Genomic DNA, 72,089 nt, shown 5'->3' with positions numbered 1-72,089 from the left:
CAAATCTCTTGCTTCAACCTCTTCCAATACACAAATTCTAACATAACAAAGCTTCAGATGTGTCTCAAAGTGTGAAGAATGCATTTCAAGTCAAGCAAGCAGCATATATGTTTTTCTACCTACTATTTTCAGTTAAGCAAAATGTAAGATTTTTTAACAGCAACAAAATAGCAAACAAAGTCACGAATTTTTGTGATGACTTTGAAAGTTTTTGCATTGTTCTCTGCAATTTGCGTGATAGCTCATTTTTTATATCTGATTTCATTATCTAAAAGCCTTCCAAAAATACCAACAAATGGCCAAAAGTGCATCTAACAAACCTAAAACCAAAATAACCAAAAGTATTAAATTAAAGACCAATTGTGCAAATTCAAAGCAATATGTATTTTTTTTTAAATTTTGACAATCAAAATAGGCATAATTGAGCCCAAATATATTAGAATATAAGAAAAATGTGCTCAAATGAATATGAAATTCCTATAGGTTAATAATAATAAATTGACATAGGCTAAGAATATTAGTACTTGAAAAAAGATAAGTGGTTTTACCTTATTTTGATAATTTACATTGAAAACTACTATTATGGAACTTGTTAATGTGTTCAATCAATATTACAGAAAATAAATATTATGATATATATATATATAAGACATAGGAGATTGTGGTGTTACATCTAGGATAATACAAATCCCTACTATCTACATTTGAATATGTTAGACAATCTACGTAACGTGTGGTTTCACAAGTGTGGGCATGTATATATTTTGGCTTCCTTTTCGTTGTATAAAGTGTTCCCAACAACTTTTTCTTTGAAGTTTTTTTTTTTTTGACCCTCGTAATGACATACATGTAATTGTGTGGTTTTATTCTCAATATGTTCGTAAGGGAAAAATAATTAATTTCATTTAAAAATTCATAATTTTGTAAAAACTAACTTGATTATAATTAATTAGAAACAAAACTGGATATTGTATTCTTAATGTTTCATCGAATATAAAATAATATCAAACATAATTTACTTAAATTTTAAGCGAGATTAGTTTTAGTTTCCTCAAAATTGCAACTCGTAAGAATCAATTCAAATATAATTTTCCAGGATTGATGTGTAATCACACTCAAAGATTGAAGAATGAAATGATGGACACTCATTTTTGGGTTCAAAACTCGAAGTCACCCATAAGTGTCCGTTCCTGTAAAATACATCATATTGCTGATTTATTATGTATATGAAAAGGTAAAGATGAATATTAGCCCCTAGTTAGTTACAATTAAGACAGGCATAGTGGGCATCATATGCTCTAGCAAGCCCTTGCTTTGGAGCAAACCAATTATTTCAGACATTGTTGGTCTTAAGTCAGCCAATACTTGGGTGCAAAGCAAAGCAATCTCTATGATTTTCTTCACTTCTTCTGCATCATAGTCATTAGGGTCTAAGGTTTGTCCACCAAATCCAAGTGCATGCCTCTCTCATATAGTTTCCAAGCCTGGGATTAAAGTGAAATGGAATAAGAGGGAAAAGACAAAGCAAAACTTAGGTTAATTTTTATAAATATGTATTATTATATTCTCTGATTGAAAAAATTGAGATTTTTATAAAAAGAGTTAAGTTGAGTTGTTAAGAAAGTTCAATAAATGTAAATTTTACGTATTTTGAATAAGCATAGATAGTGGCAGAGACAAGGGAACTAAGGGGGCCACGACCTCCCCTAACTTTTTATTTTTTTTTTTAGCAAAATGTAGAAGTTATATATGTTCGGCCCCCCCAAAATATATTTTATATGTATAATATATTCAATATTAAACATAATATTTACTTTCCTTTTAATAAATATAAAACTAATATATACAAAGTTGAACCCAAATATAATTTTGTAGATAATATATTTTAAAATTTAATATTAAATTATAGGTTGAATCCTCTATTGAATTGGTTCAACTAGCAAATTTTAATTCAATGACATTTTAATTTCAATATTCAATTCCATTAATCAAACATTGCTATTAGGTTATTCATATAGCCATACAAAACCTAATAAAATTTTGCCCATGGCCCAGTCCAAAAGCATTTGGGCATGTTCAGGGTGTTCAAGCAAGGCTAAGCAATGTATGTTACCTTGCTTATTTGGCCTTACCCAAACAATATATATTTATAATATTTTTATTTTTTTAATGTTTTAAAGGTTAAGGTATACTAGAATTTTTAATTTCTCAAATTTGTTTCAATTATCAATTTGATCATTTAAGTTTATTTTTTATTAATTTACTCCCTTAAGTTTGTCCCAATTATCGATTTGGGTTGACATAGATAACTAAATATTGGTGTCAATCATGTACATTTATGAAAAATATGAAATTATTTAGGTGGAAAAAATAAAATTAGAAATTTTAAAAAATAAAGAACAAATTACAGTGTAAAGAACTAGATTAATAAAAATTAAATTGATTTGAGAGCTAATTTATTTTCATTTACCTATATATACATACCAATTCATCAAAATACTTTACATTAATTTTTAAACTTAAAGAACTGATATTATAATTTAAGAAAGTGTAAGAGACTAAATCAATAAAAATTTAACTTAAAGAACTAAATCGCTGAAACAAATTTGAGGGATTAAGGTTCCATTATCACAAAACTTAATGTTAAACTATGTGCTTAGTCAGTGAGACAAAGGAGGATTTCTAAAAAATTCAAATACTCCTTGACTCCTCTCATTGAAATTGGCGTTTTGTTAAAAAAAAATACATATATAAATCACCCTTACTGAGGTTCATATTGATGTTCTTGTTATGTTTAAGTCTTCATAATGTCTCATTCATTTCTCAAGTAGATTTCTTTTTTTCTTTTTTTCCCTTATGACATATTAATTTTAAAATTTTTGAATATTTTAGCCATGTGCATTACATTAATCTAATATAAAAATAAAAATAAAAATTTATCTTTTAAAATAATAAAATCTTGCATCATTGATAACAAAAAACGTGTTAAAAAAAATATAAAATATATAAATAGGAAAGTAAGCATCTAAAAGCATGTGTTAATTATATATAAATATAATATAATATAATATATATTATTAGGAAATAGGAAAGTTTCCAATTTTAGTTGAGGGTATATAATTGTAATAGATACATGTTTTGTTTTTGTGGTTTGCGTTTGACCTTTGAATATTTAGTGCTACTACTCCATTTACAAATTCAAGCCAACTAGGTATAAGGTATGTGTATGCGGTTTGCCTTTTTGTGATTTACCTTTTTGATGTTTGTCTTATTTCATGTTGCTTTGTTCGCGTGCTGTTCCCTTTTTTATAATTTTTTTCTCCTTCTTGTTGAATCAGAGAAGTTGGCTTGGCTTCAATCTCATGACCTCAGGCCCTCCAATTAAGTAAATATAAGGACAGAGTTGAGGTGAGCCACTCCAATTTTTAATGTACTTTGCTTTTTCAATGTTTATGATTTTATTGTGAAATTTGTATTATAATTTGAAATTCCTTATATATATTTAATATGTTGTGCAATTTGTGTTATGATCTCATGTCATGGTCATATATAAATCTTGATAGCCACAAATCATATTATTCTAAAATTGTATTACACTAAAGCTCAATACACTCGTATTGCGTTACAATATAAGGAAAAGTTCAAGTAAAATAGCCCCAAGGTTCCATTAAAGGAAGAACAGAAGTAGAAACATAAAAGAAATATAGATAGAGAAGGATAGAATCAGAAAGAAGAAGAAGATCCTCTAGGAACAAAGGCTAGACAAAAATTTAGGGAAGGAGAGGTTTCACCAAAAATCTTCACATTTTCAATTATGCCTCTCGTTAAAATATATATAAGCTCTATTTTTTTCACCTTCAAAAGGGCTTGACCTAATTCTTGACCTACTCATTATATCTCCAGCCCATATTTCTACCGGGCCCATTCCACTCCAGATTTGTATCATGACATTTCCTTCCCCCTTGAATTTGACCTTGTCCTCAAGGTCAATTGCTTGAATGGGGGTTGCATAACAATTAACAAGCATGAACCCATTAAAAGACACCAATACAGTAGCTACAAATAGTTTGTTAGTGCAGTAGCCAATGGTAATAGATACAAAACTGATAAGCATGTCACCATGAGCAAGGAAGTTCCAAGACGCCTGAAGGGTAAAGGGGTTGTTGAAGCATTAGATCCCAAGCCTATTGTAAACCATGCTCTAGAATTGCCAATCAAAAGGGCTGAACTAAATGCCACCATGAGCCAAATAACTAAATAGCAAACAAAAGAAGGAATCATATGAACAAGTGCAATAATTTCACCTCCACCCCTCGACTTCCCACCTCTAGGAAATGCACCAACAATTGCATTACCCAAAGTACAGTAGACTTTGCCAAGAGCAAAAAAGAAAATAAATTCCAACACTTTTTGAATGTCACTTAGGTATCGCTTAACATGATTAGTTCTCACTATCATAATTGAAATGGTCCCATCATATTCTCCAAAACATTGCATCAAAGCTTTTGAATGAACAGTAAGCATTGGCTATTGATGGAGAATTAAAAAATTGGGTTGTATGCCTATTTGAGGTGACTTTTGTGAGTGATACTCCAATGGAACGCCAGGATTATAAACCCACCTAACCAAAACAAAAATATTTCTAGCAAAACAATTGTGACCCTTTCGAATCATTCTTTTGATGTCTAAAAATTCTAGCAACTTTCTCTTAAAATCCTCCATTTTTTGGTGGGTAACTAGAGATAAAGCAAAACAAGCATAGTTTTTAAATGTTACTTTATAATTTTGAAATAATCGAGAGGCATAAAAGACACAAAACTGAGCAACCAGTAGAGAGAAAGTTTCAAAATATTATCTACACCCCCAAGTGCTCTCATTACACCCCTTGAGTAGCAACTTTGGATGATATAGAATTTGAGCAAAACACTACAAAAAAATAGCTAATTAGCGATGAAAAACTCCGTCGCTAATCAGTGAAAGTTCTATCGCTAATCCCTTTAACAATAAAATACTTTTGTCGGTAAAAACACTGTCACTATCTATCGCTAATTAGTGACAGAATTGAATTCCATCGCTAATTTTTGACGGAATAGCGATAGAAATTTTCCATCACTAAATAAGGATAAAATTATTCTGACTTTGTGATGGAATGCATTCCATTGCTAATTTTCCAACGGGCTTATTCCGTCATAAATTTATTAGGTGGACCAAAATATCATTGCCACGTCACCCAGTGGACTAATGTCACCTCACCACCACCTAGTCACCTAGTAGACCGATGCCACCTTATTGCCATGTCACCACCACATCCTAGTCACCCACTGGATCAATGCTATCTCACCACCACGTCACTATCATGTCATTTGTCACTACCATGTCAAATATTATTACCTTCAATTGTGTATTGACTAGGTTCGAACTTGCAACCTCATATTCTTATGTGCCTTTGCGTCCACCTTATTGACAGTTGAGTTGAAAAGAATCTTTAGTCTTAATTGATAAATTAAATATATAATACTTAACCACACACACATATTAATAAATACATTATTTAAATTATTATTAAATATAGTATTTAAATTTACTTATTTTTAAACATTATATTTATTTATTAATATGAAAAAATTAATTTATATATAATAACTATTTCTATTGTATTTATTTAAAAAAAAATTATTTTTGATAATAAATTTAATATTAAATTGAAAAATATTTTATTATCATTATATATTATATTATAATTTGTATCTATATAATATATAATATGTTAAATTTTTATTTATAATTATTTTATTTTTAATAAGAATAATTAAGTATACAATTTAAATTATTAATAATATACAAATAATTTAAAATAATGAATTATTTTAAATTATAATTTTTAAATTATTTATTTATAGCATAATAATAATTATTAAATAAATTATATATAAATATATATTATAAATAATAAAATTAAATTAAAAATAATTTGTGATGGAATTAGTGACGGAATTATAACAGAAAACTTTGTGATGGAATTTTCCGTCACAAATTTCATCACTAAATCAGAATAAAATATTCTAACCATTAGCAACAAAAATTTTTATCAGTAAATTCTATTGGTAAATTATTTCCGATGGATTAGCAATGGAATAATGATAAAATTTTAGTGACAGAACATTCCGTTACTAAATTAGCGACGAAATTAGTGATGGATTAGCAATAAAAATTTATTCTATCACTAATCCGCTGTTTTTTTGTAGTGAAATTTGTTGCTTCTAAAAATAAGGTTGGCCAGGGAGGTTTAACATCAAATTTCAAATATCCATTTCCTTTGATACTCTCATCAATCAAAATAGTGATGCATCCATGAATAGCAAAAATAGCATAAATAGGGTGTTTAACATGTTTCCTTTGGTCAAGAATTTCAAGTTGAGGCATACCTAATGTAGAGGCATAACATTCTCTAAATATCATAGGGACAACAAAATATGAGTGCCAAACTCTCATGATAGCTTCAAAGGCACCAATGCAAGTAACATTTGACATCAAATGTAAAGGATGAAGACATATAATAGAACTTTGAAAACAACAGCAGAGAAAATTGCAAGTTTGTATCCCAAAAGCAGAAATAGAAGTAAAGCAACATTCATAAGGAGATTCCTCAAGAGTCAAATCATTTTGCATTTCAAGAGACATTATGACTGCCATGATAATAACATATAGAGTGGAAAACTAATGTATTGACACTTCATACATTTAGTCTTTTCAATTCCAACGTCCAAACTTGAATCCACTAGGAAAATAATAATTGCACATGGTAGTAGCACCCCAAGTAGGAATAGACAAGGCAAGCCGTATAGAACTATCTCTACATGATTGCTTCCCCTCATTAGATGTGAAGGGTACCCAATAAATGACAAGAGGGAAACTAAGATGCAATTTCAGTGGTAGTAGTGAAAATATTGAGGAAGCCCCGCCACTAGTAATATCAAGATCAAACTCCCAAATAGTAGATGAAAGCAAAGATGTGAAACAAATATTAAGAAGTGAAATAACAACATCAAAGATAGTAAAATCAGGTACAACCCATTGATTACACACAACAACCATTGACAAGGGATTGAAGAGATTATGACAATATGAATTTGGAACAGGGTGGATGCAAGGAGCTAGCACCAAAACCCCAGTATACCTGAAGAGAAAGTCATTAGGATAGTTGAAGGCTGATTGAATGATTCCAAATTAGGCTTGGAGTACTATAACACAATCATGAAATTGTTCCACCTTTCAAAAAAGGCAACGCCTATTTTTGAGAGGCCAAACCTGAAGCACGCCATTTTTGTTATGAAACTTAATGATCTTCGATGCAATCTGGGCAATACCCTCATTATTGTAATCTTCTTTGCTCTTCCAATCATCTCCATCGACCATTTCATCAAAGTTGGAAGGAACGGATGCCCTTGCAAAAACATTCGAAAGTAGCACATCCAATTGTAGAGTTGAAGAAGGAATGGAGTCTAATTGTGGAATGTCGATAGCTGGTTGTTGATAGTATTGACCATCTCTTGCTATTAATCGATCAAGAGTATAGAGAACCTTAAGAATAGAGGACTCTAATTTTTTTAGTTATGCATTTTGCTGTACCATCCATGGAGAAAAACTTTCTAAAGAAGCTCCGATTTCATCCAATCGAACTTCCTCCTCAGGTGTAGAGTCTGCCATTATAGTACTCTCAATAAAAGCACCATTTTAACGAGCATAAGCCCAAAGGGAGAGCCCATCTCAAAAGACTAACCTGTTAGGTGGGAGATCTCCTCACACTTATAAACTCCACAATACTTGTAAGGCTCCTTGATATGGGACTAGTGACAATGCCTCCCCATTAAGAGCTGACGTCCCCAGCGACTTCACTCCCCTATACTTCACTCGGCCTTTTTCCAATCAAAATCTTCTGTCAATAGCCTTTTTCATGACACCAATCTCTCAATGAAAGCACCATTTGTCATGGTCATATATAAAACTTGATAGCCATAAATCATATTATACTAAAATTGTATTACACTAAAGCTTAATGCACTCGTATAGCATTACAATAGAAGGAAAAGCTCAAGTAAAATAGCCATAAGGTTCCATTAAAGGAAGAACAGAAGTAGAAACATAAAGGAAATATAGATAGAGAAGGATAGAATCATCAAAAAGAAGAAGAACATCCTCCAGGAATGAAAGCCAGACAAAAATTCAAGGAAGGAGAGGTTTCACTAAAATTCTTCACATCTTCAATTATGTCTCTTCTCAAAATATATATAACCTCCATTTCTCTCACCTTCAAAAAAGCTTGACCTAATTCCTAACCTACTCATTATATCTCCAGCCTATATTTCTACTAGGCCCATTCCACTCCAGATTTGTATCATGACATCTTATAATTTTTTTTATTCATTTTGACATTTTACATAATATAATTTACAACTTATATTTTTTTAAGATTGAAAGATGTCTAAGAAAAAAAACTATGGATCCATTTTTCAAGGGAAAAGAGATAAATGATGAAAGAACACCATCTATTTCTAGTGTTAAAAATGTTATTGAACAACCAACAATGTCAATTATGGAGCAACCTATCCAACTACCTCCTTCCAAATCGACGACCAAAACTTAAAAAATGAAGTTACATATTTATTTTGATTTTATATTTTAATATTAATAAACATGAATATAGCTAGCTAGATGTTGAAATATGTATGTTATGTTGGATTTTTCTTTTCTTCAATTATAGTATATGTCTTGAGATCTTGGCCCCCTACTTAAAAATCCTAGCTCTGCCCCTGAGCATAGGAATTTCGCACATTCAGAGGGAGTAACTCATTTTCATTGTCACCATCATCCTCTAATGCTTTGCTTTTTTGGCCACTAATAATTTCAAGAACTACAATACCATAGCTATAGACATCAGCCTTCTCTGATAATTGATCATGGATTATATACTTTGGTGCTGTGTATTCCCTAACAAATGCATAAACAATTGACCATGGATTATATACTCTAGTGCTGTGTCTTCCCTAACAAATGCATAAAAATTATATGATACAATTAACTATATTGATAGCTAGCTCAAATAAAAGGAAACAATTATTATCCAACTAAATATGAAATAGAGATGTGAAAACTGAAGTATTAGATCAGATCATGTTTGACAGAGCTATGAATTCTTTCTTCAAGCATTGATGGTGTATAGAGACAATCGAAAAGGTTAGAACTTTTTTGCAAGTGTGATAGGAGTGTTCTTATTTATGCATAGATTCATATTCTAATGATATGTTAGATAATTCATGTACCATAACACAAGTTAAGAAAAATCAAAGAAACTTTAGTATTTAATTTGAACTTACAATATTCCTGTAACTTTTATACTAAAATGAAATTTGTCTTTAGGTGAAAGTCTCGCCAATCCAAAATCTGTCCAGACTGTTGTTTTTCATGTATTCATATACAAGGATTCTGACATGGCCTTTACAATACAATCCTAAAAGTTGAACGAGATTCGGATGGTGAACATAGCTTAAAAGCATCACTTCACTGAAAACATCTTCCTCTGTCTTTCTAGAATTGTCATGCCCCAAAATAAAAGATAATTGACACAAAATGTAAACCATATAACACATCTTTATAAGCCTCTAATCTTATATTGAAATTTTAACATTTTTGATATTGATCATTATAATAAAGTTTCATAAATTTTTTTAAAATTTCAATAAAACCTTATTTATAAATAGGATCTTTCGAAACTCTACAACAAAAAAAATATTCACAGAATCTCATGTTAATCAGGAACTTAGCTCCTTCTAGCCAATAGACAACATATATATTAAAATAGTAATTCTAGATATAGCCTATGTCGAGCACCTAACTAGACTTCTCCAAAAATAAAATACATAAGCATCTATAATTTCATCAAAAAGGAAATTTCGATCAGTTCTTCCCCCAGCACATCTACAAGTTCTCATGGGTCAACAGAAGGATCGGCATCAACTAGGGTATCTAAGATCAAAAATAATTTTTCAATGAATAACGTCCCAACCATAACATTTTGTAAAATCAAAATGAATAAAATACAATAATTATATAAATTAAATGAGAAAACAATTCTATCTAAACAAATTTGTAAACTTGAAATAAAAATTTTATATAACTTCAATAATAAGAACATTGAAATCTATAATAACAAAGTAGCTTTAACATTTGATCTTGACAAAGTAAAATGATTAAATAATAAATAAGAATAACAATAATTACTAATTGAAAACCATTAAATATGAAATCACCAATTGATTAAAAATTCATATTTCTAAAAATTTATTAGAATAATTCACAAATGTGGATACACAGTCCACAAGAGTAAATAACTAAATACAGCTTATGCCACGAATACAAATGTGGACACACAGTCCACGAGAATAAGTAACTAAATGAAGCCTGAGCTAAGGTAATGCTAACCAAACGTGACTTGAAGCCACAAAAACAAGCGCAAGTATTAAACCTACGAATAACAAATGTGAAAACAGAGTTTACAAAATTCAAACTAGCTAGTCATTCACCATGGCACGCCATGGGCAAACGGAACTGCCATTAGCAACCAGTGTTCTATATAAAATCCCTTCCAAATCCATTTTCAAATATGCAAAAATATCACCATTATTAAAATATCATTTCTATTTTTGAAATCAAACTCGCATGAATAGTTCTTAGGCATCAAAACTTGTCAGAATAAAATTTCATATCCAATGCTCAAACTTGCATTTATTGAATAATCAAAAATTACTAATGCTGGTGAAAATGATTTTTATCAATCTTGAAAGTATATATCATAAGAGTGTACGGTATAATGTAAATATTCTCCACCATTGTTTAATAACTTAAAAATAAAAAAATTTAATTAACAAAGTATCAACTACTCAACTTACTTGTCATTAGAATAATCTATATAAAAATATAAAATTTCAATAAGAAAAATAATTGATAATTTAATTAGGACGTTATCTACTTACCTGAAGTGTTCCCGAATATTAAAATTAACTTCTTAGATCCTTCCTTCCTCTAAATTCCCTATCTAATATAAAAAGAAAATTCAATGGCATATTCAAGTTTGATAAACTTTTTCCAACTTTTGTCAAGTGCAAGCAACAAAACTTAATCAATATTATATATACATATACCATAATTAATCACTCCAAATTCTAAATTCTCCGATCACCCTTTCTATCAAGCAACTCAAAGGCATTTTCAAATCAAATCTTTGAACATTATCATTTATAATTATCATCCATACAATTTCATAAAATGCAACTGTCTCAGCACAGTTTCATACTCAAAATTCTTCATACTCAAGTGAAATTCATGAACAATTAATACCCAGACTAAATATGTCCCCGCAAAAGTTAATGAAATTTCAAAAAAATTATATCCGAACACAACTCGTTCTAATATGCGTATTAGCAAACATCTTGCAAGTACTTTTTTTTATCCCAATTCTCTGCCAATCTCCTCATAATAAGCAATATAGTTTTATTAAACTTCCATCTATCCTTACCGCAACATGGTTGATCCAAATGATTCAAAGTTTTCCAAAGCATCCTCAATTACATCACAACAAAGTTTTCTCATATTACTTAAGCCAATGCTAAATTATTTAATGGAGATAAGATCATTTCTTAGACCTTTCAACTTAAATCAAGTTCCCCTTCAAACTCAATATATACGACAGTAAAGGGGAGGAAACATAAAATTCACAACCTTAATTATCTCAGCACACGCACGCACAAAACAATAAGAAGAAGAAAAGTTTAAGCTACTCACCTAAATTAATAACAACAGAGAAGGGAAGGAGAAGAAAGAGACCGACGGAACAGGGGAGAAGACAGCAATAGACCAGCTTCCAAACTCATGAATCGGACCTCCAAAAATACCAGACTAGCTTTTTGTGTGCTCACCGCCTATGAACGGAAAGAATGGAGAAGAAGGAAGAAGGTCTGACCACACCGAAATCAAACGCATATGTGAGGCTTGAAACGAATGATGGCAGAGAAAGAAAAAGGAGAAACTCATGACAGCAGCGGCGGACGGCGTTCTCTAACACACCCACGCCGACGACGTTACAGACTAAAGAAGAATGATGAAAACGCCGGTGAGCACGCTGGAATCGAAGGAGAGAAGAAGCTGAAGGTTCTGGATCTTACTTCTCTTTCCTCTGCTCTCACTCCCGAATGGAACGAGAAAGGCAATATAAAAATATGACTGGAATGGTAAAATGGTAATTTAAAAGGCTGAATAAAGAAAATTAAAAAAAAAATATAACTCTATTGTCCCACTAAGCTCCGAACTTAAGATCGGTTAGTGAATTGATAGTATGATTTTCCACTAGAACAATCCTTTTTTGCATATTTACTTCAAAAATTAATTAAAATACAATTAAAATATTTAATCATAATTTTTTTAACTAATTTAAACTTCAGGGTTATTAGAGGAATGTTGTGAAGTTAACTTCTTGACTGCAACTACTTTCCCATCTCTTAGAGTGCCCTATTCATGTTGATTTAGAACACCAATCAGAAATTATTGTTAGAAGTTTTGCCTCTACCTCGTTGCAAATCTAGCTTCAATTTTTACATTACATTAATAAAATTTAATTTATTTTTTTATTTTTTATATATTTTCAGTTAATTTTATGGGAGTATTAATTCAAGAGCAGTCCTATTCTCAAAAAAAAAAATGACTCACATTGATAAGTAAATTTTAAGCTAATATTAATATAAAAATTTCTCTTGAATCATCAATAAAATTTAATTTATTTTTTTATTTTTCATATATTTTTAATATACTTTTACGGAAGTATTGATTTAAAAGTAATTTTATTTTTAAATTTTCCTAATGGTTAACATTAATTCCATTCAATCATCTTTCTTCATTCACTATACTTTTCATACTTTTTTAATTTTTTTGATTTATAAAATTTATTTTATTTTTTCATTTTTTATATATTTTTAGTCTACTCCTATGGAAGTATACATGCGGCATAATAATTAAAAAAAGAAGAGGATACTGCATATACGTAGCATAAGAAAACGACGAAGGAAGAGTGAGAATTTCATCATAAAATAAGGAAGAGGATGCCGCATATACGTGGCGTAATAATTAATATATATATATATATATATAGGATTGAATTTTGGTTCTCTAGTTCTCCCCCTCCGAGATTAATAGGGGTCATGGCCTTTTAAATTTTAAATTTTTTTTTAATCTCATGTAATTTAAATTTTAAATTTTTTTTTAATCTCATGTAACTTTTACATGATTTCAGCTCCTAAAATTTAAGAAAATTTTGTAATATATATGTTTTTTTATTTGGGCCGTTTATTGTTAAATCATCGCTCTACCCTTGGGCAAGAGGGAGCCCGTGAGGAGAGGATTCGGAGAGATCTTGTGTCCTTGTAATACCTCATCTTAAACAAATACTTAAAAGGTTAAAGCAATATTACAATTACAAGAGTGATTAAAGAGTGAAGCATTAGGGGTACTCAGCCCACAAATGGAATTGCTTCTTCCCATTTCCTCAGTTTTCAAATTGTTGAAGGATGAAACTGCAATTTGTTAAAAGGGATGACAATGCAATTTATGAAAGTTTTGTGAGAAGTGCATGTAGCAGAACCCTAATCGGTGGAAGGCTTGGAAATTTCAAAACAATGACCCACCACCAGTGAGAAAAGCACTCCATCATTGAATTCGTCAGCCCATATAGATAAACATCAAGGGGTCACAGGCTTCTCTGAATATTTTGTAACCTCTTGCTCTCATTGACCTTTAGAAAGAAATTAAAAAAAACAAAAACACAGAACCAACAGAGAAAAATTTGGGGAGAATTTCATTTCAGTACCTATATAAAGACTTAATTTTAAATGGGTTCGACAAATTTTTAAAATTTTAATTCAGCTTAGGAAAGAAAAGTTAGAAGAACTTTCCCAATGAAAAAATCAAAATACCTTTGACTTGTTATACAGAATTATTAATTATTAATTTTTTTACTACACTTATTAATTATCAATATCACTTATAAATTACATCCGTTTGTTAGACAATCAATAACATTAGTTGTTTATTTATAACTTTACTTATTAATTTGCTAATATCAATTGTAAATTATAAGACTTGTCAGTAATTTATAATTAATATTTGTAAATTACTAGATATATTAGTAATTTATAACTGATGTTAGTAAATTAACAAATAAAATTTATAATTTAATAACTGATATTAAATCTTATATAATTATTGATATGTCAACTTATGTAATTTACAATTCATATTCATAAATTAATAATTAAAATAAAAAAATTAATAATTATTAATTTTATATAATAAATAAAGAATATTTTAATCTTTTACTTCATTGATAAAAATTTTTTAATTTTTTTTAGATTAAATTAAAATTTTATAATTTTTTTGAATTCATCTAAAATTAAGTCTGTGGGAGTATTAAACTGAAATTCACCCAAAAGTTTAAGCTTTGAATTAACTCGAGAAGAATCCGGATACATGATAAAGAATAAAGTCGGCGGCTGCTGTTGAAGCTGAAAGGAGTAGAAAAAGCTTATTCATATCTTGATTAAAAGATAAAAAGAAAAAGCTTCTTGTCTAGCACTGGAACATGCCGGCTAGACTGAGTCTGAAGGAAGAAAAAGGTTGTAATTCTACCGGCGCCGGCCAACGGCGAAGAAGTTGCGAAAGATGAGTTGAAGCCGGCTTTGGAAATGAATGACGTCAGTAAACTGCTGAAGGAGGAGCTTAATCATCCTTCCGTGTTCTGTGATAAAGAGGAGAGACAGCATCCACGTAAACCGAATCTCAAGTAACGGAGAGAGAAAACTCAAAAAGAAAGGAGAGAGATGGGGAAAAAAAAAAAAGGAAAACTGCTTTTAGAATTTAGATGTAGGGATGAAAAGAAAAAAGAAAAAGCAAATGGAAAAATGATAAAGAGGAGAGACAGCATCTGCTAATTTCTCCTCCTGTCTTTTCCACACTTTTTTTTTCTTTTTTTTTTAATCAAAGGTCATCATTGGTTTTTGTATTTGGTCAAATATTATTTATTACTACCAGTATCAGTACAACATGTTTTTGAAATGAAGCCCAATCAAGTGATTGGACCAGAAAACGCAAAATAACACAAGAACAAAGCAAGGTCCAACGCACAAGGCTAATGGGAGAAGCAACTGCAAAAGTATTGGCCAGAAGAGGAAAGAGTGTGCTGACGAGGAGAAGACCAATCAGAATTAGATGTAAAGAATATCTGCAGATCCACGTAAGCTCCGTCTTCAAAAAGTGAGGTACCAAATAGGCACAGACAAAAGCAAGAAGCCTAAGACTTGCAACTCGAAACCATAAGTCCAACGGCCTTAGCATCCCAACCAGCCAAATGTTCAAAACAAGAGGAAAACCAGAAACAAAATTATTGCAAGTAAAAGGAAACGAGCAGCCTAACAAGAAGAAGAGAAGCAAAACACTGCCTATTTTAAGCTTCCCTACACCCTTAATCTTCATAACCCAGCAAGCGAGGCTTTTTGAAGGAAAAACTCGCAAAACCATCTGCCAAATCAGCAGCAGTTGGTAATGAATCAGTACTACCATTTGCAACATCCAAACGATTGCAAACCCGACCCGAACCATTCGCCATTGGAGAAGCATTAATGCCTGAAGTATCAGCACTAGGAACACGACCCATATTCAGACCTAACCACTGATCATTGTTGAGATCAACAAGAGGTCTGATGCGTAGATGCGTCTTAGTCTGACGATTATGGATGAGAAGAGCGTTGGCAGGGTGTGCAGGACAAGAGATGCGAAGATCTGGATACAAAGGACGAAACATATGAATAAATGATGAAGAAGGCAAATAGTTAACTGTGCCTGCTGCCTGAAGCGATTCCCAACGTTGATCATAAAGCTCATGCAGGCGCATCAAGGAATAAACCCAGCGAAACCAGTCATATTTAGACTCCATCCACCTCATTGAGCCCAGACAGAGGTTGGTTCGTTCTATAGCCACAAAACGAAAGGTACGCTCCCTGGCATTGTGCTCGAGAAGACTGAAAATATCACCACTGAGAACACGCAGCCAGTGAAGACCAGAACACCTCCATTGATGAAGTGTTGAAAATGTGCTCATTGAAATCATCAAAATGACGAGAGTTTCTGAAGGTGCAGCCATAAGAGTATAGAAGATAGAGTATAAACCAAAGTTAGTAAACCAATGAATCACCAGCCTCCTATAAATAGGAAGCCTGATCACGCTAACCTAACCCTCCATGTTCACTGGTTTGTGAGTGTCCCAAGATAGTTGAGGAAAAGAAGAAAAAACCTTCCAAATGACCTCTCAAAATATACTCTGTAAACCATGAGGAAGAACAGAGGAAAAAAGCGATATCCGAACGACACCTCAACCAAGACTTAAGATGAAGTGAGACCCAAGAAGCAACAGGAGATGCAGTGACGGCTTCCGTTTCGGTTTTCCTTCTTAATGAGGGATCAGAGTAATTGCGTCCAGCCGTCTTCGATTTCTTCAAACAAAATAAACATCATCAGGTGCTTCAACAGGAACCCATTTTCTCTTCTTCGTGGATGAAGCTGAAGCTGCCACCTTGGAGGGATCATGCATGTCACTGCCACGTTCAAAAGAAGAAGGATAATTGGATCCAACAAAATTACCAGGTCTATCAGAAGATGGTTTAAAAAAAAAAACCAGGAACCCGACTCGTAGAATGACCCGAATAATACAAATCCACAGAAGAGGTGGTGCAGAAACCACACTCTAAACAAAACTCTATGTTTATTCTCTATTCGATGTCTTACAAGTGAAATTGGACGGCCATTTATACTGAGCCTTAGAGAACAACGATTTAAATGCTGGGAAGAGAGTTTTAGCTATTACATGAGCTATTACATGTGTTTATTAGCTTGGAAAGGTCACAGAGAGAGTTATGGAGCATTCAAAGTTATCAATGGAGACGTTACAGGCTTCAAGGAGTTACGTTCATGCTTCTATTTCATCCTCCCTGAGCAAAACTCATCCTCGAGTCAAATTCAGTCTCATCGTCGAAGTGAGGTGACATATTAGGAACGTTGAAAGTAATTGACACTCCATAAACACCAGGCAATTCCACCTTGTAAGCATTGTTATTGATCTTTTGTATAATCTTGAATGGACCATCAGTTCTTGGGGATAGCTTGGCATTTAGTTGTTTAGGAAAACTCTTTCCTTAAATGTATCCATACGAAATCACTCACGTCAAGAGTTTGATATTTCTGATGCTTGTCATGTTGAGTCTTGTATCTCAAATTCTGCTTTTGTATTTGTTCACGAACTTGTTGATGCAACTTCTTGATTTCCTTAACCCTTTGGTCAACATTAGAATTACATTGTTGCTTATCAAGTAAAGGGGTCAAGTCTAGTAGACTAAGGGGATAAATGCCATAAACAATTTCAAACAAACACTTTCTAGTTGCTTGGTTGATAGAGTTATTGTAGACAAATTCAACTTGAGTAAGGATAAGGTCCCACCGCTTCAAATCTTCCCTATGAAATTGTGAAGAAGATTATCATGAATCCTGTTTACAGCTTCAATTTGGCCGTTTGTTTGGGGATGACTAACGCTGCTAAACTAGAGCTTAGTCCCCATCTTTTTCCATAGCATCCTCCAAAAGTGGTTGAGAAACTTAACATCATGATTATATGCGATCGTCTTAGGAATGCCATGGAGTCGAACAATCTCTTTGAAGTAAAGGTCACCAACTTGAACAGCATCATTAGTCTTTGGATAGGGAACAAAATGGGCCATTTTTGAGAAACAATCCACAATGACCATTATAGAGTTTTTTTTGTCATTAAATATGGGGTAAGCCAAGGACAAAATCCTTACTCACATCTTCCCAAGGTGCTTCTGGAACTGATAAAGGCATGTATAACCCAGTATTCTGACCGTTGGACTTGGCCAAGTGACAAATTCTGCATCTCTGTATATGATTATTTACATCCCGTTCAAGTAGAGGCCTGTAAAAGTTCTCCTTCACCAGATCAACTATTTTATCCTGTCTGAAATGTCTGGCTAATCCACTATCATGTGCTTTTTAAATTAGTGCTTCTCGTAATGAATACTGGGGAATATATAAGGTCTTTCCACAGAATAAGAACCTTTCATGCCTGTAGTACTAGTGAAAGGGTTGTTCTTTAGTCACTTCCCACGCTCCTCAAAAATCAAGATCATCCTGATACAGCTCTTTGATAAGGTCAAACCCAACAATGTTAGTCTGCATTGTTGGGAGCAGTACATGTCGATAGCTAAGAGTATTGGCTATAGAGTTTAAAATTTTAACCTTATGCTTAATAAGGAATGGAAAAGACTATAAGATTTCACTCCAACATGTATGCTTGTGGCTAATCTTCTATTGAGAATTTAAATACTGAAGGGCCTTATGATTAGAAAAGAGTTATGAACTCTTTGTGTATGAGATTGTGACTCCAATGTTTAAGGGCTCAAATAATGGCATATAATTCTTTATCATAGGTAGAATACCTAAGCTTAGCATCATTAAACTTCTTATTGAAATAGGCGATGGGATGGCTCTCCTGGCTTAGGACAGCATCAATGCTGGTGTTATAAGCATTATAGCTAACTTCAAACACTTGGTCAAAATTAGGAAGAGCTAGTATGGGAGCTTTGGTGAAATTCTTTTTAAGCTCCTCAAAACTTTTCTAAGCTTGCTTTGCCCACTAAAATTTATCTCCTTTGGTGCAATTTGTAAGTGGTGCGGTAGTAGAGCAAAAATTACGGATGAACCTCCTTAGAAAGAAGTTATCAGTGGAAGCTTCGAACTTCCTGAATAGATCTTGGAGTTAGCCAGTTATCAATGGCTATAACTTTGCTTGGATAAACTTGACCTCTGTGATAATAATGTAACCTAAGAACACAACTTCATTAGTAAGGAAGGTGCACTTCTTAAGGTTAGCATAAAGCTTTTATTCTTGCAAGGATTGCAAGACTTGTCGTAAGTGCCCTAAGTGTTCTTTTTGACTTCTGCTGTAAATAAGAATGTCGTCAAAGTAAACAACAATAAATTTTTCAATGAAGGGTCTCAATACTTGATTCATTAGGCCTATAAATGTGCTAGAGGCATTTGTCAGCCTAAAAGGAATCACATTCCACTCATACAAACCATCTCTGGTCTTAAAAGAGGTCTTTCACTCATCTCCTAACCTAATTATGATTTAGTGGTATCCACCATGAAGGTCAATTTTGAAAAAGGTAGTAGCACCATGCAATTGGTTTAGCATTTCATCGAGTTAGGGTATCAAAAATTGATACTTGATAGTGATCTTGTTGAGAGCTTAGCAATCAATGCACATTCTCCAACTCCCATCCTTCTTGGGTACTAAAAGGATAGGTATAGAACAAGGATTGACACTTTCTCAAACTAACCATTTCTTTAACAACTCTTCAACTTGTTGGATTTCAACATGTTCTTGAGGACTCATCATGTAAGCAAGCTTGTTAAGAATGATTGCTCCTGAAACAAAGTTAATGGAGTGTTGTATGTCTCATATGGGTGCCAACCTTAGTAGTATCTCATCAGATATTACATCTAGAAATTCAGATAATAAAGGCATAACTCCTAGCGGATTAGTAAACTCATCGTTCATCTCAAGTACCAAAATGAAACTCATCATCTGTGCTTCAGACTTTGTCACCTTGAATTCCTCCTTAGTCATCAAAGACACTAATGGCTTAGATTCCCTCAAAGATTGGTTAATCTCATTGGGCAGTAGAAGTGTTACTATTCTTCGTGAAAGAATAGGTGTTTGCATGCCTATTATGCATAACATGTCAATCATATTGCTATGGTCTCCCCAAAAAAAGGCATGCATCTATAGGAACAACATCAAACAAAACTTCATCACAATATCTATTCCTAATAGAAAAAGTCACAAGGCATTGTTCAAAAACTTTTACCTCATTCTCCTTATTAAGCCAGTGAAGCTTGTAAGGATGAGGATGGTCTTATGTTGGCAACTTCAATTTCTCTACTATGTCATTAGACACTATATTTTCACAGCTTCGATTATCAGTGATGACATTACAAACTTTTCCTTGGGTAGTGCAATGGGTGTGAAAAATGTTACATTATAGCCAAGGTTCTTTCTTAACTACTGTTGTATGCATATTTCATCTAATTACTAATATTTTACCCTAATCTATAGGCTTAACCTCCTCGTCATATACTGGATCAGTTTTATAAGACTTAATATCCACCTCATCTTCTTCAGGTGCTTCATACACTTGCCCTTCCTTAATGGTGATAACCCTTCGGGTAGGAGAATTTGTAGCAATGTGGCCAGATCCTTGGCATATAAAGCATTTGGGTGCTTTAGAGTCAGATTCCTTAGCAACATTTAGTGGTGGCTTGTGCATAATGCTAGATTGTGGCTTGCTTGAGGGGTTGGACTGCTTAAACTCTGCCTTACGAGCATCTAAATAACCTCTGGTGGAAGAAGGCTAGAAAGATGATCTCTTGGGTGTCTGCTTCTCAATAGGAATGGCTAGATGAATTATATCATCTAAAGTCTAATACTGCTGAAGCTAGACTAGACGGCTGATGTTAGTATTTAAGCTTCTAAGGTATCTGGCTATAGTTTGCTCCTCCTTCTCTTGAATGTCATGCTTTATCATGAGTTTTTCAATTTCTATGGTACACTCTTCTATAGACAAGGACCTTTGTTGAAGATTTTACGGTTGGAGAAAATTATCCTGGTGGTAATAGTCTAGTAAAAATTTCCTGGTGAGCTGGCGTATCATTTTTTTCTAAGTCTCAATCTTACGCGTCGCCTGTCATTCTTACTTTTACCTAATGTTTTCCTACCAAATGGAGGCATGTTTCTTGAGTTTGAGGGAAACAATCTTGATTTTTGATGCATCTAGAATCTCCTTATATTCAAAAACACATTTAATAGTTTAAAGCTAGTCTACTAACTTGTTTGGCTGGATTCTTCCCTTAAATTCAAGAATGTCTGCCTTGATGTCACTAAGACGGAATTGTTGTTATCAAGGATGGTAGCGATTGTTAGTGGATGATGAATTGCTGCTTCCCGAATCTTCTTTTGGGTTTTCGCTGTTATTGTCTAATAAGCTCGCTACATTTCTACAGTAGCTTCCAACTCTCATATCCTATGTCTCATCTCTCCTATCTCAACCTCATGCACATTCTTGTGTCTTGGAGGCATTTTGTTAGGTGTCAGGGCTTGGATAGGGAATTTAAAAAAAAAAGGGTTAAATAGGGATTTTAGTAAATTTGAAGGCAAATGGGAATATTGAAAAGGTTTAGGAGCAAAATGGAAATGTTGAAAGGATATAAGGGTAGAATGAGAATTTTGAAAAGTATAGGGGCAAGATGAGAATTTCAAAAAGTATATGGCAAAATGGGAATTTTAGAAAGTATAGGGGTTAAAGTGTAATTTTGAAAAAATGGGTCAAAATGGAATTTATGTAAAGTTATGGGATTGTAATTTTAGAAAATTATAGGGTTAAGATGAAATTTATGTAAAGTTATGGGGTCAAATTGTAATTTATGAAAATATTTTGGTGCCAAGATGAAATTACAGAAAGTTATGGTTGATGGGGCAGGATGACATAATGGATTGGACATGTGGCTGAATATGGTTAGTTTGAGCTATCGTTGACAGGTCAAAATGGTGACATGACAGGTGACGTTAGCATCTTCAACCTCCAACAGGCGTGTGCGCATACGGATTGGTGGTGATGGCACATGGGATTCTAGAAATGGGAAGTGATGGCGCGTGGAGGAGTTTTTGAAACTCTACCTAAGAGGGGGTGAATTGGGCTTTATAAAATTTTTGCAAATGATAATTAAAATTAGAAGATGAGTTTAGAGGGATATCACTAAACACTGAGGAGATAAAGGAAGATAAGCTTGTATAAATATTTATCTTGGTTTAGCTCTACCTACTTGAGCCTACATCTAGTCCTCAAGTTCTGCTTGAGATTTCTCTACTAACTTTACCAAGATTAATTTGAGCTCTTGGTAGCCACAGTATAATCCTAGACTTAAACTAAAGTCTAAAACACTTTCCTTTACAAAGGTGATAATACAACCCACTTAAACTCCCTGAGTTTAAGTTGCTATGTTATGAGTCAAAAAAACATAGGCAAACAGAGTATGTTTAAATATGAACAACTATTAATAAATACTCTTACTTAGAGTTGATATATAATTAATGAAACTCATTCGTAATAAATATAAACTCAGAAAGTTGGTAAACAATAAATATGAATGACTTGTATATGTTCGTGTTCGTTTACTTGTTCACCGTCTTCATAAATGCTTGTATTCATAGTTGGAGTTTGTAAAAGATCCGTTACGCTCATGGATATAGCTGTCAGAGTCATTGTCTTCTTTTCTCTAAGTTGTATGAGTAATCGCTGAAATGAGACAATAGAACAGTGCTTTTTGGCAAAACTTTCTTTGTTACGGCAAGTAAGGAAAGTAATGGCACTTTTTCATTAAATGTTCTGACAAGGTAGGTGAGAGGTTATTTCAGAAGAACGAAACTATTTAGGAATAAGTAACTTCTGAATAAACTTGAGCTACGTTTAGAAGAACTCAAAAGCGTGTTTAAAAGGACTCTAGATAGATTAGATAACACGCATTACTCTTAGGCGAAGGAAAGAGAATGAATCAAGAATGCTTCAATCAACCCTTATTTTACTCGCGTGAAATAGAGCATAACACGTTAGGCTTATTTTGAAATAATGATGTTTATTTTGAAATAGAGTAGAAGCAGATAGGAAAGAAGCACAAACATATTTCGAAGTAAGACTCTTATATTAGAATAGAGTTACGTAAGCATTGATTAAATCATTATTTAGGAATAAGGAGTGCTATTCCTAAATAGTCTATTCTTAAATAGACTATTCCTGAATAACTTATTCCTGAATAAGAAATTTCAGAAGGGCACAATGTGAATAAGCTTTGAAGAATACTACTCCGAAATAAGAACAACTATTCCCAATTAAGCTGTATTTGAGAAGACATAAGAGTTGATACTTGGGAATAAAAGATTTCACTTAGGAATACACTATTTCGGAATAAAGGAGCTATTTTGGAATAAGGACCATTAAACTAAAAAATGATAAAGGCACTCAGATTTTAAATTTTTGATTCTAAGTCCACTTTAGATACCTTTCAAGCAATACAAGAGGTCCTTAAGAAATTAAGATTAAGTCAAATACTTAATCTTTAGAGAGAAACACAATATGTATAGGTTCAAGAAGAGCTCACGTGTTTCTTAGCTATTTGAGAATAAGACAAGTATTTAGGAATAAGGAAATATGTGGGAATAAGATGTGAGATTCATAAACTTAATTCAAAGCTAATCAATTTCCTTACAAGCCATTATTTTTTAATAATTAAACCTGTTAAACACAAACTTCTCTTATTTTATAATCATCAAAATTAAGGTTCAACATTTCTCCTCCTTTTCAATGCTAACAAAACTAGATGCATTTTGTTAATCTCAAAGAGAGTTTGGCTCCCCCTTAAATAAATAATAAGTAGAGGGGTTAAAATAAACTAATTCATGAACTAAATAAGCACATGTATCAATACGAAGTATGAGCAATACACAGTTATAACTAAGATGAAAAAAGGCTACTAAATATAAGCTCAGTTCAAACAAAAGAAGGCTAAGGATTGGTGTCTTTAGATTTTGAGAGGATAGGACCCTTCTTGATCTTTATTGCATCAAGTCTGGCCATAAAATCCTTCACCTAATCATCTGTGAGTATATCAATGTGAGGCATTGAGGATAGAGGCTTAATCACAGGGTTTTCTTCCTTGACAACCTTGGGTTTGTACTTCATTGCACTTTTCTTCTTTTTGATCATAAGGAATCCTTTATTCTTATTTGACCCTGAATCCATAACTTCTTTTCCTTTTGCACTTTGTGTACCAGAACCTCTAGGACCAGACTATCACACCTCAAAAGTAAAGGGTGACCGGCATGGGTGCAAACTATATCACGCCATCCTGTAAGCCTTAACATAAAAATTCATTTTGTTTTAAAAAAGAACAATTAGATTATAAAGAAATTCTAACACTTTTAATATTAATTGACATAATAAAGCTTCAATGATTTTGTAAAAATTTCGGCAGAACCTCTCTTGTAAATAGGATCTTCTGAAAATTCTACAATAAAACTTTCACAAAATACAGTATTAATCAGGAGCTTAGCTCCTTCCAACCAGCAACAGTATATATAAATCAAAATAAAATCCTAACAACAATCTATGTGGAGCACTAATCTTTCTTTAAATCAAAATACGACTTATATATTTTCTTTAAAAGTAACAGTACCATCTAAAATTTCCACCCAATGTAGTTATATTGCCCTTTAGAGGTCAATGGCGAGATCAGCGTCAGTTAACAAATCTGAGACCAAAATAAGTTTTTCAGTGAATGGCATTCCCAAAGTAGTTAAAATTTTAAATTAACAAACTCAAATAATGGTGTTAAAAATAATTTAACAAAATAAATTTGTAAATCTGTAAGCCGTAACCATAATGGTAAAATGAGAGTAAATTGAAAGCAATTCATTTTTATCATGTTTAAAAACAACCAATCATTTACATAAAAATCAGAGTGATATAATTGCTAGCCAAAATCATGTAAATTTTGAAAGCACATATTAATCAACATTTAAAATTTTAAGAACTCAACAGAACAGATAACAAACGTAAACACACAGTCCACGAGGGTAATAACCAAATGCAGCTTATGCCACGAAAACAAAAATGGACACACAATCAACAAGGGTAAGTAACCAAACGCAATTGAAGCTACAAAACAAATGTGAACACACAGTCCATGAGGGTAATACTAACCAAATACAACTCAGGCTATAGAATCAAACATGGGTACAAAGCCCACAAATGTCAAACGTGAGAACAAAGCCCACGAGACAAACTAGCTAGTTTTTAACTACAGCACACTATGGGCTACCGAATTTGTCATTAGCAGCAGTGTTCTATTTAGAGTCCTCTTAAAAATCACGTTTCAAACATGTGAGAAAAGTAATTATTGTTGTAATAAAATTATGATTCTCAACACCAAACTCACATGAATTGTTTCAAATCTCAAAATTTGTGAAAATCATACTTTATAGCTAATATACCAAACTTGCAATAATTGAGTAGCCAATACATTTCAAAGCTTAACAACTATACAAGAATGCTTTCATCAATCTTGAAAATACACTTTTGAAAATAAATAAATGCACATTCATAACTCGTTTGTCCTTCATTAATATTTCATAATTTTCAAAATTAATGTAATTCATAAGAATAAAATATTTCAGTAAAAGACTATTAAAAATAAATTAGATAGAATGTTATTCACTTACACGTCGGAGTTCAAAATTCTCTAAGATATCCTTCCTTTAATTTTTGTCAGGGTCCTGTTCTTCTACACACCATATCAATATATAAATAAATAAAATTTTAATGGATTTCCAATCTTTAACACAATTCCAAATTAACCATCATCATCTAAAATTCAAAACCAATATCATACTTAGAGTTGATCCAATCTTTGTCATTAATATCCCTAATCTCTACCAATTTGTTTTAGTCAAAACATTCCATTCATGATCCAATAGCTCCCATACCAATATACTTCTCCCACCAAGTATGTTATTGAATACTTTATAGGAATAATTACCAAGCTAAGATTAATCTTTCTTTCTAGATTTTAGCTTCCTTAAACCCCACAATATTGATAATCTGATTATTTCCAAATAGGATCCTATGCTACAACATCATCTCCTTCCTCACACATGCACGTATGGTCAACAAGGGAGATGAATTTTTTTTTAAAACTTCAATCCTCAAATCACATATATACATATACCATTACCAAGTTCATATGGGTTTCAAGCTCATTTAACTTAATTTATTCATTTTCTCATTACATAGCATGGCAGTGACAAAACCAGAACGTGCTGACCTTTTGAAATCTCACGCACACACAGTAGCAGCAAAAACCTACACTCACAAGCATAGCTAAGTCAATAATAAAAGGATTGAAGCTCCTCACCTTAACCCAGTTAAGCTGTATAGTAGTAGATGACCAGAGGAAAGAAAAGAAAATCTTGAATGCCGAACAAAGGAGGTAAAGTTCAGTGACCGACCCTCAACTAACAAGCCTAATTTTGCGTATTTCTCTTCCCATGGATAGACTTAGATCACCACATCTAAAGTAAGAAGAACAAGAAGCATTTTAGTGTGTATCCATGAAGACGAGCAAAAAAGAAAAAGATGAAAAAATAGGGAGAAACTCATGACAGTAACAAATGACACAGCGGTGGCGCTTTAGCGGTGGTGATTGGCATGAATAATGGCAACCCTTAGTTGAGAAAGAAGAAGATAGTGATTCGATAGGTGATAGGGCAAAGGTTCAGAGCAAGTTTCGCAACTCTCTGCTCCAGAATGATCGCCGAAGAATGAAGGAAGAGTTTAAAAAATATTTGATTATAATAACGGTAGTTTAGTAATTTCACAAGGTAAGTCAACAAAGGAAAAAAATAAATTCCTCATGGGCTTGCTTAGATTCGAACTTAAGGCCAAGTGAAAGTATACCAACATAGCTACCGTTGTATCAACTTCCTCTGTTGGCATAATTGTCTCAAGATTTAATATAAACACACTTAAAACAAATTATCATATATATATATATATATTAATTTATTTTATCAGGGTTATCACATAGACCTAATTTTCAAACTCTCTTTTAAACTCTTTAACTTGTTCTCCCTTTTTTTGTTAGCATCAAGGGGTTAAGAAGTTAAGGTAAACAGGTGTAAAGAATTGAGAGGGTAAATTAATGGAAGTGATTGGGCTAGCTGTATTGACCTTTTCTTCTAATTCTTCCCAAGTAGGCTGAGGAGAAAATTAAGGAGAAAGTCCAACAATCTCACTAAAGGCCAGTAAGGTAGTTAAAGGCTTAGGATTTAGAAATACTTTGGAGTTCTGCTTCATTAGGTCTTAGACGAAAGTTGTTATAGGGACACCTAAAGACTCGGTAGGAGATTTCTATGTAACAGTAGGCCAGGGGTCACTTCTTCTACATCAGAATCCTCATTTCCATAGGTATGGGCAATAACAACAACAATATTTAGGGCTTCATCTATTGAGCCCTCTTTCTTCTTAGGTGATTGACCTTCATAAATGTGAGCTTCTAGAATACCAAAGTCTTGATGACCCTTTAGATCTTTAAGTTCTTATTTCTCTGGTCCTTGATAGGATATGGCAATAGTGTGCACATAAACATATTTAGGGGTAGGAATTCGAGTATAGGTTTCCCTGAGCATACTTTTTAGCTCTTTGAGTGAATCTCTAAGACTGTTAAGTTGAGCCTTAAGTAATTCCACATCCAACTTGAGATTTTATAGTTCAAGCTTGTATCCTTCATTCTGCCTTTCCAAGCATAGTGTGAATACTTCAAATAAGGTCTTGAATCACCTATCTAGCCATGTCATAGTGTGTGCATCAATATTAGGCAGAGGCTCATCTTCTTGAATAGGCCATGAAGAACTAGAAAAAGAAGGATCAACTCTTTTTTGCATATGAGTGCACAAATGAGCTAGGTGTAGTTTGAGGAGTAGAAGAAGAAGCTTCACCTTGTTCTTCTTTCTATGCAAGAAGTTACATCTTCTTTAGAATAGTGTGCCTTATAATATCAACATGAATCACTTTCTTGCCATCCTTTAAGTATTTAATCTTTTGATCATCCAGGATCCTAGAGATAAGAGAACCAAATGGAAGAAATTTCCCAGATCTCTTGTGATCTAAAGAGACAAGTAATCTCATTTTCTCTATGTTAATTGCAACCACATTGATTTTCATCCCTTTGATCATAGCAGTTAGATATACAAAATTCTCCTGAGTCAAAGCATTAAACCCAGTTTGTTTTCCTAAAATAACCATCCCTTTGTTCTATATGTATTGGCCATCGCATAGGGCTAGCACTTCCAATAAGCATCTTGCTAGCAAGGTGTTCCATGGTGCGCTAATGACTAATAGAACTATCATTAGTAGCCAACATTTTGATCTCAATCCCTCTAATAAAAACCCAGTGTCCATAGAACAAGAAAGAAATTGCAAAGTTTTCATTTTCAATCATTAATTCTTAGTGCCCAAATTCATTTTCATATTAAACATGGAATTAAATAATTAAGTTGTAATTACTTAAATTATTAGTAAAATCAAGACATGATCATTATTAAAATAATTATTATTAAAATTGAATTGGAAAAGATATTAAGACAATTTATAAAGGAATAATAATAAAATTTAAATGAAGGAATTTTTATAAACATTTTTACTAAAAATATATTCAAAATGCTACCCACTCATCTGAGTTTTCAAAAATCTTATAGTCAAACTTCTTCAATTTCTTGCTTACTTCAATTATGCCCTAAATGAATCTAACATGTAAACTAATACATTTTATGTAACTACGATTTTCTTTCTTAATATAAGCAAGCGAAATTAACGCTTAAGCTTCTTAATTATTCATTAAATTTTTTCAATAACCCCTTAAAGTCCCACCAAACCCTTCAACAACTTCTATCAAATAGTCAATAACACTAGGCAACATTCAACCACAACCATTAACACAATTCTTATTTCAAACTTAACAAAATTTTACTAGTTATATAGTCTAATAGTTTCCCTTTATGTGTTACTTGATTTCAATGAGTAATTCAACTTTACAGCTTGTGTGTAAAACATATACTCCCTCAAGTAATATTTAAAATCCTTCCATACTCTATTATAAAAATTTAATAATCTTATGTCTACCAACAAATCTTTTAAGCATATTTTCTAGCTTTAAGAGAATATTAACCATCAAATAATCTATGAGGCAAACATCCAAGCAAAGTTCAACAATTTTTAACATTTAATTTCTTCATTAATTTTTGACTCAGCATTAGTAAAATACCACACAATATTATCTAAGCAACATCTAAATTCTCATTCAAGCTTTTCCACAAACATGTTGAGGGCTTTCTCCATTGGCTAAGTCACGAGACCACAACTATACTCAAACATCTCCCTCCCAAAACCTGACAACACCAGCAAGAAAAGAGTAGAAAAGTCAGCCAACCAAAGAAAAAATTGAACCAACTTTCATACACATGCATGCACTACCAGCAATTGAAGAGGAAGAGAATGTACATGTTGAATACAAGCACACTCATGACTGTCAACCTAGAACAGAGCAGTAGCAAAAAACAACAAGTTAAAGAATTTCCAGCAACTCCACGCTCTCACAGTGATAGAAATGTAGTTGCTACCATGCACCTCACAGACTGCACAAGGAAAAGGAAAGGAGTTTCAACCTAACACCGAATAGCCTTATGAAAAAAAGAGCAATAGAAATAATAATTTCCTTCCTCCACCGTGGCAGATGAACTAGGACAGAAAGGAGGAAGAAGGTGATAGTAAAAATAATAGACCGATGGCAAGAAAACAAGTAGAGTACTACTCACCTCTTATTGACGCATATCAGCATGATGACAGGGAAAGAAAAATCAGGAACCCAACTTCAACATGGTTGGCAACGTGAATGAGAGGGATACATCAAATGAAGCAATGACAACGAAAGCAATTCAACAGTGAGCTAAGAAAGTTGATAAGAGTCAGGGAAATGAACTGACTATGAGGGTCTAAAGGAGTGAATAATGGCGGTAAAGAACAGAAAAGGAATGCCCTGTTTTTCATTTCGCATGAAGAAATAAATTTGATCAAAAAGATTTTTTAGAAAATTACAAGAAAGAGAACAAGAAAATCACAAAAAGGCACAATAAAATTACAAGAAAGGGCACTATATTTTCTTATAATTTTAAAACCAAACTTTTGCTTAAAAAAAAATTAAACCTTAGATCCTTGAGAAAATTTCTAGCATAAATTCCTATAATTGTTATAAAACTTATTTAAACAAAATATCTATTGGGAGAAAATTTTTATTCAATTTAAAATTTAAGGTCATTACACTTCACTTGTAAAACATGACCATAAGGTGAGCCGAGAATTCAAAAACCAAATAGTTTAATTTAACTACTCGTGTGTGAGAATAGATAGTGAGTATATGAAGTAGTGGTTAAAACACATAACAAGTTACATATCCACATATATAGTTATAGAATGATATGCATCATCAACACACTGCCTTATACTCTCCTTATATCTTCCGAATGAATCTGTGGGCTAACAACTTAATAGGATTAAATCCATATGACTGGATTGACCTAAACTCACCATTAGTAGAAGCCAGCCCTAGCCAAGAACGCCTTCACCTACTATGGACTACGGATTCTCCCTGTCCACAAATACTCAAGGTGTCGATGCCCAATCTATATCACATAGTACTGGGACTTCTAAACAAATATATAACTGTGCACTGGGGCCTCCATGATGCTAGTGTATCATATGAATTTCCAAACTATGTCCCTAACACCATACTAGGGTGAACTCCTTCCCTCTCACAATGATCATGCCAAACATATGCTCAATGATTCCATATATAACCATAATATATAATTTTTTGCTAAAATGTTCATTTCTACTTGAACTATAAATGTCCTAAGTAATTATACTTGAATGTAGGATTTAGTCTTTAAAATCATAATGTTAAAAACATAATCATTCTTCTTCACATAAAGTTTCTAAATCATAATCATTTCATATTAATACTATACTAATACAACACAAAGGTATTACCTTTAATAACTACCATACAACCATCCAAACACACAAAAAGAGAGTTTAGACAATCTAGTTGCCTCAACTCTTTTGTCACTAAAAGGATTACCGTGGTTAAACAATGACGCCACATGTGTCCACTAGTATAACAATGCACGATCAATATTTGATATGCAAGATTAAACATTTAATCATTAATCCATACACTAATTAACCCTCTTTTAACACAATTTTAGGTACCTATTATACCCAAAACCCTAATTTAACAATATTAAATCTCCTCACACACTCCATTAATCTCATTTAATACCTAAACACACTAATAACCTAAATCTCTACTCACATTGCTTTTAATCTCTCAATTTCTATTTAGGGTTTGTCTAAACCCTACCTAAAAACTCTATATCACTACAGAATCCATAAACCTAGGTTTAAAGGCTTGATTTAACTCTTCAAGACCTTAACTAAGGCAATTGGTTTGGTTACAACCTAAGGAAAATTGAATTCTAGCGTTACATTACCCTAAACCTTCAGAAGTTCATATAAAGGAAGAGGGAGAGATGTGGGAAGCTTACTCAAGGATGAATCTTACTCCAAATGCTTTCAAATTACTCTTAATATTGATCCCCAATACCTATGAGTTGCTTACTATCACCCTCTCACATTTCCTCTTTCCTCTTCTATTTTTTAGTCCAGTTCGCGAATCTAATGAGTGTAAATTTTTCTACATCTACTATAATAGACGACATAGAGATTCTTAGACATGTTATGGGCCTCACTCTGTGCTATGATTCACATGAACTCTGATCTAGGCCTCTTCTAAGGTTGTCCAATAATCTAATAACTACATTAGTCCTATAAAAACATCATTAATTAAAAATTCACTTAAATTTACTAATCTATCCTTTCAAACACTTAAAATTTCAAGATTTAAAACTAGAATGTTGCAATTAGGCTGAAGAGATGTGTTTTTAAGTGCACATCTCATATCAGTTACTCCCATATTTCGAGTTGTGACATTAAAAGTAGTTTTGTCATTTTTATTAAATTATTGGGTTATACTTATGTGAGCCACAAGCACAAAAACACATGGATTTGAATTGAGAAAACAAGGGGCGAATGACAAATAAAGACCTTGTAAAAATATTAATGTCAAATTAAGATTTTTTAACACTAACGTTCCCAAATTTCAATACTCCTTCTACCATATTTCTATACTAAAGTTTCCAATTTGATATTAATATTCTTACAAGGTCTTTACTTGGCATTCTCCCTTGAAAAAGTAGCACATGGCCATATAATACATGTCCCTTAATTGAAATATGAAGGAATAGAGAAGGCGGATGTGTGTGGATTGCATACTTCTTTATCCTCTTCAATTTCTATTTAGTCTATTATAGAGACATTAATTTCATTTTTGGTTGTTGTGATTTACAAATCTTAAGCCATAGAGAACTAATTTTTTGGTATGATTAGTCACAAATTATGACCCCTAAACTGTAATTAGAATCTTTGATACTTAGAAAAGATTTTATTTTAGCTTTATTCTAATTGGCTCTTCTTCTCTCTATCTCTAAATTTTATGCTTTAATTACTATTTCTAATTAGAATAGCTTTATTGCATGATTTTTGAGGTTATATATTTTATTTGAGGTTTTGCCTATTATAATATATTGATATAGTAACATAAGAAAAATTTGACCTAATTTGGATGATTCCTTATGCTTTGTTTCTGGTGTGACTAATATAGAATAGTTCTTAAGTTGTAGGTTAAGGGAAATTGCAATTAATCTATAACTTAATTTCTTGTTTAATCATTGAATGATAATTTTGGGAAATATATATTAAAACAAGAATAATAAAGTTAAATAAATTCAACTTATTTTGTACATGAAGAATACTAAGTTTAAGTGATTGGGTTGTAATTGATGAACTGCCAGTATTTGGTGATTTTCTCAATTGAACTTGCTTAATTTTATTTATTTTTTAAAATTAATTTTTTCAAAAAAATTCCCCCAATATTTAGGTATTCATAATCTTAATTGAAGTAATTAATCCATTGACTCTTAGAAAGAAAAACTAGGTTTCATTTTACTACAAAATTTAGTTTTTATTAATTTTGATGCTATTTGATAGTAGTGTCAAACATCCACGTTTAGCAACATCTAGAAAGTACTTCTCCAAAGTTGATTTAGGGTCAACTGTATTACTCAAACAACATCCCACATCTTAAAAATGGGAAATTACTTTTGGGTCATATTTTGAACTTTCGAACATACAAGAGCAATCACATTTAATGGGCTCTTTTGATCACCACTACTCTGGATGCTTTGTTTGCTTTGAACTTGCTCCAAGTTCTACTCGCAATTGGCATTCTCTATTTAGTTTTTCCATCAACCTACTTAGCCATCAATGGAATTATTGTAGTATTCAACTCTAACAAAATTCTCATAAATTAGCTATGGGTTGAGTAAAAATATTACCTACACCAATTATATAACTAGCGTAAGAAGCAACTTTAATAGATGTAGAAAGTAAGAAAATGAATACATATATCTAGTATAAAAATCTAAGTCAAACCATTCATCCTTGTTTTATAAATAGGATAAAATTCTAAATGTAAAAAAAAAATCATAATATTTTCAATACATAAAGGGTTAAGGGTCAAAAATATCCTTGAAGTGTACATGAAAGGTCACAAATGACTTGAAACTCAACTAAGGGTCAATTTTATCCCTCAACTTTAGAGTTTTGATTTCTCCGTACCCTTGATGTTAATTATCTATTAGTGGGGCCCACTCCATATTTTTTTTATTTTTTACACCTCACCCCTCCCTTTCTCATCTACCTCTCTCCTCTCTCTCCTTTGTTCCCTTCACTGACATCATTCTCAATAATATTAGCTACTTTCTTTATCATGTTCATGCTCTTACTCTCACCATCATCCTTGGCTAAGCTAAACCCAAGTAGCAGCATCTTCTCATGTGTACACGAGGAAGAAGCTTGCCCCTACTATGCAAATAAACTTGAGATACATGAGACATCCTTCTTGATTATGGGCTTTTGGGCATGAGAGAGAGAGAGAGAGACATTAAACATGTCAAGGTAGGTTAGGAAGGTGATTTGGTGAAGCCTAGTTTCACAAAAGCATAATATAGTGTCACAACTGGCGTTGACTAAAGAAATTCAAATGTTGTGACTCAGAAGCGCATTGTGGATTGAGTTCACACACTTTTATGACTTGTCTAGCATCATTAAAAGATCACTACTAGTCACAATAGCCAAAGATGAAAACTCTAGAGACAATTGAGGATAAACCATGAAGAGCTAGGCCGCCAGTATTAAACAGCACTTGCTACGGTTGAGATCCTTATCGCAAGTATGGTTGACACCGCTGAATAACTCTTTAAAGAGCTCGAGGTGACAATTTTGGCTCATTGTTTGAACCAACACTTCTTGGATAGTGCTAAGGCACGTGTCCTCATAGTGGACTAGCCGTAAGAGAAGACTGGCTAGGGAAAATGTTAATATAGAGAGAAGCAAGTGAGGAAGGTGAGAATGAACATACATGATTTCACCTGCCATATCACCCTTCTTTGAACATTCTCTTTATGGTGCAATCACATCTCTCATCTCCTCTCATCTGATAATGGAGGTGGAGACTGAGTTAGAGACGAAGAGAGAAAGTACGAAGGAAAGAGAGAGAGAAAGAGGAAAGAGAGGGATGGGGAGAGAGTGGAGACGGAGAGAGGAGTGAGGTGAGGTAACAAATATAATAAAAAATATAAAGTGGGTCCCAAAATTATATTTTATTATTAAAAATATTTAAAAATTCACGTGGGTCCCATTAATAGATAATTAATGCTAGGGGTATAGAAGAATCAAAATTTTAAAATTGAGGGATAAAATTAACTCTTAGTTGAGTTTATGGTCATTTATGACCTTTTGTGTGCACTTCAGGAATATTTTTTACTCTTAACCCATATATAAATAATGTAATAGTGTTCTTCATGAAAGTAATTGGCATGACATTTGCTTACATATAAGGTATACTATGGTATATTGTACCCTATAGTAAATAACCCCTAAAATATATTACTCTATTTGATTTTGAATATACAAGCTAGATCATAAATTCACACAAAATAAAGAAATTAGTAAGTTGTTCATAAAAAGTGTATGGTTAACCTAAATTACATACCCTTTATTTTGTAGACTCAGGCTGGCATGCAATAAGGGAATGAATTAGGTGTTCTAAAAATTTTCAAAGACTTTTTCCTAACTAAAAGATGATGCAAAGTATAGAACAACTTGAACACAACTTTGTAAGTAAGAAATGAGTTTTTGATTGAGAAAGAAGTTGACATAGATGATTTATCTTTGTTCAGTCTACCACTTAGCCTACCTTTAATTCTCAAGATCACACTTGAGATTTTTCACTATAAACACAAGCTTCAATGGGTTTCTGCCATTATAGTACAACATAAAGACACAACTATCTTAATTTTCAACATCACACTTACTTAGACAAGTAAGTTGTTACAATTCTTTCTTTGAAAATCCTTTCTCAGATTTTTAAAGATAAATTAAAAATAATTTTCACAACTCAAACTCTTTAAGAAGAGTAAATATAAAACAATGAATGCTTATGAGCTACTTAAGAGCTTTTTAATAGAACGACAGTAGGAAATCAATACTAGACACTAAATGTTCATTCAATGTTACCTACTCACTTAAATGAGATCCTATATAGAATAATGTTTTTTGGACCATTAGAACCCTTGGAAGGCAGATTATAGCTGTTGGAGGCGTGTTGAAGTGATTAAAGACAAAAAAAAGCACCTTTCCTATGAAGTGCATTAAATGCTGTCAAAACTCTGATTCACATGTGGATAAGAGTGATCCAAGCATGGATGTGCTATCTTCACTTTAGCTTACTTATCACTTCAATGATCTAAGTGTGGACCATTCAGGGTTCAAATGTGTATGATGTGTATGAAGCACTAAGCTTCTTTATGAGTTCAAACATGTGTGGGTAATTTGAGTACCAAGCGTGAATGAGTATATAGAGGTCCCTTGCCTCTCTATGATGTGAATCACACTTAGACAATCTATAAACCAAGCTTGAATAGCTTGTCTAGTTCTAAGGCTCACTCTAAGTGTAATAACCCTAAAAAAATAATAATAAAAATAAATAATATATATATATATAATATAAATATATTAAGTTGTTTATAGTATATTTTATTTATGTTTAGAGTAATTATGACAATATGAAGTGTTGGTAGAGTGGAAGTGTGTATGATACCCATTACTAAGATCCTAAGTTTGAATCCCCTGATACTAAATGGGATTTTATTTTTAGTTTCAACTCCTCTAAAATTACTAAATTGCCCTCTCTTCCATCTGATTATTATTCTCTTCTCTCTTCCAATACACGTGTACAGAGCTGAAGAGGGATCTAGAAATTTTGTCTCTGAAGCTTCAAGGTTCAGACCAAAGAAAATCACTATCCATCATCTTCCTCTCCTTTGTTTGTGCTCAGCGCTAGTAGAAGTAGAGGCTTGTCACTGTTCTGACACGTTCAAGTCCTTTTCCATGCTCCCTGCCTCTTTTTATTTTTCTTATTGCTGCTTCCTTTGTTGTGCACATTTGAGTTATTGGTTGATGGAAGAAATCAAGTCGATGGAGTTGGTATGCTGATCACAATCTAAATTGGCACTGAATTCATTCTTCTTCTCGTGAGTGACGCTCTATTTTCCTTCTTTTTGGTTCAGACAAAAATCGCTTCTTCTCTTCCTATTCGGTTGATAGCTTCTTGATCTCTCCCTCCTTTGTTCTGTTTGTTCATGGTTGGGGAGTGAAGGAAGAGCTGGTATGGTATTGTGGAAGAATTAACTCATGGGTTGAGGTTGAAGTATTGCTGTATGCTTCTTCCCTTGTTCAGTTATAGATTCAATTTTTCTTCTTCCCTATGTGTGTGCACTGTCAGCTAACTGAGGTAAGAAGTTTTGAATTCTTTCAATTTTTGGTTCTATTGTGCGTGTGAATGGATGGAATGATAGAGTTGAATGTTGAAATTTTTCTCCTTTGTGCTGGTGTTCGTGACTGTATGTGTTGTGTATAGAGGGAAAAACTTGAATTAAGTTGAAATATACTATAGGAAAAGGAAGATGATTTTTAAATTCTCAATTGAAAATAATTGAATATTGGTATTATAAGATTTATGGAAGCTGAAATTTAGAAGGAAAGATTAGTCTTAGCTTGGGAAAAATACAACCATAAAGTGTTCGAAAGAATGCCTAGTAAGAGAGGTGTGAATATGGAATTATGAATGAACTTGTACACTTCAAAGAATGTAACCATGAAATTTTATGTAACTATTTAAAATTTTTGGAATTTACGTGGATGATGGTAAATTGTTGGATATTTTAAATTGAATAGTTAGAATAATATACCTAAGGTGTTTGGTGAAAATTACAAGTGAAATTCTAGTTCAAGTAAATAGAGGGGCATGACTAAAATAAATTGGAAGAAATTAGTAATATAAATGATAATACTTGGACCAACTCTAAAGCATGAAGTTTGATTTTGAAATTTTAATGATGAAGATTGGTTAAGATTGTGTAATACATTAAAAATTTTATTTATTTATGTCTTTATAGTATGTGTGAAAGAAGAGGATCCTGATAGAAACTGAAGGAAGAATATTTGGAAATTTGAAACTATAACAAGTAAGTGAATAGCATTTCCTTTAATTTATTTTATTGTAATAGACTTTATTGAAACATTTGACTCTTATGAATTACATTAGTTTTGAAAATTATAGAACATTGATGATGGATAATTTGATGATGATTTGTGCATTTATTTTCTCAAGAAATATATTTTGAAGAGTTATGAAATTATTTTGTTTATTAAACTCTAGAAATGTCTGGCTATTCAATTAATGCAAGCTTGAACAGTTTTTATGATGTATTATTTTCGATAAGTATTAGATTGGAAGTTGAAATGATTCATGCGAGTTAAATATTGAAAATATAAATTGTATTTTAGAAGTGATTATTTTCTCACATATTTGAAATGTGATTACAGAGGATTCTAACAGAACACTGCTGGCAACCGGCAGTTTCATCCGCCCGTAGCGCGCTGTGGTTAATAATTAGCTAGTTGTTTCATGGGCTTTGTTCTCACATTTGATATTTGTGGGCTTTGTACCCACATTTGATTTCGTGACCTGAGCATCGTTTGGTTAGTATTACCCTCGTGGACTAGTGTCCACATTTGTTTTCGTAGCTTCAGCTGCATTTGATTACTTACTCTCATGAACTGTGTGTCTACATTTGTTTTTATAGTATAAGCCGCGTTTGGTTATTTAATCTTGTGGATTGTGTATCCACGTTTGTTACCTATTCTATTAAGTTTTCAAAAATTCTAAATGTTGACTAATATGTATTTTTGAAATTTACATGATTTTGGCTAGCAATTATATCACTCTAATTTATGTGTGAATAAATTATTTTCTTTAAGCATGATAAAATAAATTGCTTTCAATTTATTCTCATTTTACGATTATGGTTACGACTTATAGACCTGCAAATTTATTTTGTTGAATTATTTTTAATTAGTTTACACCCATTATTATAATTGTTAATTTAAATTTTTAAATTTTTACTTTGGGAATGCTATTCACTGAAAAACTTATTTTGGCCTCAGATTTTGTTAGCTTACGCTGATCTTACCATCAACTTCTGAACGGCAATATAGCTACATTGGGTGGAATTTTGGTTGGTACTGTTATTTTGATGTAAATATATAAGTCGTATGTATTTTTAATTTAAAATAAAGATTAGTGCTCCACATAGATTATTGTTAGGATTTTATTTTGATCTATATGTACTGTTGCTGGCTGGAAGGAGTGAAGCTTTTGATTGATACTATATTTTGTGAAAAATTTTGTTGTAGAATTTTTGAGAGATTTTATTTATAGGGGAGCTTCTGTCGAAATTTCTACAAAAATATTGAAGTCTTGTTACGACAATTAATATTAAAAAGTGTTAGAATTTTTATATGATCAGATTGTTTCTTTTTAGAAAATCGAATGAATTTTCATTTTAAGGCTTACAAGAATGCGGGATGTAGTTTGCACCCGTGCCAGTCACCCTTTATTTTCGGGGCGTGACACTAAGTCATGCTTGAAGATTAACAAATGATTCATCCATTCAAGTATGGATTTGATAAAATCCAAGTATGGATTTCTTCTTAGGCATACATCAAGCAAATACTTGGATCAATCAAGCATGATAAAAAATAACATCCAAACTTGAATTAGATTATGAAAGTTTAACCAAGACATTTTTTCACACTGTCTTGCCAACCAAGTGAGGACACAGGATGTCCAAGTGTGAACCAGCATACAGTGCAATGTCTTCACTGCTACTTCACTAATTCAAGTAAGGTCACGTTATGGTTCAAGCTTGACTAAGATCCTCTAAGTTCTATATGCATAAAATGATCAATCATGTGTGGGAGACTTACACAGTCTAAGCTGAATGATACAATGTAAAAAATAAGTGAATCTAGATGTGTGTCAAACACGTGCGGACATTTCTTGTCTTTGTGTGGATAATACTTTTTAACCTTAAGGACTTATGAGCTCATGACTTTCTACACGATGCATTCTTACTTCAATTCATGTTTATGTTCTCAATTAGTTTTTCACAAGTTTATCTAGAAGAGTAAAATAAATATAACTTATGAAAGTTTCTTTATTTTTTCCCTTGATTGCTTATCTCTAGCATGCATATGATGATTCTTCATTCTTCTTTTTTCTTCATCGCTTGTCTTTGAGTGCAACATGTAACATCCCAATTTAAATTTTAATAGTTAATTTTTGATAAATAGAAATTTAAAAAAATATTTAGAGGTAAGCAAATTAGTAGAAAAATGATTATTAAATCTAATTTAGGATATAATTCTAAATTAAAATAAAAAAAATAAAATTAAAAAAATTAATTAATTAAAAAATAAATAAATAAAATATATTAAATTATTTATATTATTATAAAGAAAGAAGAGAAAAGGTATGAGAAAGAGAAAGGAAAGAAGGAAGAAAATGTGAACGCTTTCGGCCGCCGCATCAATAGTAATATAAAATAATAAAAAAAAAGGGGAGAGAGAGAAAAGAAGAAATAATAATAAAAAAAAGATGTGGGACCCACTGAATTTTTATAAAACTCACCTGTTCCTTCATTTCTTCATTCCTTCTTTCGTGCGTGAGCTGAGGCAGAGAGAGCATCTGTGAGCCAAGTTCACCGGTGCTGGGTTTTAAGGTAAGAGTTTTTAATAGGATATTTAGTGTGTGATTTTAAGCTTTTCAAAACTAAGTAAGTGTTCTAAAATTTTTTTCTTAGTCATCCTTCTTCTTTGATTTCTGAGTTTGTAGTGGTAGAAAATTTAAGATCTGGAAGAGGGATGAATTTATGTTGAATAAATATGATTTTTGAGGTTGTCAGTAGTATAATAAATGTTCTAGAGTATAAATTTATTGATGATCTTTGAATCTGTGGCTTATGGATCAAATTCTAAACTAGATCTGAAAATATATGTTGATTTATTGAGGTTTAAATGATTATTTGGGATGAGAAATGGGATTAGAAATAGAATTATGATTATAATTATGATTCTAAGCTAGAGACTCAATTTTTAATTTTTGGGTATTTTAGGTACGGAATTTATGAAATAAAAAGAAAATTTTGATAATAGAAATTAGTTTAGAAGTTTATTTTTAGATTATCAATGTTATTGATAATTAAAAGAGGAGTTAAAAATTTTATTTAATAGTATTAACTATAGATTTGTATTAAGATTGAGATTAGGAATTATTTTATATTTTTAATTCTATTATTAGAATTATTTTATTAGTTTCAAAAATTGAAACTAATATTTATAAATAATATGTTATTTGTAGATTGTATTACTGGTGAAGATTGTGGTGAGAGAGAATTTTAAGGAATAATTTATTGAAAAAGCCACAAGGTAACCATGCTTTTAATTTGTGATTAGTACTTACTTCATGTTAATTGGGTGATTATTGAGAAAATTATGAATTTTGTAATATGTATAATTGTGTAATATTATTATGAATTTGTTTCTTATTGTGGGAGGTGTTGGGAGACTTGCTATTGTTGTTGTATTTATGTGCCACGTGGTACGCCCCTATTGGAGCTCAATAGGTGGCTTGTAAGGGCTCGGGCTAATCTACCTTTGGCCAGGTAATTTAACACCGAGTGAGGGCTATGGCTCGAGGTTAATGGAGGGATATAAGGATGGTTGTTTGTGTTTATTGTATTATTTCTTATATTTGTTGGAATTATATTATTTTTAATTCTCACTTAGTAAGCACACACTTAACTGTTTGTATACACTATCATAAATTGGCTTTGGTTACTGAGACTTTTGAGTCTCATTATGTGATTAACAATTTTCAGGAGAAGAGCCATGAGTGTCACGTGGAGGAGTCCCAGAGGCTTAGTGGTATAGATCCACTGTCTCTTTTGGGTATTTAATTTATGATTTATAATGTGTTATATTGCAATATTAGGGCTTTTTATTTATTGTCAATTATATGAATATATAAATGTAATCATGCCTTTCAAACTATTCTATTTTTGGTACATTTGGATGACTGTAATTTTAATATTTAGTTTTACTTTGGATTAGTTAAAATGGCATGATTATAAGGCCAAATAACTGACTTGTGTTGAAAATTGACTAAATTGCTTATTTTACTTGTTGGGAGTATAAGGATGGACAAATGTGATTTAGTTTACTTGTTGGGAGTATAAGGATGGACAAATGTGATTTAACCTAATGGTATGTGGGAGGTAAAAATTTATCTGAAATGTTATAGTGTGTGAGTTGGAGCCAATTATAAAATATTTTATATTGAAATTATTGATATAAAATGTGTTGGGTGGCTGTAACCCAACTATGGTTGAGTTAAATTATTTAAAAAAAAAATTTTGGTGTGTTACACAACATGTTTATGATGATTCCTTTTATAACTTCTTCATGCTCATTCTTCCTTCTTGATGTTTTGTTATATGATTCATGATATTCATTTTGCAAAAGTAAGAATACATTTCTCTTGGTTTTTATCATCAAAACACTTGGTTCAACATATTTTAATAGTTTATATTTGATAAGCTAAAAGTATACTTAAATTATATACAAAGTTTTTAGCTTTCAAATTTATTGATTATAGCATAAAATGGGTTATTTTATGCAAATTAAATTTCAAAGAAAGATGCCAAAAAGAATAAAAATAGGCCAAATATTGTAGGGCATGGATTCTTTCTTGGTGAGAGAGTCTCGATCCTAGTCACTATCTTACCCTCACAAGGGCAAGCCTAGGACTCTCACCAGGAGAGAGTGCATGTCTGATATTATAAATTAAATTATTTTATGTACATGCTTCATTTTTTACTTGTTGGTGGATGAAGAAATGGACAAGAGGGCCTTCGACGTTCATCACATATGTATGTGGACACCCGTCCGTGAAAATTATCAGATACACGTGTCTTATGTGGATTTGTATGTAAATTTATATTTTAGATGATTTTAAAAGATACTCCTCTGGTCCTATTTATAAGTCACTTCTTCCAACATGTTTCACCAGTATCAAGAAAAATCTTAAAACTCATTAACACTGTCTTAAAATTTAATAAGTTCTTAACTTTATCCTTATTAAATATACATAATTCAATAACATATTTTCTCCCTCCAACATTCAATGGAGGTTAAAAAATTATGATGAAAATTTAATAACGTGACTTATAAATAGGACCAAACAATTCTTCTCACTCTGCTATATAAATAGGACTAGAGGGAGTAGAGACATAAGAAGAGTGTGTTTGGAAGATTATAGGGTGCGAAAACCTATAAAAGAAGCCCTAGGAGTCATTCAAAGGCATCCAATCTCATTCTCCAAAGCTAAAAGACGTGACACTGAGTTCGGAGCATCTTATTTGATATTTGATTGATTTGGAAATTGACTCTTCTCTCTCCCTTTCTCTCTCTCTCTCTCTCTCTCTGTTCTGTCTTATATATGTTCTTTAATCTAAAAATGATATAGTTTTTATTTATATTTTTTTAAGCTCCCAATGAGGGTAGAAAATAGCATGGTTGGTGAATGGACTTGCTTTTGCTTCGTTTTCTTTAAAATTCCTATTGAACACTATTGCGCTCTTCATAAGTGCACAGGTCGTGAGAAGTAATAGAAGTGAGTAAAAATAGTGATCAAACAAAGGTTAATAAATTCAATTAAGTTGAGCAAAACATAATTAGGTAAATTTGATTTTGCGAATTAAATTAAAAGTTGAAAATAGGGAAAAACAAATTATTCACAAACTTCAAGCACAAATTTGGATTTAGGATTATTTATCCCCCTTGCATCTCATAACATTAAAATTACCTCTTCTCATAAATGCTTTTAATGATGATAAGTGTTAACATAAGATTCTAAAAACACTTAAACAAGCTCTCTCAAGTCATGAACAAATGTTTAACTAAATTAATTTCTCAATCTCTTATTACAATTAATAAAATCCAATTTCAAGCACAATCTTAATGTGGCTATGCAAGGCTAGCTAGCAAGTAGCAAAACCATCCATTAATTTTCCAAACTTCAAGTTCTTGCACTATTTTATCCAAATTTTATACTTTACCTAGCCCTCTCAAGTATCAATCAAATGAACCTAGTATCTAAATGGTGGCCAAACACTTAGAAGCATTAAGATAAGAGTACTAAAATAAACACACACATCATTAATCACAAAAAAGGGAGAAAATTAATGTTAATCCATACAAGGGTTTCAAATAATCCTAGAGTAAAGAGTTTAACTACTCATAATCATCCACAAGCTATAAATACACAAAAAATTCAGACTCATTTCAGATTATAAGGGAGGAAGGGAAGAGGAATAGAAAAACAAAAGAAAACGAGCTCTAAATATCTTGAAAACTTTAATCTCTTGATTCCAACTCTTCCAATGCCCAAACCCTATTACAACCAAGCTCCAATGTGTCTTAAAGTGTGAATCATTCATTTTGGGTCGAGCAAGCAGCATATATGTATCCTACCCAAATAGTTTTAGATAAATAAGATGGTACATTTTGCTGACAGAAGCGAAAGTCACAAACAAAGTTGCAACTTTGGTTACGACTTTGGCCAGTTTTTCACACTTCTTTCAATTAACTAAATTTATCATCTTTGCACTTGATTTCTTCATTTAAAAGCCTCTCAAAAGCATCACTAAAGGTCCAGAATGCTTCCATTTTAACTTTACACCAAAATAACACTACTTTAACTCAAAAGTGACAAAATAAAGCTAAGTGTACAAACTCTATATAAGATGCCCATTTTCCTAATTTAGACAAGAAAAATATATACAACAGAGCCAAAATATATTAGAATCATTATAGGGGTTAACAAACACATATCTTTATAATTTATGTGATGAAGTCACTATTCATCAACACGAGTAACGCACTATATTGCACTCATCACTCTCTTCATTTTATGACTCGTTTGATTCAATATCCCATTGCAGCTCTATTAGGATAATTAATGATAATTTATATCTCGTAACTATAAAAGCATGTGTTTGGTAGACATTCGACACCGGGAATGATGATGATGATTATCAAATAATGTTAACAAGGATTCACAGGGGTGGGGCTATGAATAGTTATTGCCATCCATCACCACCCCTTTTATTCTTAAAATAATCCTCATACTTCTAGTTGTCCACTTCCACCTTCCTTATTTGAATCGACCCTCAGCTGGTGACATCATTGAACAATCTAGGCAGTAGCATTGGATGTAGAAGCATCATAAGTAGAAGTGTATTATATTCCCATATACCTTTAATTAGTTTCAATCAAGATAGGCATAGTGGGCTTCATATTCTCTAAAAAATCCTTGTAATTGAGCAAAGCAACTACTTCAGACATCATTGGTCTTCTTTCAGTAGATGCTTGAGTGCAAAGCAAACCAATCTCTATGATTTTCTTCACTTCTTCTGTGTCATACTCATTAGGGTCCAAGGTATTATCCACCAACTCTAGGTGCATGCCTCTCTCGTATAATTTCCAAGCCTAACAATTTGACAATTAAAGAGAAATGGAATGAGAAGGCTTATATATAATAGGTAGAGCAAAACCTAGGATAATGTTTTCTTAAATATTTATTTTTGGATTCTGTAATAAAGTACTGGCGGGATTTACTAAAAGAGTTCAATTAAGTTTTCAAAGAAGTCTTGAATCTAAATTATATAAAAATGGCCCTTTCAAAAATCCCTAAAAATTTTCTCACTTTTTGGAGGAGGAATTCACCCTCAACATCATCTTTGATGGTTAATTCCTTGCTTCGTTGACCACTGATGATTTCCAAGACTACAACACCATAACTATAGATATCAGCCTTCTCTGATAATTGACCATAAATTATGTACTCAGGTGCTGTATATCCCCTGTCAAATGCACAATATTATTTTAATTGTAATTGTTGGAGCAATTGTCTCAATCATAATCACATAAATATTAAGAAACAAATCCATCGCTATTCATTCGAGCAATTTTTTTTCAATATTAGTAAAGCACAAAAGTATGAAATAGGGGTAAGCAACAAAAAGGTTTGCATCATGTCCCAGATCAATACAATTTCTTTCTCGAGGTATTCACGGTATGTAAAGGCTAAAGGGGATAAAATGCCAAAACTGATTAGAGGTGTAATGTGAGTGTTCCATTGTTTCATACATAGATTTTAACAATTTCTTCAATAATATAATTCATGCACCATATATTAGAAGTTCAGAAAATAAAACAAATACATCATACTTACAATGTTCCTGTAAATTTTGTGCTAAGATGAGATTTGTTCTTAGGCAAAAGCCTTGCCAACCCAAAATCAGCAATTCTAGGTTGTAGATCATCATCTAAGAGGATGTTATGAGTCTTTATATCTCTATGTATGATACGAACATGAAGCTCCTCATGTAGATAAGCCAAACCTCTTGCCATTCCTAAAATTATAACATATCGTTGTCTCCAATTAAGAGAACCTTTCTTTTCACCTACTTTCCAAGTTTACACAATTTCAAGGGTATGATTAAAATGTAGGGACGTACATGAAAGTCATCCTCAAGGTGTTTCATTTATAGAAAATTGATAAAGAAGTTTACTACAAATTCTTCAATAAGATTATGACGTTCATATTTTTTTTTTAGTGGAGGTGTCAATCGTATGTCGTTAAGTTAAAAAATGAAATGAAAAAATCACAATCAAGTACACTACTTATATTGTGAAAAGACAAAAATACCTTTCATTTGTATATTATATACTCTTTTAACAACAACTCTCCATTGGGAAGAAAAAAAAGTCCTATTTATATTTAACAACAATCAATTCCCTTATTAACAACTCTAAAAAATTAACTTGTTGGTGAAGAAGAATAAGTGTTATGATTTGGTGAATAAGTCCCTATTCAAAAAAAATTGAGTTTCATTTCCATTCTAACAACAACCAATTACATTATTAACAACTCTAAAAAATTAACTTGGTAGTAGAGAAGAACAAATGTTGTGATTCAGTAAACAAGTCCCTATTCGAGAAAAAAAAAAGTCTCATTTTCATTCTAACAACAATCAATTCCTTCATTAACAACTACAAATGTTAATGTGGTAGAAGAATTTTTATAATCTAGTGACCAAGTTTTCATTCGAGAAAAAACAAATCTCACTCCCACTTTAACAACAATCAATTCTCCCATCACAACAAAAATATATCAAGGATATTTTTGTTTTTTCACAAAAAAATTAAATTATATTTAGGTCCTTTGATCCTGTAAAGTAATATCAGAATCCTTTGGTCCTGTAGTGTAATTAATTGTCTCAAGGAGTCCTTGATTGTGATTTCCAAAAAAAAAAAAAAACCATCTACGCCATGATGTTATGAATATTATAATAACTACTACTTAGTGACCGAGATAGAGACAGTCTAAAGATTGAAGCTTACCAAATAAGAATTTGTCAAGACTGTTGTTTTTCATGTATTCATAAACAAGAAGTTTGTTCTGCCCTTCATTACAACATCCTAAAAGTCGAACAAGATTTAGATGATGAACATTACTTATCAGCTTCACTTCACTTTCAAAATCTTCCTCCATCTTTGTGAATTGGTGAAAAGTTAATTTCTTGATTGCAACTACTTTCCCATTTTTAAGAGTGCCCTATTCATGATTATTAAGAATTTCAATTATGAATGTATTTTTTGAATATATAAATATGCTGAAAATAGAAATAAATTTTATTACCTTGTATACAACACCAAACCCTCCTTGTCCAAGTTTATTTTTTTCATCAAAATCATTGGTTGCAAACTTCAAATCCCTGTAAGTGTAAGTAACTAGGCCGCCTAACTTGTTTGCTCCAACTATCTCTCCTGTTCAGCATGACATTAATCAGTCAACATACACACGCACGCACTCCCTTTAGTTTATAATGTAGGATATTTTGTAATCACTAGTGCAAAATAGAATTTTAACAATATATTTTTTGCCACAATTTGTAAAAAAACTGTGGTAATATTTGAGCAAGTAGCTTATTGATAATTAAATTAAAAAGTAAATCATTTATGGTGATAGTTTTAAGATAGCCTGTCACCATAAATGCTTATGAAAAACAATAAATTAAATTAAATAATTTAATTAATTAATTAAAATAAATTATTACTTAAATATTTTTACATAAATGTAATTAATTCACAAAATAATTATAATTAAAATCAATTATTTATTATATTCTTAATTATTTTTTATTAATAAACTAATACTTAAGATGAATTAATTGTGTCTAAATTAAAAAAATTAAATTAATTTTATTTAATAAATTATTAAAAATTTGATTACTAATTAATAAAATAAAATAAAATTTAAGTGTTGAATAATTAATATATTTTTAATAATTAAAATTTAATTATGCTTAAAATCAGACATATTAATATTTTTAAATACAAAAAAATTAAAATAAACCTCATAAAAAGTTTTACTTCTAAAAAATATAATTTTATAATTTTTTTAATTTATTCGTTCATGTTTGAATTCAGATAGCTTTTGCGACAGGCATGAAGGTGCCTGTCACTAAAGACATGTCTGAATTTATGACATTTTGAGAAACTCAAAATGTCTAAAATTCAAACAATCTTTGGCGATAGGCAACCTTGGGCTTATCACCAAAGGTAGTCTGAATTTTAGACATTTTATTAATTATGAGAAATATTAAATAAAATTAAATAATTTAATTAATTAATTAAAATAAATTATTTCTTAAATGTTTATTACCTAAATGAAATTAATTTAGAAAATAGTCATAATTAATATAAATTATTTGTTATATACTAAATTAATAATGTAATATTTAAGAAAAATTAATTGTGTCTAAATTAAAAATTATTAAATTAATTTTATTTAATAAATTATTAAAATTTGATTATAAATTTAGTAAAATAAAAGACAATTTATGTATTGAATAATTAATATATTTTCAATAATTAAAATTTAATTGTGCCTAAAATTAGACATATTAATTATTTTTAAATTGAGACAAAAATAAAAGATTAAAAGACAAATTAAAATAAATCTTAACAAAAAAATAATTTAAAAATAATTTTATAAATTTTATTTTGTTTATTTATTTATGTTTGAGTTTAGAAATTTTGAACTTTAAAATTCAAATGACTGAATTGAGACAGCTTTTTGCGCCTGTCACTAAAAACATGTCTGAATTTTAGACAAATTAATTGTCTGAAATTCAGACAATCTTTAGCGATAGGTGCCCTCAAGCCTGTCACTAAAGACAAGCTTATTTCAGCTTTTTAAATCCCTTAGCTCTACAAAGATGCTCCCTCCTCTCACTTATGGCTTTCTCCCTTAGCTTCTTTAGTCCTTAGCTCTTCCCATACCCTATATCCCTCAGTAGAGGTGTCAGTTAGGGTTAGCTCTTGAAGGGCCAGGGCCTAAATGGGTTGGCCCTATAAAGTTCGATTACACCTTAGGGTTTCAGTTTGGCTAGCCTGGCCTTGGCCTTCAAGGCCTCGACCTTATATTTTTTTAATTTAAAAATTAAAAAAACATATTTAAAATTTAAAAAAAGTTATTACACGTAACATTTAATTTACAAAAATAAATTTAAGTCAATACACATAATAATAAATTTAAGTCTAATAAAAAAACAACACTATTACAAAATCAACACCAATAATAATAAGACTTTTTTAGCATTATTAGCAAAATCTTGCTGATTTTTATTATCATCAATATCAACAGAATTCTATCCTTCTCTTTATGGAGCCTTAATAGTGACAAAGATATTAAACTTTTTTTATAATCCTTCTTCATCCAAGTGAAATGAGGTTATGGTTTTAAATTAGCATAATATTTATTTTTTTTTAATATTAAAATTTAAAAAAATTATAAAAGGGTCGGCCCTTTTATTTTAGGGCTTAAAAAGGGAAAGCCCAAATTATCATTTTGCACTCTAAAATAGCAGCCTAATCCTATATTTTTTCGAGCTTAGAAGGGCTAGCCTGATGGGCTTGACCCTAATTGACGACTCTATCCCTCAGCACCATTGCTCCCTTAGCTCACATTTCTTCTTCTTTCACTCCCATAGCTCGTTGCCCATGTCCCCCAATTGCCTTCGCTCACAGCTGCCGTCGCCACTAAAGCATTGCCCCCAGCTACCGTTGCCTCACCCACAGCCCTTAGCTGTCATTGCCTCTAGCTAGTGTTGCCCATCAGCTCACCTTGCCATTCACCCTTTTTTTCCTTCAATTTTTTTATTTTTTTTACTTAATTATTTTTTAGCTTCAGAAAAATTATTTTTTTTCTATTTTTATGTCCTTTTTAACTATTTTTTTCTTTTTTAATTTGTTTGCTGGGATAAATTTTGAACCCCATTATCATAAATTATATTATTGATTGTTGACTAGAGTTGATGATTATTAAAATGCCAATTGAGAGTTGCTTAAATTGATCAAATTAAGGGTTTAATGCTCGGAAAATCTCAAGTTGTTATTGTGGTAACCCTGGAATTTTAAGTAAAAATTATATATACAAGTTTATGTTTTCATGGTAATTATATTAACTCTTAGGATAAATATGACAAGAAAGAAAGCTAAAGTAGTGGCGGCAGAATATGTATTCTCTCATTAGGTCACGTGTTCGAAGAAGACCAGGAAATTTTTCCGCTCTTTGTTTATAAAATTACAAAATTACCTCTTTCCAAATCTGATAAAAGTTTCCTTCTCTTCTTCGACCATTCCAAAAAAAATTGAGAGAGAGAGAGAGTAAGAGAAGCTGACCAACTCAACATTTTCTCTGCATCTCCAACCCTTTTCCCATTCTAGTGATCACCAACTCATCTCCCCTTCGTGTTTCTAGTGGTGGTTGGTGAGGTTCAAACTGTAGTTGTTCTGGTTTGTTCCTCCGTGTTCCTTGTTTTTGTTTTTCCTCTTTGTCTTCTGCTCCGTCTCTATTTGTGCCATCGTGCTTGAGTTGTTGCTGGTGGTGCTGTTGCGAGTTTAGTCCATTGCTATTGATACGGTTTTCTTCTTGCTGGCGTGCTGTATTTGGGTTTTCCCCTCCCTGTTCAGTGGCTTGTTTCATCTTCTTCCTCTTTGTTTCTGCGGTGGAGAGTCTTGTGGTTACTTGAGCGTGAGCTTCTCTTCTCCATTTGCCATCGGTATTCTTTATCTCCTTCTATTTTGTTCTTCCAAGATGGACATTCATATTTCCTCTGTTGGTGCTGTAGGTTTTCTTTCCTTTCTTCTCTCAGTTTGGCAACACAGGGGCTACTTCATTGTGCTCCCTTTTCTGTTGCATTTCACTGGATTAAGGTGAGGAGATTCAAACCTTTTCATTGTAGGTTCTGTTGTGAGGGTGATGTTCTGTTGTGGTTGTACGTGAGATACAATTTTTTTTTGTTCTGGTTCTACTACTACTATATGGTGTAATGAAATATATATATATATATATGTATATAATAAATAAATAAAGTTAAATGAGCTTGAAATCCATTTAAAATTTGGTAAAGATATATGTATGCATATGTTTAAGGCTCAGTTAAATTTATTGTTAGACTAGTTGATCTTGAGAATTTGATTAGCATGAAGTTAAAAGATAAGAGCTTAGGCATGAAATTTGTAAGATGTTTGCCAAAATGCTTGTTAGAAGAATTAAATTTGATCTTTAAATATTTTGAAGTTTCATTTGTTCTTGGAATTTGTATGGTTAATGGTAAATTGCTGAATATTTCAATTGAATGGTTAGAATTATGCACCTAAAGTAATTAGTGCAAAGCCTAAGAGAAAGTTTTACCTTAAGTAAATAGAGTGGCATGGCTAAAGGTATATGAAGGAAATTAGTGATTTTAGGGGTAATGCATGGACTAATTTGAAATCATAAATTTGGAATTGTGTTAAAGATTGAAAATCTATTGAAACTTCATTTTTTATATCTGAATAGGGTGTGTGAAAGAAGAGAATTCTGGTAGAAATTGAAGACAGAATATTTTGGAAATTCGGAGCTTTGGCATGTAAGTTAATAGCATTCCCTTTAATTTATATTATTTTCAATAGATTTTTACTAACTATTTTACTCTTATGAATTACTGTTAGTTTTGGAAATTATGGAATATTGATGATGGACAATTAAATGGTGATACATGCATTTATTTCGTCAAAAAATATATTTCAAAGATTTATGAAATTATTTTATTTATTAAACTTTGGAAATTCTTGGTTATTCAACTAATGCAAGCTTGTACATTATCTATGAAATATTATTTTTGTCAAGTACTAAATTAAAATTTGAAATGATTCATGCAAGTTGGGTATTGAAAATATAAATTGTACTTCAGAAGTGATTATTTTTCTCATGTGTTTGAAGTGTGATTTTTCAGGGGACTCTAAACAGAACACTGTTGCTAATGGCAATTTCATTAGCCTATAGTGCTATGGTTAAAAACTAGCTAGTTTGTCTTGTAGGCTTTGTTCTCACGTTTGTTATTCATGGGCTTTATACTCGGGTTTGATTCCATGGCCATGAGCCACATTTGATTACTTACCCTCGTGGACTGTGTGTCCACGTTTGTTTTCATGGCATAAGCTGTGTTTAGTTATTTACTATTAACCTTTAGAATTTAATGTTATTTTATCACATTTTCTTAAGATTCTAATCCATTTTGGCTCATTTGTATATATTTTTATTGCCTAAATTAGGAAAATGTGTATTTTGCTTTAAGTTTGCATTCTTGGCTTTAATTTGATACTTTTGGGCTAATTTGTGTTATTTTGGTTTAATATTTAATTAAATGCATTTTTAGAATTTTGTTGATGCATTTGGAAGGCTTTTGGATGAAGAAATTAAGTGCAAAAAAGATAAATTTTGTTAATTGTGAAAACAGTTCAAAACTGTCAAAGTCGTTAAAAAGTCGCGACTTTTGTTTGCGACTTTCGCCAATGTCAGAAAAATGCTACATTTTATTTAACAAAAATTGGTTGGCTAGGACATGTATATGCTGAGAGCTCGACCCAGAATGCATTCTTCAAACTTTAAGCAACCATTTTGAACTTTGTGATCTAGGGCTTGGGCATTGGAAGAGTTGGGTCCAAGAGAATGGAGTTTTGAAGACTTTTAGAGCTCTTTTTCTTCAATTTTTCTGTTCCTCTTTCCTTTCCTCTCTTATATTTGATATGGGTTTAAATATTTTGTGTATTTGTATCTTTTGGATGATTATGAGTAGCTAAACACTTTGTTCTAAGGTTATTTGGAACCCTTGTATGGATTAACACTATGTTTCTCCTCTTTTTTTGTGATTAATGATATATATGTGTGTTTATTTTACTCTTTTCTTAATGCTTCTAAGTGATTGGCCACCATTTAGATGTTGGATTCACTTGATTGATGCTTGAGAGGGCTAAGTTGAGTGTTGAACTTAGGTAAAATAGTGCAAGAACTTGATATTTATATGTTGACTGGATGGTTTTGCTAGTAAAATAGAGATATACTTGCTAGCCTTGCATAGCCACATTAGGGTTGGAGATAAAAATTGAGTTTTATTAATTGTAACAAGAGATTGACAATTAATTTAACTAAATACTTATTCATGACTTGAGAGAGCTTGGCCAAGTATTTTTAAAACCCTAGGTTAGCACTTATTTTTATTAAAAGTATTTAGGAGAGGAGGTGATTTTGGTGTTGAGATACAAGGGAGATAAATAATTCTAGGTCCCAATTTGTGCTTGAAGTCTGTGAATTATTTTGTTTCCTTTATTTATCAATTCTAATTTAGTTTGCTACATCAACCTTCACCTAATTATATTTTGCTCAACTTGATTCAATTTGCTTAGTCTTCTGTTTGATCACTATTTTCAAACAAATCTTTGAGGGAACGATACTTTACTTTCATTATATTACTTGCTACGATCTATGCATTTGCGAAGAGCAACATTTGCCCTCATAGATTGTGTGTTCATGTTTATTACTTGTTCTGTTGAGTTCTCAAAATTCTAAATGTTGACTAATATGTGTTTTTGAGATTTCCATGGTTTTGGTTAGCAAGTATATTACTTTGATTTATGTGTGAATAAATTATTTTCTTTAAGCATGATAAAATCAATTGCTTCCAATTTACTCTCATTTTACGATTATGATTATGATTTACAGATTTATAAGTTTATTATATTGAATTATCATCTTTTCAATTAGTTTATACTAATATTTGAGTTTTTATTTTAATTCTTTTAAATTCTACTTTTAGAATGCTATTCATTGAAAAAAATTTATTTTAGTCTCAGATTTATTAGCTGACGTTGATCCCACCACTAACCTCTGAAGGAAAATACAACTATATTGGGTGAAAATTTTATTTAGTATTGTTACTTTTTAATGTAAATGTTTAAGTCTTATGTATCTTGATTTAGAAGAAAGATTAGTTGCTCTACATAGATTGTTGTTAGAACTTTATTTTGATTTATATATTGTTGCGGGTTGGAAGGAGTTAAGCTCCTAACTGATACTTTACTCTATAAATTTTTTGTGTTGTAGAACTTTCAGGAGATCCTATTTACAGGGGAGGTTTTGCCGAAATTTCTACAAAAATGTTAAAACTTTGTTATGACAATTAGTATCGAATTATCATAACTTTCATATAATTTGATTAATTCTTTTTTCTAAAATGAAATAAATTTTCATTTTGAGGCTTACAAGGATGTGTGAAGTGGTTCGCACCCGTGCTAGTCATCCTCTACTTTCAGGGTGTGATAGTTATGCTGCCAAATTATTTTTTTAAAATTTCCATGATATTAATTTCTTTAAATTCAGTATAATTTATTTGTTGAAGTTGAATCATTGAGATTTGCTAAAATTTGTTGAAATTGGTGTTTTAGTAAGGTTAAGTAGAACAATATATCTTAATTATTGACAATTCAATTAAGATGTGCTTAAATTGATCAAATTGAGGGATTAGTGCCCTGGAGATCTTGCTTTATAAATTGTTATGATGTCAGATTTTTAAATTATAAATTATTTATTGATATTTGAAATGGGTAATGATGAACCTTAGTTGGATAGATGCTTTGCGAACAAGTGATAAATATAAAAGGGGAGTAGATCAATTTTTAGAATTTGCAAAGAACAATGTTTCTAATAGTAAAGGATTATTCTATTGTCTTTGTGTTAAGTACTTGAATAGGTTGCGATGAAGTCTTATGGAGAGTAAGGATCACCTAATTTGTTTTAGGTTCTATAAAGTATACAGACAATAGGTATTGCATGGTGAATCTAGAAAATGTAGTATGCATAAGTTTAGAATGATGATATAGATTTTGGTGATCAAATAGAGGATATGTTATGTGATATTGGCATTGAAGCTGTTGAGAAGGTGCATGAATATGATAGCTTGTACTATGATTCATAAATGCTTTTGTATCCAAGGTGTACAAAATATACATGACTAATAGCAGTGTTAAAGTTATTCAACTTCAAAGCGAGATGTGGATGGAGCAATAAGAGTTTCACAGAGTTGCTTAGATTATTGAAAGAGATATTTCCAAAGGGTAATACACTTCTAAGTAGTTACTATAAGGAAGAAAAATATTATGTCCAATGGATTTAGGGTACTAAAAGATATATGCTTGCTCCAATAGCTATATATGTACAGAAATAATTTTGAAGTGTTGGATGTATGTCTGGTCTGTAAGGCATCATGTTACAAAGTAACAAAGATAGATGGTAGTGATGATTCTATTTCTAAGAGGCCTTTAGTGAAGGTGCTATGGTATCTTCCTATAATACTAAGATTTAAGCGTTTGTTCACTAATCCGAATAAGGCCAAAAACTTGAGATGGCATGCTGATGAGAGAAAAATTAATTGCATGCTTCGACAACCAGCCAATTCTCCATAATGAAAAGGAATTGATCAATTATTTCCTAAATTTGGTAATGAGCCTAGAAATCTTATGCTTGGACTATGTACAAATGGAATGAATCCTTGTGGCAATCTTAGCAATCAACATAGCTTATAGCTTGTTTTGTTAGTGATTTATAATCTTCCTCTATGGTTATGCATGAAATGCAAATATATCATGCTATCTTTGATGATTTCAGGCCCTAAACAACCAAAAAATGACAAATATTTACTTAGCACCATTGATTGAAGATTTGAAGATGATGTGGGAGGTAGGTGTGGAAGTGTTTGGTTTATATCGAAATGAATCTTTTAAGTTACGAGCTATGATTTTTTTGCATAACAAATGATTTTCCTGCATATAAGAACTTGTTTGGATATAGTGTGAGGGGGCATAAAGCATGCCCTATTTGTAAAAAAAACACATCCCATCAACAACTAAAACACAAGAAGAAGAAGATAGTTTATCTTAGTCACCAAAGATTCTTGAGACGAGACCACCTTATCACAAGCGGATGAAGTCATTTAATAGCTATCAAGAGTATGATTCCATTAACTGCAAGCTTAGTATATGAATGGGTGAAAGATGTTGATGTGGTATTCGGTAAGAGCTAAAAAAAGGAAGCTCAAAAGAATCAGTGGAAGAAGAGGTCAATTTTTTTTATCGCCTTTATTGGAGCACCCTTGATGTGAAACACAATATTGATGTGATGCATGTGGAAAAAACGTGTGTGACAGTGTCATTGGAACACTGTTAGATATAAAGGGAAAGATCAAGGATGGAGTCAAAGCAAGACTAGACTTACTTGACATAGGAATACGAACAAATTTAGGTCGAAGAGTAGAAGGAAAGAGGACTTACATGAGCCCAACTCCTCATACTTTGTCTAAAAGAGAGAAAAGAAGTTTTTATGAGTCTCTACGTGGTATTAAGGTTCCGCAAGGATATTCTTCAACTGTTAAGAACCTTTTATCAATAAAAGATTTAAAATTAGTTGATTTAAAGTCTCACGATTGCCATGTACTAATGCAACAATTGTTGCCAGTAGCCATTCAAGACATATTAGAGGAAAAGGTAAGAAAATCAATTATTAGACTATGTTTCTTCTTCAATGCAATTTGTAGCAAAGTCATCGATCCTCAGAAATTAGATAAGTTGTAAAATGATGTTGTCATTACCTTGTGTCAACTGTAAATGTATTTTATTCCCTCATTTCTTGACATCATGGTATATTTAATTATACATTTATTGAGAGAGATAAAGTTGTGCAGCCTTGTCTATCTATGTTGGATGTATCCATTTGAGTATTACATGAAAATTTTTAAAGCTATGTGAAAAATCTCCATTGTCCTGAAACCTCGATTGTTGAAAGATATGTAGTTAAGGAGGTTGTCGAGTTTTGTACTAAATATCCATCCGAACTAGAATCTATTGATGTTCCCAAATCTCACCATGAGGCATGAAAATAAAGCACATGACTCATAAAGAAATGCAGCAAGCACATCTGTACATCTTGAATAACACCAATGATATTCAAGATTGTTTGGATGCACACAAAAAGAAATTAAAGGATCAATATCCTAAAAAGGCTGATAAATAGTTGCTAAGTGAGCACAACAAATATTTTTCACTCTGGTTTAGGGCAAGGGTAAAGGAGGATCATAGGAAATCTAATGTTTCAGATATAATAAGATGGTTAGCTAGTAGGCCTAACTTTGATGTTATAACTTGGAGTGCATATGACATTAATGGATATTTATTTTATACAAAATACAGGATGATAATAGCACTATGAAAAATAGTGGGGTAATAGTAGTAGCTAAGGTAACTCATTTTTCTACTGCAAAAGATAAAAATCTAACATTGACATCCTCGTCATATTTTGGGGTCATTGAAGAGATATGAAAAGTTGACTACTTTAAATTTAAGGAGCCCATTTTCAAGTATAGGTGGGTTGATATTAAGCATAGTGTTCATGAAGACAAGTTGGGTTTTACTTTAGTGGACCTTAATAAGACAAAATATAAGGATGAGCCTTTTATAATGGTAACTCATGCAAAACAAGTTTTTTTTTTTGTCATTGATCTAGCTGATAAGAGGTTATTCATGGTTCTATTAGAAAAAAGTTTCCTTACTCATGGTGAAAATGATGAAATAATTTTTGGTATTGAAGAAATCCCTCCTTTTATGCTAACCCCACCCCTATTGGATGTGGAAGATGACGATGATGTATATGACATTCGAATTGATCATGATGAAAGTTTATGGGAGAATTAAAATATTTTTATAATGGTAACAGAATATTATAAGATCTTTTTGATTCATTTGGTTTTGTTTTTTATACTTTCATTTTTTCATTAGTTTAAATTTATTATATTTCTTGTTACTAACCTTATTTATCTTATTTGTTTTAGAAAAAAAATGAAGCATCCCATCACTAACAAAACAAATTTTAAAAGAGGTAAAAGTGGGGCCACACGACTTACTAAGTTGGCTTAAATACATGAAAGAATTCATCTTGATTTTGATGATAATGGCCAACCAATTGATAAGAAGAAAGGAAACATTTTTAAGAGTTTTGTGGGTTTGGTGGCATGTTAAAAAATTAGCATTTTAAAGGAAGAGTGGGATGATGTAAATGAAAGTGACAGAATGATATTTGGGAATCTATACTGGTATTTCTAATTGATATATGTCACATCTACTTTTATTTTGAAATATATGTTGTTACTAAATTCATTGTTGGCATGTATTATTTTGCAAATTATTTATGACATTGAGGAAACTCCATTTTTAAAGGATAAGTGGCTAAAGTATGTTGGGGGATTGATGGAGGGACTTTAAGACCAAGCTTACTAGAAAATATTTGTTTCCTAAGAATGACAACGAAAATGATGATAGTGACAATGATGGTAGCATGGAAAAACCTTAGGAGAAATATCTATTCATTGATTATGGCATATGAATGAAATTTGTTCACAGTAGACACGACCCTAAATTTTTGGTAAGGTAAGAAAAATATGATAATTTGTTTAGTATTAGTGAAGATTTATTTTTAACAAATGCTTTTCATTATTTTTTAATAGAAAAAAAAGTTAAAAAGGTCAAGAGCGTTGAAAGAAAAATCTATAACACTATTTTGTGTTTCAAGAAGGGTATGCATATATTTATGATATAATAAATTAAAAGAAGTGGGACGCTCTAAAAGACAAACGGTAGGGGTTGATCATATTAAAGATATTTCTCGTCCATCTCTTATTAATTGTACTCAAGCATAGAATAGAGGATGGATGAATAAAAAGGGAAAGTTTATTTCCCTGGAGGCTAGAGAAATAGTTGAGAAAATTATAATTATTTTTATAGTCAATATCTTAATCATATGATTGAAATTTATTAATTACATTAGTTTCTACTTGCTTACATGTTCCAGGATACTCTTACAGAAGTATCCTTTGAGGGAACCTTTGTATTTACTAATAGGAAGGATATATTGACCATGACCTTAGGGAGTGAAGAGCACCTTGGCCGTGTTAGGGGGTTCCAAAAGGCATGGGTATAAAATAATATTTTGGACCTCTACCTTTTAATCTTGTACCAATCTAATAAGTGCAAATGATGATAGTGGAATGCAAGTTAAGAATGATAATGGAAATGCAATCAATGATTAGTAATATGCAAATGCAACCACAATAAGCACTAAATTATGGTGGTGTTATAGATCCAGTGTGTGATCTTAGCCTATCATATCAAGGAGTGCCATGTATACTTTATGTGAAAGATCATGGAAAATGAGTAGTTGCATATAAAAAGGTGTATAACCATATAACTACAATCCTCCATTAATAGATACAACATAACTAAGTAAAGGTGATAATTGAAGAGGTTGTGGATGCTAATTCTCATGTACCATTTCCTACTGAGGACGTACAAACAATAGGACAAGCTCAACCTAATTTCATTATTTGGTTGAAAAAGCTAGTTCGACAGGTTACTAAAGAGATATGAAAATGTTACAATTTTTTTAATTAATAACATAGGTATTTCTATTTTTCATTATATATTAATTATAGAAACTCCTACAATTAAAAGAATCTCTGGGCTCCATCCCCAACCGGTGTAAGATGATTTGAAATGGTTGGCTTCGGTGGTGCTTGACATGAATGAATTTTCCTATGAAATAAGTGTAATCGAAAAGATTGTTGGAAAGCCTATTACTTTTAAAGTTGTCAGGAAAGATATTAATGACCTCATTATTTTTGAGTGGTTGGATTTGGCAATAATTCAAGTTTTTATCATGTATGTATTCATTTTTATTTATAAATTAATATTTAATATTTTTATTTTATTGCTAACGTATTTCTTGTTATCAAAGGTACCTCCACAAGATATGCACCGAACTCGATATTGATAATAATTATGGGTTCTTGTCTCCACTTTTAACCTCATGTGGCAAAGTGAATCAAAGAGCTTCTTATATTGAAAAAATGACGTGTAAGTAAAAGAAGAGGTGCTGGTTTTTATCAATTATTGAAAGGTATTAAATTTTAAATTCATCCCTCAATTTATAAAAAAAGTTTGCTTAATGATGTGATATTAATATAAATTAATATATTGTAATCATTATTGGATACTTTCTGTCATTTGCCCGTATGAAAATACTATATACTGGGTTTATTCACTACAAAGGAAAGTAAGGGAGGATATGAAGTTTTTGATTGAATTGTAAGTTTTTAAATAATTTTATTTTGTTTTATTAATAATATATATTTAATATTTTCTAAGTGTGTATATTTTGATAAATAGATCTTTAGCAACATATTGGAAATCAACGAGAATGATTGACAAGAAAAAAAATAAAATCAAGTAGATGCCATTGCAAGTAAGTATTTTAAATTTATTCCTTAATTAGAATATATGAACATTATAATATTGGTTTAATGAATTTAATTTTTTTTTATTTTTTTTATAGTGTCCTCAATGATTAGGAAGTGTAGAGTGTGGTTATTATGTGATAATTTTTGTGTATGAAATCATCACTCAAAGTATTATTTACTCATTTGATTAAGTAATAATTTGTTAATAATGATTTATAATTATAAAGTTTTCCATATACATAAGTTATTATTCATTTGTATATTGTTATTGAATTTGTAGCATTTCTAAAGTTTAGAGCCATACTCTAAATAAGAGTTGAGACATATACACAATTTACGGTCTAGTTTTTTTCTTGAAATTAACAAGATTAAAGTTGAAACTTTCTAGATATTTTTGTATTGAAAATGTAAATTTTTAATTCATATGTTTGCACTAGATATATTCGTATTGGTCTCTAGATTTGTTGTTTATGTATTAATGTAGGTTTGTAAGTAAGGGATGTATAAAGTTATAAATGATTCTATTAAAAATATATATAGTATTTATAGCAACAATTATTACAATAACTGTGGTAAAAGATTCATCTATGGTGACAATTGTGGCTAAAACTGTCATCATAAATGCACTTTAAAGTCATTTTTTGCCATAGGTGAGCTCGTACCTATGGCAAAAGATGCTATTTTTTGCCATAAGTGAGCTAAGACCTATGTCAATAGATAGTATTTTGTTGCTATTTTTTGCTATAGGTGAGTTGAGATTTGTGGCAAAAGATGATATTTTTTGTCACCGTGTTTTTTGCCACAAGTAAGCTGGGACCTGTGGCAAAAAATATTATTTTTTGTCACAATTTCTTTTGACTTATGGTGAAAAATATCTATTTACTACCACACAATCTTACACTACACAGCATCTTCTGTTAGAAAAAATGTATTTTAACTATAGCAAAAAATGCCTTTTGTACTATGAATTTTAAGAAATATCTTTTCATTCTTATCCTTGCATTGATTAATATATGCATGGAGTAACTATGTATAAGAAATTATAGATGTTAGTTGTAAATAAGTGCAAAATTGAAAAAATAATTATGTTTTTCATGAGATTAAAAATAAATTTCTTTAATATGTGTGATACATGTTGGAAGTGTCCTAATTTATATTGTAAACTAGAAGGAGTATTTGTAATTTAAAAACAAAAAGGAATTGATCGCTAAGTGGAGATGAAAGACTAAATTTTTTCCATGCAAAAAGTGAAAAACCAATGTATCTCCTTAATTATATAATTAAATGTGTATAATAGTTGAAAACTTTCCAAGTAATTTACCTCTGGGAACTTTCTTAGGAGTGTTTGGTCGTCTAATCCTCCAGGCAAATAATACAAAGAGGATTAAAAAACAAGCTACACTTCCAACTACTCCACCAATAATGTCCACTTTCTTGCTTGAACCTTGAAGGAAGGAAAATAGGGAACTGATCATTTTCAAATCAGTCATAGCACTTGTTGATTAAATATAACTTTAAAATTAGTATCAGGTTATACATATGCAACTTCATATTTAGTGTCTGTATTAAATTTAAACCTTTGAAAAAAATGTACCTTTTTGTTTCAAGGGAGTGATATTGATGGTCTGATTATAAGAAAAAATGAAGTGATGGATTATCTCATGATGCGCCCATTATCGATCATAATGTGTAGAAAAAGATCGGATGAGTAAAAAATGTTGTGTGGAACCCTAATAGAATGGGTTGAAAGATGTTGAAAAATAAAACAATTACACAGACCCATATAAGAATTGTAATATTCACAACTTATCAATAGCATGGTTAATTCCCTATAGATTTTCACTTCTACATTGATTACACAGACCCTTATTTTCACTTCTATTAAGTTAATATGTGCTGTTTAATCCAAAAAAAAATTCATCCGCTACGTTGTTGAATAGTTAAAAACTCATATATATATATATATAGATTTGTTTTAACAAAATCTAGTAAACAAATAAATAGAAAACACCTAAACTGTTCCATCCCATTCAATAAAACATATTTCCATGCATGTCTAGTTATGCACTCACAAATTAAGGAATATATAACACGAATTTTCAAATTACACAAGATAAGAAAAAGTCAAATTGTGATGGCTAGAAATAGAAAGCAATAATAGTAGATGGACACCATATTTTAACTTAAAACTTGAATTCAAGCCAACTCATGAACAAATGGGCAAATAGCAACTGAATAACATCACATCTTAATTCAAAATCTCAAATAATCAAATTTAATTATGTATTTTTTTCTTTATTACTCCCTCCATTCAAAAATATAAGGTATTTTTAACTAAATCTCACCCTCAATAAAGTAGTTCTCTACTTTTCAATTAACCTTATCTTTTCATATTTATACTTATTAAACATGCTGCAATAAATATAAAGTCATTCATCAATAAGGGTACTTTTGGAAAAAAAAGGTAATGATTACACCTCGAAAGACTAAAAATGCTTTACATTTTTTAACATTCAACTCCACAAAAAATACTTTACATTTTTGAATGGAGGGAGTGTATATTAATTATTAAGTCTAACTTTATTTGATGTGGGATCTTTCATATTAACTTAAGTCCACTCATACTTAGACAATCTAACAGTGATACTGGAATATTTGTATTATATTTAAATCTTTGAATTAACCGTACCTTGCTTGTCTATTAAGGGAGTGACATCAATGGTCTGGTAATTATCAGGGAAGAATGAAGTGTTGGAGTATCTCATGAAGCACCCAGCAGCATAAGCCTTACCATCAGAATTGGGAAAACAAGCAAGCATATTGTTGTACCCAGTGTTCAAGCAATTGAGGCACCCATCCTGTGTGATAGTTTCAGTACATTGAGCAAAAGCATAAATAGTTGAACCATTCTCAGGCAATTGTGCTTTTGTGGCTGCAAAAAACCCTTGTTTTTTTGGTGTTGTCGTTTGCAGATTCATTAGAACTTGCTGCACAAGTGAGGTAAATTCTGTGGATTCTCTTGTAGATTGATTACCACACGACACGGCATTGAAATTCTCTGTTGTCTCGTCAAAGAAAGCATTGGTCTCGTACCTCAATACACAAAGCATACCACTTGTCATTTTCAATTCCAAGTTCAATATATAAGTTTTTCTCTGTACTTATCAATATATAAGCTGCCAAACCCCTATATGTAAGGAACTATATTCGGTGGTCATCAATCCTGAGCTCATCACCCTATGGGATGACCTAGGCCCTTCATTTCTCTCAAATGATCTTTGCTGTTGATTTAAAATTATTCTTTAAAATATTTTTATATTATATTTATCAAAATAAAAATATATAAAAATTATAAAAAATAATATTAAATATGGACTGTTTTTTTTTAATACTTGTTAGAGGATAAATATCATGGTAGTTACCATCCCTAAGAAGATTTTGACAATCCAAATTTAGATTTTTTATTTTTATTTTAAATTTATTAGAATAAAAATATGTAAAAAATATAGAAATATTTAATAAATTTGTTTATCGCCAATTTGGCTAGTAAAGATTCAATTTAAATGATCCAATTTAATATTAATTTTTTAATATTTTTATAAATTGACTATCCACATGTACTCTAGATAGTACAAATGTAATCTAAAAAGTCCAATTTAATATTAAAATTTTTATAATTTTAAATAATTGACCATTTAGATATAGTCTGTCTCATCCAGATTTAATATTTTAATCTTTTATAATCATTATTTCAATAAATATAATATAAAAATATTGAAAAAATAATTTTAAAGCAACAACGGAGATTATTTGAGAGGAAATGAAGAACCTAGATCACTCCATAAGGTGATGAACACCCACTGCGGTTCTCTATGTGTACCTATTGACCGGTTAGCACAAAAAATAGAAGTACAGCTTCAATAAAAATAAAAATTTGCAAATCTATGATTATCAATTTTGTTTTTATATTATTTTATATATTAATTGTAATATCATACATCTATAAAAATAAACCAAATTTTATTTAATTTCTCCGTTGTTCCTACCTTTTACCCCAGGAACCCACTCACCAGTAAGCAAGATTAGGTGGCTTTGTTTTTTGTTTTTGTTTGCTCACTTTTGCTACAGTTTAATCAAAGACACGTAAACCACAAAAACTACTATATAATAAAGCAATAAAATATTTAGGCAAGAAGAGGGCAGACCTCAACTTTCCTGGCAGCTGGAAAAAATGAAAAAAGAAAAGGAGGAAAATGAACAGGTGGACTAGTTGTACCTGAGGAAGCAGCCGTCGTAGATGACACGGCCACCATGTGCTCCGGCACGGCAGTCGCGGATCTGTTTGGCGGCGGCGTCGAAGCAGGCAACACAGTCATGAATGGAGAGGTAGTTTCTGCATTGAAAAAGACTGAAAACTGGGTTTTCTGCGTTGACTCGCATCGCCGTCACGAAGTGCTTGTTTTGATTATTGACGAGCTGCTCTCTGATCTCGCGAAACGTTTTGTTGACGTTGTCGCTGAAGATGGAGAAGTTGGACAAGACGAAAAAGTAGTTGGAAGGGGTGCAGCCTTGGCTTAGAAGATTGATCTGGCGGTCGGAAACGACGCCGTTAAGCGTCCACCATGACCAGAATATGAAGGTGATTAAAGGAAGGGATGAATTAGGTGGAAGCATCTTTTGATGAGATCTATTTGATGGGATTATATCTTTGTTTCAGTTTATTTGCATGTCAAGGGGGTGAAGTTTTATTAAGAAGGAAAGAGAGGTCAAGTCGTGCATGTTGACGGAGTAATTTGGAGTATAGCCATTGACCAAACGATAGTAATTGATTGGTGTTTGAAAAACGACGTCGAAGGAGGAACGAGAATTTCATCAAAAAATAAGGAGGCCGGAAGAAACCGGTAAATACTACGTGGGATCTGATTGGATTCAGGTTCTCTAATGTACGTCTCATCTAAAATGCCTCTTATAATACTTCATCCTCAAATTAACACTTAGGTTAAAGCTTTATATGTTACTTGATCTAGTGAAAGGAATTATACCCTCTCAACATGACAAACCAATATTCAAATCATCATTTTAAAAAGTGTTCATATCCGCTATTAATTTAATACCTAACTTTGTCTTGAACATATACATATATGCACATGAAAACAAAAAAAAAAGAAACAATTATAAGTGACATTAGATAGTGCGGCGTTAAACTTAATGGTATCAAGCCGTAGATGGAATTGCTTCTCATTTCCTCAGTTTTCAAATTGTTGAAGGATTCGACGGCAATATGTTAAAAGGAATGATACGGCACAAGGCTGTTTGGTGGAAGACTTGGAAATCTCAAAACAGTGATCCTCCCCAGTAAGAAAAAAGACACCATCGTTGAATTCAGCAGCCCATAGATAAGCATCAAGAATAAAAAAATAATTATGTACTCTTAGAGTCATTTATCTTCTCTTTTCTATTTATTTTAATATAATTAATAAAAAGACATTAATGTATTTAATTCATACTATTCTTTTAAATATAACATAAATGACATAAGATTCCGTGTGTCTTTTAAAAATTTTCTTTTTGTAAGTATTACCAGTAGGCACCGCTGGTCAAAATACATATTTTATAATCTCTTGGTCTCACCGACCTTTAGAAAGAAATTTAAAAAATATTGACCAAGAGATAAATAAGCTTTTAGTAAACGAGAGAAGCTTCATATCAAGAAGCGGAAATTCCTCAGCCAGGATCGGAAGACTTCAAAAAGGAGGACAACGTGTTAGATGCGGCTACAAACACCAAATATGAGTCACGGACGAGAATGAGTCTGAAGCAAGAAGAAGCCGTGAGAGATGAGAGGTCTCGGCTTCAGAGATGAATGACGTCGGACACGCTGCTGAAGGAGGAGCTTTCGAATTCTGCCGTAAATACTTATTTAATATTTAAATATTTATTTATAATTAAAACTCTTAAATTTGCAATTATTTAGATCGATATTTTTAACTTATTTTTTAAAAATTTAACTATCATTCTCGCTTTATCTTTTCCACACTTGATCATAATTTTAATAATTGAGATTTAATTATTATTAAATAATTATTATAATATTAAAAAGTTAAAACTTGATTTGAACCGCTCAAAGTTGTAATAAAAATATTTTTAATAATTTTTACTACAGTTCTAAATTGTTCATAATATTATAATAATCTTATAATATATTAAATATCAATCATTGAAGTATTGAAGTTAAGATCCAAAAAGTAGGGAAGATAGGAGTATGGAAGCCAACGGATCCGGTGCTCATCGCGTCGAAGGGAAAATCAATTTATAAAAAAATTTAACCTATAAAAACATCAATTTATACTGATAGATTAAAGCCATATTAAATTTAACCTATTCAAAGTATATATGGATAATCAATTTATAAAATTATAAAAAAATTACTATTAAATTGAACTGTCCAGATTATATTTGTAATATTCATGATATATCTAGATAATCAATTTATAAAATATGTAAAAAATTAATATTAAATTGAATTGTACAGATTAAATCTATACTGACCAAGTTGGTGGTGAACATATTTATTAAATTTATTATAGTTTTTATAAATGTTTATTTTGATAAATATAAAATAAAAATGAATTATTTTAAATATCAACTGTCCTAATCTTATCAGGGATAAACCATAGCAAGCACAAAAGACAGTCCAGATTTAATTTTATAAATTTTTATTTTAATATATATAATTTTAAAAATATCTAAAAAAATCAATTTATAAGATGAACAGAAGGGATCATTTCAAAATCTAAATCAAAGGCCAAGATGAACATTTGCCCTGATGAGCAACGCGGTGCTCATCAATGAGGATCCGAAGCTAACTCCAAGAGAAGCCGGATGGATGAAGAGTTCTGAGTTTACAAAGGAGGAAAAGAGAAGGAAGGGAAAATATAAAATTTAAGACAGTAAAAAAAAAAAAAATAAAACATAATGTTTTGGGTATGAAGGGATTAATCTAAAGATGATTCAAATTTCTAAAAGCATGCAATCACTTGGTCCGACTTTGAAGGAAGTACCCATGGAGATTGCATCTTCCGAATTTTTGAACGTCCAGGAGCAGTTGCATTTAATGGGCTCTTTTATTCGTCAATAATTACTCGGACCCTTGGTTTTCTTTGAAGCTGGGCTCTGTCTTTGCATTGTGAAAATTGTGGGCTTCATGTTTGGGAGTTCCTGACTCAGTATAATTACTAGCAATGGGCGTTCTATGTTCAGTCCTTCCACCAACATACTTGGTCATCTATGTAATTATTGTGCCATTCAACTCTAACAAAATTTTCTCATGAGTAGGTCAGCATTGGATTCAGTAAAAATGTTCTCGAACCGATTATATAACTAGTGTAAAAAGCAACTTTAACAGGTGTAGAAAGCAAGAAAATGAATAAATCTGGGGGGAAATCTAAGTCAAAAACATTCATCCTTGTTTCATTAATCGGTTAAAATGCTAAAAGTAAAATCATATTCTTTATATACATGACATGATAGTGTAATTCATGAAATTAATTGGCATGATATTCAAAGGCCTTGGTACTCCACATGCAGATACATCAATCAAAGAAGGGTCTTTTTCCCAAGCAATTAATTCTCCTGGGGGCAACTAGCTGGATGTTTTCGTGGTTGATGTTTCTGCTGTTGTCGTTTTTCTGGTTCCGTTTTGTTGTTATATGTTTCTTCAATTTGGACCAATTTTTGTTTGTAATTTTTTTAACTTAGCTTCAAATATGTCTCAAAGTGTAAAGAATGCATTCTAAGTTGAACAAGTAGCATATATGTTTCTTACCTACTCATTTTCAATTAAGCAAAACACAATTCTATTAACAGTGGCAAAAGTTACGACTTTTTGTGATGACTTTGAAAGTTTTACAATATTCTCCCAATTTGCGTAAGTTTTGCAATATTCTCCCAATTTACGTCATAGCTTATTTTTGCATTTGATTTCATTATCTAAAAGCTTTTCAAAAATACCAACAAATGTCCAGAAGTACATCTAACAAAATTTTAAACCAAAATAACACAAAATTAACTCACAAGTATTAAATTATAGACCAAGTGTGCAAACCCAAAGTGCACATTTTTTTTTTAATTTGGACAATCAAAATATACACAATTGAGTCAAAATATATTAAAATATAAGAAAAATAATGTACCCAAATGACATGGATTCTAGAGTTTAACAATAATAAATTGACACAGACTAAGAAAATTAGTACTTGTAAAAAAAATAAGTTTTTTAAATACCTTTATTTTAATAATTTACATTGAAAACTACTATTAATGGCACATGTTAATGTGTTCAATCAATATTTGAGAAAATAATAATAAATATATATAAGACATAGCAGATTGTGGTGTTACATCTAGGATGAATACAAATCCCTTAACTATCTACATTTGAATATGTCAGACTATCTACGTAACGTGTGGTTCAAAAGTGTGGGCATGTATGTATTTTGGTTTCCTTTTCGTTGTATAAAGTGTTCGCAACAACTTTTTCTATGAAGTTTTTTTTTTTTAACCCTCGTAACGACATACATGTAATTGTGTTGTTTTTAAATTCGTTCTTATGTAATTGTGTTGTTTTATTCTCAATATGTTCGAAAGGGAAAAATAATTAATTTCATTTAAAAATTCATGCTTTGTAAAAACTAACTTGACTATAAATAATTAGAAAACAAAACTGGATATTGTATTCTTAATGTTACTTTGAATATAAAATAAATAAAAATAATAATTTACTTAAATTTTAAACGATATTAGCGTATTTCCTCAAAATTGCAACTCGTAAGAATCAATTCAAATATCATTTTCCAGCCTTCATGTGTAATCACACTCAAAGATTGAAGAATGAAATGAAGGATAATCATTTTTGGGTTCCAAACTCGAAGTCACTCATAAGTGCCCATTCCTGTAAAATACATCATCTTGCTGGTTTAGTATATATATGAAGAGGTAAAGATTAATATTAGCCCCTAATTAGTTACAATTAAGACAGGCATAGTGGGAATCATATGCTCTAGCAAGCCCTTGCTTTGGAGCAAACCAATTATTTCAGACATTGTTGGCCTTAAGTCAGCAAATCCTTGGGTGCAAAGCAAAGCAATCTCTATGATTTTCTTCACTTCTTCTGCATCATAGTCATTTGGGTCTAAGGTTTTGTCCACCAAATCCAAGTGCATGCCTCTCTCATATAGTTTCCAAGCCTGGGATTAAAGTGAAATGGAATAAGAGGGGTAGAAAAGACAAAGCAAAACTTATGTTAATTTTTATAAATGTGTATTAATTATTAGATTCTCTGATTGAAAGACAAAATTGAGATTTTTATAAAAAGAGTTAAGTTGAGTTCTTAAGAAAGTCCAATATATGTGAATTTATCAAATTAACGTATTTTGAATAAGCACAGGAATTTCTCACATTTAGAGGGAGGAACTCGTTTTCATTGTCGCCATCATCCTCTAATGCTTTGCTTTTTTGGCCACTAATAATTTCAAGGACTACAATACCATAGCTATAGACATCGGCCTTCTCTGATAATTGACCATGGATTATATACTCTGGTGCTGTGTACCCCCTAAAATATGCATAAAAATTATATGATACAATTAACTATATTGATTGCTAGCTCAAATAAAAGGAAATAATTATTATCCAACTAAATTTGATACAGAGATGTGAAAATTGAAGTATTAGATCAGATCATGTTTGACAGAGCTACGAATTCTTTCTTCAAGCATTCATGGTATATACAGACAAAATTGGAAAGGTTAGAACTTTTTTGCAAGTGTGATAGGAGTGTTCTTACGTATGCATAGATTCAGATTCTATTGATATGTTAGATAATCCATGTACCATAACACAAGTTAAGATAAATCAAAGAAACTTCAGTATCTGGACTTACAATGTTCCTGTAAATTTTGTACTAAGATGAGATTTGTCTTCAGGTAAAAGTCTTGCCAACCCAAAATCAGCAATTCTAGATTGTAGATCGTCATCTAAGAGAATGTTATTAGTCTTTATATCTCTATGTATAATACGAAGATGAGATTCCTCGTGGAGATAAGTCAAACCTCTTGCTATTCCCAAAATTATATCATATCGTTGCTTCCAGTCGAGATAACCTTTCCTTTCACCTAGTTGCCAAGTTCACAGACATTGAAACATTCAAAGAAAAGAAGAGTGAAACAAAAATTGTTCTCTAAATGTTACTGCAAGTAATTCGTGTGTGTATGTGTGAATTAAGTCCTTCATTAAAATATGACATGAAAGATTTTGTTTAGTGAGTCAATGATATTACTAAGTTGAAATCAAAACTTTAAGAAACATAACAAACTAAAGCTTAAAAAACTATACAAGTTCTTTCAGTTGACGTAAGATACCAAATAAAAATCTGTCCAGACTGTTGTTTTTCATGTATTCATATACAAGGATTCTGACATGGCCTTCACAACACCATCCCAAAAGTTGAACGAGATTCGGATGGTGAACGTCGCTTAGAAGCATCACTTCACTGAAAAAATCTTCCTCCGTCTTTCTGGAATGTTGTAAAGTTAACTTCTTGACTGCAACTACTTTGCCATCTCCTAGAGTGCCCTATTCATGTTGATTTAGAGCATCAATCAGAACTTATTGTTAGAAGTTTTGCCTCTACCTCATTGCAAATCTAACTTTACATTATATAAATCTCACTTGAAAACATCATTATTTCATAACATGGTTTATATTAACTATGTGAAAAGAAAATAAAGTTACCTTGTATACGGCACCAAATCCTCCTTCTCCTAGTTTAGTTTCTTCACTAAAATTCTGAGTTGCAAACTTCAAATCCTTATAACAGTAAGAAACTAGGCCTTTCAGCATAGTTGCTGTAATTACGTCCCCTATTAAGGAAAACATTTGTCAAAGTCTCTTCATAAACTTAAAGAATCAATTAGGGATTCATAGATCTTTTCATAGAGATGAAAATATGCTTACCTCTGTGAATTCTCTTAGAGCTTTTTGATCGTCTAATAAAACAGGTAGATAATAAAAGGAGGATCAAAATAAGAGTAACCCCTCCAACAACTCCACCGATAACAGCCCCTTTTTTCCTTGAACCTACAAGACAAGGCTAGAGTAAGAGAACTCATTTTCAAATAAAATTTTACGCACACGCACACCAGTAGATTATATGAAGAATACATTCTAAAATTCGTCATGTTTTATAACACATATCGATATCGTTGTATTTAAAAAAAAATAACATATATATCAAAATCCAATATTGATATTTATATCATTTTCTATGAAGCAGACAGTTTAAAGGATAAATTTAGATAAATTTTATAACTAGCTAGATATCTTCGCGACGCACATATATAATAGATATTAACTATAAAATTTTTGAATAATTGTACTAATTTTTTCCAATATTTATACCCTGCCATAAATGTGCAGGAAAACATTGGATGAATTAAAAAAAAAGTTACAGGGAACCTAATAAAATATGCAAGGGAGAAGATTGAAGGAGTAAAAAAAAAAAAAGCCCGAACCCATTTAGAATTCCAATGATCATAACTTATGAATAGAGAAATTCTCTGTAAAATTTTATATTCCATATTGGTTATTTGTAATAAAATCTTTCTAATCGATACATATAACTGAAGTTTTAATCAACATAAGAAAATCAAATAGTCATGTCCCAATATTTGAGTTATATTAAAATCTTTGAACAAAACATACCTTGTTTGCCTACAGAAGAATTAGTGATGATTTCAATCATCTGGTAATTATCAGGAAAGAAGGAAGA

General features: G+C 31.4%; 2 protein-coding genes and 1 long non-coding RNA gene across 4 annotated transcripts in view; all 3 read right to left on the bottom strand.

Annotated features, from left to right (window-relative positions):
* Positions 1–7,024: 7,024 nt before the first annotated feature.
* On the bottom strand, positions 7,025–10,022 carry LOC129303524 (uncharacterized). Its single transcript, XR_008591507.1, has 2 exons — positions 7,781–10,022; positions 7,025–7,700 (listed from the first exon to the last, which is right to left on the bottom strand). It is a non-coding gene; the product is annotated as an uncharacterized LOC129303524 (long non-coding RNA).
* A 34,423-nt stretch (positions 10,023–44,445) lies between these two features.
* Positions 44,446–65,019, bottom strand: LOC129300003 (cysteine-rich receptor-like protein kinase 2). Of its 2 annotated transcripts, none has more exons than XM_054938523.1 (8): positions 64,539–65,019; positions 62,952–63,355; positions 61,584–61,706; positions 47,236–47,363; positions 46,938–47,151; positions 45,766–45,946; positions 45,238–45,394; positions 44,446–45,020 (listed from the first exon to the last, which is right to left on the bottom strand). In XM_054938523.1, the coding sequence occupies exons 1-8, from the start codon at positions 64,934–64,936 to the stop codon at positions 44,790–44,792; spliced, it is 1,836 nt and encodes a 611-aa protein (XP_054794498.1). In that variant the 5' UTR covers positions 64,937–65,019; the 3' UTR covers positions 44,446–44,789. The 2 variants fall into 2 exon arrangements, with proteins under 2 accessions (XP_054794498.1, XP_054794503.1); XM_054938528.1 differs by having other exon boundaries at positions 44,887–45,020; positions 45,238–45,317.
* A 4,159-nt stretch (positions 65,020–69,178) lies between these two features.
* The window catches only part of LOC129300016 (cysteine-rich receptor-like protein kinase 42), a 3,209-nt gene continuing 298 nt past the window's right edge, over positions 69,179–72,089 (bottom strand). Inside the window, exons 1-7 of the mRNA XM_054938536.1 lie at positions 72,023–72,089; positions 71,276–71,398; positions 71,054–71,181; positions 70,681–70,894; positions 70,203–70,434; positions 69,719–69,875; positions 69,179–69,507 (exon numbers count right to left, since the gene is read on the bottom strand). The exon at positions 72,023–72,089 is cut by the window's right edge and continues 298 nt beyond it. Coding sequence (XP_054794511.1) covers positions 69,277–69,507; positions 69,719–69,875; positions 70,203–70,434; positions 70,681–70,894; positions 71,054–71,181; positions 71,276–71,398; positions 72,023–72,089 — 1,152 coding nt within the window. The 3' untranslated portion in view covers positions 69,179–69,276. The remainder of the gene's footprint in view (positions 69,508–69,718; positions 69,876–70,202; positions 70,435–70,680; positions 70,895–71,053; positions 71,182–71,275; positions 71,399–72,022) is intronic.

This window comes from Prosopis cineraria, unplaced genomic scaffold (genome assembly GCF_029017545.1).
Source record: "Prosopis cineraria cultivar Desert tree isolate PC_DT_omini unplaced genomic scaffold, ASM2901754v1 PC2, whole genome shotgun sequence".
NCBI lineage: Eukaryota > Viridiplantae > Streptophyta > Magnoliopsida > Fabales > Fabaceae > Prosopis > Prosopis cineraria.
This window is presented reverse-complemented; position numbering and strand designations above follow the sequence as displayed.

Coding starts and splice junctions, on each gene's coding strand:
- LOC129300003 (XM_054938523.1), bottom strand. CDS start 64,936: ATGCTTCCACCTAATTCATCCCTTCCTTTAATCACCTTCATATTCTGG. Junction 47,364..61,583: donor TCCTAAGAAAGTTCCCAGAG/GTAAATTACTTG, acceptor CATGCTGAACAG/GAGAGATAGTTGGAGCAAAC. Junction 47,152..47,235: donor GGTTTGGTGTTGTATACAAG/GTAATAAAATTT, acceptor AATCATGAATAG/GGCACTCTTAAAAATGGGAA.